This window comes from Vanellus vanellus, assembly GCF_965231255.1.
Source record: "Vanellus vanellus genome assembly, chromosome: 3".
Classification (NCBI taxonomy): Eukaryota; Metazoa; Chordata; class Aves; order Charadriiformes; family Charadriidae; genus Vanellus; species Vanellus vanellus.
The window spans coordinates 58,323,872-58,395,960 of record NC_138907.1 but is presented as its reverse complement, the minus strand read 5'-3'; the positions used below and the strand labels follow the sequence as shown (position 1 = coordinate 58,395,960).

General features: G+C 40.0%; 1 protein-coding gene across 1 annotated transcript; it reads right to left on the bottom strand.

Moving 5' to 3' along the window:
* Positions 1-62,745: 62,745 nt before the first annotated feature.
* On the bottom strand, positions 62,746-69,257 carry VIP (vasoactive intestinal peptide; the record flags this gene model as incomplete). Its single annotated transcript, XM_082480487.1, has 6 exons — positions 62,746-62,932; positions 64,416-64,524; positions 65,189-65,308; positions 66,837-66,941; positions 67,330-67,470; positions 69,145-69,257. 6 exons carry the CDS (start codon positions 69,255-69,257, stop codon positions 62,924-62,926), a joined length of 597 nt encoding a protein of 198 aa, XP_082336613.1. The 3' UTR covers positions 62,746-62,923.
* Between the last annotated feature and the right edge of the window lie 2,832 nt (positions 69,258-72,089).

The following is a 72,089-nucleotide window of genomic DNA, read 5'->3' as shown; positions in this document are numbered from 1 at the left end:
CATGTCTGTTTATTTTAATCTGTCAATAGAAGATTCAATTTCTATCACTCTATCTTTTCTGATAACCAAATAAGTTTAAACCTGAAGAACATGTGTGGGTTTTTTTCAGAAAACTTGCAGGAAACTTGTAGGAATTTACGAATGCTGTTTGTTTTCTCTAAGCAAAAAGGTCAAATATTTATCTGGCATAAATTCATATACCTTCACTGACTTAAGACAAACTGAATTATATTGCTGAGAGAATTTGCTCTCATAGAAATTAGAAGGAACTCCCATGAAATCTCTCAAGTTACGCCACAATATATCTAGGGTTATCAAGACTGGTCTTTAGAGTATTGTTTCTGTTCTTATGGCAATTGATCTCTTTATTACCTACTAGGAGTTTAGGCATAAGAGACTTAGGCAAGAAATACAGCTATGGAAATGTCCTATAGATCAGGACTTTTCTGTGGTAGATGTTTAATCCATCTGTGGATGACTGAACAGCACAAGGTGCCTTGCTACTGCAGCTTAGGCAACTTCAAAAACCTTGGCTTGTATTTGATTACTTATAATTCTTACCATGTCCAGGATGCATGCCTTGTTCACCTGTCTACTTGCTACAATTTTTAATTGTTCTGATTTGTTACTTATGTCATAGAATGGTTTACGTTGGAAGGGACCTTGAAGATCATTGAGTTCCAACCCCCCTGCCGTAGGCAGGGACACCTCCCACTAGACCAGGTTGCCCAAGGCCACGTCCAGCCTGGCCTTGAACACCTCCAGGGATAAAGCTTCCACAACTTCTCTGGACAACCTGTTCCAGTGCCTCACCACCCTCAAAGTGAAAAATTTCTTCCTAATATCTAATCTAAATCTACCTTCTTCCAGTTTGAAGCCATTCCTCTTCATCCTATCACTACATGCCCTTGTAAAAAGTCCCTCCCCAACTTTCCTGTAGGCCCCCTTTAGGTACTGGAAAGCTGCTATAAGGTCTCCCTGGAGCTTTCTTTTGCCCAGGTTGAATAACCCCAACTCTCTCAGCCTGTCCTCGTAAGAGAGGTCCTCCATCCCTCTGATCATCTCTGTGGCCAATATTTCTATGCAATCTAATTAGAAACACAACAACTCAGGAAAACTCATCATTCAACATCTTAGTTCACATTCTAACAGACAAAAAGCAACATCTAAATCTTTATGCATACATGTAACTTTTCTACAAGCTCTCTCAGCATCCAGCATTTCATCTGATCTTTTTATTGATGACTGTATTATTTGTTTACCCAGAAGCATAGTTGCAGTAATCAGAGCAATGATCCACTCCTTGTTAGAGTATAAAAATCACTAAATGGATTTTTTTGTCATATTTCAGTTATTTTATTTTAATTCCTAGTTCCTCCTTAGTAGGATTGTTCAGAAAATGTGCGATTTAAGCACTGAAAAAAATACCAATAAAACTTCTAAAAAGAAAACAAGGTACACAGTTCCATGGGAGCTGGGTGGGCTTTTAATTAAAGAGCTGCTTTCATTTATGTGTAACATCAGTAGGAGAGAGCAGAGTATATAGGTCCTTTTCTCCCTAAGCTCTGCCCTTAGGGGAAGAATTTGAATTACATAAAACTGAGGAGGTGTGATTTCATTTCCTTTTCACATCTGAAGAACAGTGTGGGTCAAGAGTCTTTATTTTATTTGCTTAGTGAGTGATATATAATATGTGCTTTCTGAAGAACATGAACACTCCAGAAAAACAGAGATCCATACAAACTGAATGAACTCTCTTTTTAAAATGAATCTCCATTCAGTGTTTTCCTCCTACTTGGATAAAAATCTGACTAAACCATGCCAAAGGTCGAAAACTCAAGAAATCGTTAGCATTTATTAGTTATTTGCTTTATTATATATTCTGCAGAATGAGGAAGATATTCATTTCATTTCCTGTAAATATGCAGACTTCAGACTGTCTTGCTATTATCCCACCTGAATGCACAGAGCTAAACCAGAGGAAGCTGTTAGAGCAAAAACTACAGGAGACAAAACCGCTGCAAACACCAGGTCCTTCAAAGAACAAAGGTGAGCTGCTATTCATCCTCGAGTGGCACTGGAGACCAGTGGGGACCAGAAGCAGAATAACCGGCGTCCGAGCAAGCTAGTGGCCTGCAGCATCATCATCCCTGAATTTAGGATCAAAGCAAATTTGAAAACCTTACAGATGCTGAGGTAGGCAGAAGTGAGAGCCAGAGGATTTTAAACATGCTGAAAGATACTGGGAGCAAGTGGAAGGCTGCAGCGGTTTGCAGCCAAATTCACCAAGGCAAGGAAGCAGGTAACCGGGTGGACAAGCTTAGAGAAACTGGCCAGGAAAGACTGGGGTGCAGGCTGAGTATGAAGCCCGTTGTTAATTTAATCCTTTTGCTTTATTCACTGCAGACATAGAGTGACATAGTAAACAGCATTTTTGCTTTACAGAAGCAGGTTTTGAGCCTCTGAAATCAAACATTATTGGGTTTATTGGATGTTTCTGTCATTGCCATGTGTTTCGGTTGCGTGACAGTGTTGGAAGGAGAGGTAGGAAGCAGAGCTGGCTGCACGCAGCTCCTCCCCTGCTGCCACTGGGCAGTGTCACCTGGAACAAGGAGGCACAAGTTGCACTTCTCACTTAATGCGTGCTCTTGAGATAAACAAAAGACGTAAACGAATATGTAGCTGAAACTGTGACACTTCCCCATATGATGCTTCAGAGAAGGAGTGGCTGAATTCCAGTCTTGGATTTTCTCAGGTTAGACGTACTCTCCTTCGGCTGCAATTGTGGATGTTTCTCACTCCATCGGGCCTTTGGTGAAAGAAAACGCTATAGTTCAACACCTGGAAAAGCCCAGGTGAACCTTGGTTCTGATAGCGTGCTTTTTTTGACTTGCCAACCTGTTGGTAGTAATGTGTTATTATCATACATATGTTCCAGACTCAATCCTTTCACATCAAAGACAAACTCTCAGTGTTATTAACAGGAGTGTTCAAATGAATTTTGAACCCCTCAATGGCCTTTAATCATTAAATGCTGCTTCTGTTTCTTAATCTTTCACTTGTAAGCCAAAAAGGTATGCTCTCAGTATCCAAACTCAGAAAAACTAGCTAGTTCACAGATTGCACGTAGTATTATAGCATCACAGTACATATGTACTCTGCTACTTTCACCTAGGGAAATGTAGAGTAGAACATTCCACCTGCCATTCCTTTAACTGTTTCTATACAGGGTCCTCTGGAGGAATTTGATGTGTTTGTTTCACTTAACCCAGTCATGATTCAATTTCTCGCAAGTGAACAGCAGGCACAGATCTATATTTCTTTTCTTTATTTCATTACTAGCTGATAATTTTATTGTATTTCAGTTTGAGATTCATCTCATGAACACAGTATATGCTTTGCATTCAGCTGGATCTTTCTTATTTTTAGATCTTGCCTGATTCACAGTAAGCTTTAAAAAACCAATCCAGTCAGCGACCCAGTACCTTTTGTTCTTGGAACCATTTAAAATCAATTTGTGATCCTCTCCCCTCAATCTTTTTCTTCAAAATTGATAACATTTTCTGCATGAAAAGTTGCTGACTTGAGAACAATATGTTAAAACCATACATCCGTTTTTCTTTTTTAATTGGTTTTATTATATCTGTACATTTTCTTATCACCTTCTTTGAAGATGGGATTCTATCATGAAAAGCTCAGTACAAAAGAACAAATAAAGGGCACGCTCATTCCCTCTATGACTGCGCACACTGGACAAGAGATCTCAGCTTGGGTAGTCATATAGAAAAGCTCTCCATCTTCCCTTTCTCAGGCTAAGGTAAAAGTATTGGAGTTTGCTCTCTAAGGTTCTGGGAGGAACAGAGGTGACAAGTGTTTTCTTCTTATGACCTATAACCTCTCAAGAAAGCCTCTTCATCTTCCAACTCATGCGGACTTCTCAGTCTTGTCTACAGCAAACCACTCTAAAAGACGGGGCTGGTGAGTGCCCTTTGCTAGTTCCTAAACCGAAGCATAAAGACTGAGTATCCCATCTGTAACGTGCTAATGACAGCCTAGATCCTGGTTTGGGGGGTATCCTGAGACCCACGTCTGCAGCAGCCAGAGCAGCCAAGTACGCGCTCCGTGATGAAATTTACTTCCACAAAGGCTACTGCCAGACTGCCTCTGAACTTGTCTCATTTTGATGCTCGTTCAAATCCCCAAAGCTCAAATCAAACAAGATACAAGTTTAGGAGATGCCGTGGTGTTTTTCATTTATTGTCCAATTTGCAAAGTATTCAGACAGTGTTCGGGACTGGACTAGAAAGTGAACTAGAAATGGAACCACAAAATTCTCCTACATTCATTCTCATGCATGAAAGTCACATTGCAGATAAGTGCCACAGGAAAGTAATACTGATATGAAATATTTGAAATATCGAAACCCAAAAGATTTTAAACATAATTTTTTTTTTTCAGTCCAGCCCTTCTCTTTGCAACATAGCATATCATTAGAATGTATTAACTTATGGAATTATTTTAATATTTAATATTCTTTGAATGCCTGGCAATGATAAAATTTCTTTTAGGTTAATATATCAATGCAATCACTGGGGAAAGCATAGGTTGGTTTTCAGGGTTCTTAACACTAGCTAAGATTATTATTCAGAACTTGTATTTTCATTTGTATTTATACTAGATGTCAGGTTGATGCAACAAGGAAAAAGTGAATAGAGAAAAAGAAATTTTCTGAAACGCATTATCTTAACCTATAAATTGATTTGATTCATCAGTTGTTCCTTGCAATCCCCAAAATGTTAACCGTGTTAACCACTATTTTTAAACAGCTGGCATGCAGTACCGCATGTACCTCTGGGAGGTCACCTGCTTACGGAGGCCCATGAGACTGTAACACTCGGTGTTGACAGCCCACAGAGCACAGCAGTGAGCTCATGAGGTTTTTCTTGGGTATTCTAGTTTTGAGAGACTGCACTGGCTATTTTGAAAAGTTTACACAAGGTTTTCAGACCCAGACTACAGGCTTTAGAGTTTAGAGCCCTTCCTTACCTTGCAGACAGACTGACAGCGTTTGAATTCTTTGGCACGCAAGTACATTCTGAAGCTTAACATTCTGCAGAATAATGTAAGAAGTCATATAGACAATCAGAGATCTGACGCTTAAATGCTTTCTCCGGCTCTATGTCATTTAACAACAGGGACACAACCTATACCTACGGGAGGATCTGACAGGTGACCTCAAAGAATCACTGTCCTGTGGCTTAACAAACTCTTTCCTTTCAGCTCACTTGTGGCAAGAGACACTAAATATGTTCTATAGACTTTACAATTCTTTTTAGTATTTTTTTTTTCTCAGAAGGACAATCTTTCATTTATGTAAAAGGACCAAAATGGGTACTCTTTGCAGAGATACTGGTTAACCAACTGCCAATCGTGTGAGTTTGGTTGTCCAAATGTTGCCAATTGATTCTTTTATTGTAGAAAATAAAACTTTTCATGGAAAAAAGAGAATACAGGGAACTCCATAATGCAGGCTGTCACTTGTTTTTCAGGCCTTTGTCTTTATCAATTGGTGCCAGTAGCACTGCTCAGTAAGAACATCTGTAAGCATCTGAAGAGGTAAATAATGAAGTCAGTTACATCCAAAAAAGAAATATATTTTTCTTTATCTTTCGCATGGTTGTTGCCGGGGGTCTATTGAGCCCAGGCTCTGTATCTTGGCTAATTATACCTAACATGCTATACCTTTTTGCTGTAAGATTATAATCATTTTTCCTCCTGCACAGAGAAGCAGATGTTTAAAAGAATGTTTGAACAGCAAGCTGAGCGTAACCACATTATTATATAGCATTCAACCACATAAGGTTACATAGTTATTGATATGCTGAAAACTAAGAGTATAGAGTGTGTTTCATATACAATGTGATTGACTTGATCTGTAACAAAGCAAGCAGGAATCACATACTCTGAACTGCAACTGTGGCTATTTTAATATTTTTATAAAATTCTTGTTGCTGCAGCATCGGGGCACCTCAGAGTGTCAAGGGAATTTTAAATGAAAGAAAACTTTCAGTGAAAGAAAGCTTTTGTACAGATTTGTGTTACAGGACTTTTATACTTTATACAGGACTCTTATAATTCTACTTTATCTGACTCCTTAATGTTAGTGCAAGACCTCATTAGAAGGAATTTAAAACTAAAAACCATGGTAAGGGGAAAATATTAGAAATAGAGGAGTTAATAACCAGAGGCAGCTTCAGTAAAACGAAGTGAACATTCAGCACTTTGGAGCCGACTGCTTACTTAATTGGGTCTTTTGTTGCATTTCCTTTACCTTAAAAAATAAAAATATTTAGCTTTGGGTTTCTTCACTTCCCCCCCCCCCCCCCCACACACACACACACACATAGTTGTCAGTGTTTTCCATCAGTTTCTAAATTGGATTAGCCCTTCTGGGCAGCGTAAGTACTCAATAAAAATTGTACAGAAAACATATCTCCTTCAAATACTATTTAAGATATAAGAACACAGTATATTCAGACGGACTATCATATTTCTGGTGCTTTTTATTGCTTTCTGCTTTTATCGATATTTCCCATTGATACAGAAGATACAAAGTTTACACATCTGCAACGTGGCATGGACATGTGAATTCTGACCATGAACTGTCAACATCAACTTTTGATAAGAATCTTGGCTGAGCCTACATTGCATTTTCAAGTATATTGTCCTAGGCTAGTAATTACAGTCTTTTATACAAGACCTATTTTATGGTACTATTTTTATATAATGTACATTTTTATCTTGACTTTGAAAGATCAAATTCTATTTGTCATGTAAATTCTGCCTTTTGAATGCTTCAGTCACTTAAAGGAACATTGCAGCTCCTAAGAAATTGAAGCAGCAGTATTTTTTCTGTGATTGCCATGCATAGACAGTTTTCTTCCAAATCCCTCTGGCTGCAAAAAGGTGGGGGACGGTGGGGAAGAACATGTCATGGCAGATTTACAGTAAAGCCCATTCACAAATGGAACAACTTAGATGACTGCATTTGGTTCTACTTGGAGGCAAAAAAAAAAAAAAAAAAAAGCAGAGATTTGTACTTGTAATATACAGGCTAAATACTCAGTTCAGATGCAGAATTCAATTGAGGTCTTTCTCCCTTTTCTTGTTCTGCTCGGTCTTCCAGCTCGGTAAACGCGAACACAAACAGCTTGCCTGAGGGATCCTATGGTGAGTCACTGGTACGGGTTTCCCTGCCCAGGACGCTTTTGGCTGTTAGGCATGTTGCTTCAGTCCTGTTGGGATCCCCCAGGTCTGTGAGCAGCAGTTGATACAAAAAAAAAAACCCCTCCAACAGCATTTAAGACAGTTGCTTATGAAATCAAGCACAGTGAATGTCCGAAGTCACGCTGCAAAGAAGTTTTTCAAGACAGATGAACTCTTATCAGTTATGCCAGTTTTCACCAACTGCAAATCTAGTCGAGCGTATTTTTTTTTAAACTGGTACAGATGCCGGGAATAATAGACCTTTGCACATGTTCCAGTAGCTTAATCTGTTTTCCTTCTACTCTGCATACAGTATCTGCTTGGAATGAAAAGATGCTACAATTCTAGTAGCCCTGGTCTTCCTAAGTTCAGCAGCTGTTTTGAGATGTATACACGCTGCTTATTTTTAAACATGCAAAGCAACTGGGAGGAGAGCAAAGGAAAACGCAGAATTCAAACTGATTACCAGAGTACTTTATAAATAATATGTAAAACAATGGTATGTAAATGTACCATGGTACCACATAGTTATAACACACTGCAACAACAACATTTTATTTAATTACAGACCATTGAAAATGAGTTTCCAAAGCTAGGCAGAATTTCAGACAAAGCTAAATAGTGTTTTAATGTTTCATAGAAGGGGCAACTGCATTCTTACTTACTTCCTATTCTGAAGGCAAACTTAAGGCTAATAAAAGACATTAGAGTAACAAAACTCTTCCACTTGTGAACAAAACAATGAGTCTGGGTAAAAATCAAATCATTTCCTCTGCACTGCTAGGATTTAGGATCTCTCTCTCAAGTTCAGGAAGACTGTCCAGTTCCAGAAGTAAATTGCTACCTGTCACACAAGCGCGTGGGATTCTGCATGTTTGTGTTTCACGCCGATGGTAATGTCTTTGTACCAATCATCCAGCTGCAACTGTACTGTTGAAAGTGATGAGCTGAAGTGATAAAAACTTTCAAGATATCAGCAATCCAGTTATTACGTTTAAATGATGTAGGCTGACCTACGCACACATCGCAAATTCTATGGCCAGGTATTTCAGAAAAACAAGCGGCATAAAAGAAGCTTTCTCTGATATCTTCTATGTAAAGTCAAAAATTTTGAAAGACACTTTTAGTAACTATGTACGAATTAAAGTACAATAGCTCTTACCTATTCGTATATGACTCAACAAGCATATGCTTCTTATTCCCTACAAGCCTCTGATTTCTCTTCCAGTTTAGGAAAAGTGATTTGAAATATGGGTGATACTACTTGGACAATTGAGTACATCTATTAATTCACTGTTTGAGTTCCTATTTATGTTATTTTTCATTGCAAAACAGTCACAGTGGATTAGGTTCTTCAGAAGATGAAATCCACATGTTGGAAAATTAGGCTGTTACATTTCCTACTTCTTCAGAGTTAATTAGTGGTTAATTCGTATAGCAGAATTAAAACCAATATTGAAGTTGACAAACTGGTTCCTCAGCTACTATGTATCAGTGAATTTGAAATGTAAGCTGCATTTTATGTCTGTAGGAATAGGCATTGTGCCGAGAACTTTTGATATCATTAGTATCACTCAATAATTTATTTTGACGGCTAACCATCTTTTTTTTTTTTTTTTCACTTTATGTTAGGACTTGAAGAAGACTCATGAATACTTGGTGAATACTCCTACAGAAAAGCCCGTCTGCATATGAAAGAGAGGAATCCTTTCCACCAGCTGATTTAAGTATGGCCTTAAACGTGGGAGTCAGATCACTCCTCCACCACAGTCACCTGGATAGAATTTGAAAGAACATTTAAAATATGCTAATGTATTTTTATAGCTTTTTTTTAAAGCATATTTTCTTGCTGTGGTCCACTGTATCTTTGGCAATTATAAGTTCTTTCAGACGGGAGTTGACTGTCCTCAGCTCCTGAGGCACATCGGCTGCCATGCTGCAGTGCAGCGTTGACCTCTGTGTTCTGGAAGACTCCAGCAGAATTTTTCCAGTCATTTGACATTAAAATAATGTTCAGTGACTCTGTCATTTTCAAGCAATTTCCTGAATAATTTCAGATCTATTAATATACAGGAAACTGCTGCTTAACAAAGGTTGGATTCAGTGAATGCAGGAGCACCAGCTAATTATTAACTTCCCTTATTATCTGAAATGAAACCTGCTACGACACAGACTCATTTTCAATACCAGATAGTGAGGAAGATGGAAGCAATGCACATAACTGACATCCTTGTCTGAAAAATTGCAGTGATCTTATATTTTCCTTGTAGTCTAATGTGTTACATGGAAAAAAAAGCTAAGCTAAATATATAACACTACTTTACCAGACCGAGGGGATTTTGCTCTAAAAACTTGTGGAAATATGGAAGGGGAATAAACGCCAAATTGTAGCCCAAGCCTGTACAAAACAGGAAAATAATTATCTATTTGAGTTTAAATAGGAATTTCTTCCTTACACTTGCAGCTTGACATGTTAATTGATCCTGTTGATTACAGTCACAAAAAACCCAGATAACATTTTCTTTCTTTGTCAGGCTTCTTGACCTGAATGGAAACAGAAGAGCTAACTAATCTATAACAGGTGCAGCCTACATCTTGTGACTGCTTCTTTCAATGCTACTCTCATTTTTGATTTCTTGGTGTTACTGAATGAAAATACTAAATAACAAAAATAAGCCAACATATAGCCTGATTCTTTAAAGTGTCGAGCTCCCTTAAAAACTATGCCCGATGCATTTTGAACTCATCCGTTACATTTTAGATAGCTATCAATTCCTGCTGTGAAGCATAACCTGGTTATTTTTTCATGGCGTCTTAGAGTATATGTGCTAAAAGATGTCTGTGCCAAGCTACTTTAAGCTTGGTGAAAAGATCTTGCTTCGCTGAAGTGACCGACTATATATTGCAAGCCAGTAAGAACTGGATCATTAAAGAGTTTATTTTCAGCAGCCAGAACAAGGAATGATGCTGGTGGATTGAAAGATATGACATATTGTACCTTGATGAATATTGAAGATTGTCTCTTCAAGAAAAATTGAAGACCACAGATGTTCCTATGTCAAAAAATAGATAAGCCCAAGGGGAAAAAGGAAAGGGAACCACGAGATAAAAATTGAACTGTTGAAACGTGGTGAGTGAAATGTGGTGATTATTGTAGTCATTATACTGTTGTCAATTAGATTAGCAAGTAGCTGTAGAAATGGTATTGGATGAAGTAGTAGTGGAAAACTTATTTTAACTGCGGCCAATTGGCTTACAGCAAATTAGATAACAAGTGACTTGAGTCTTCCACTCAAAGGTGGTTTTCTTAAACTCTGAACTTCTATATAAATACCTAAAATAAGCTGGATCATTCTCTTCATACAAGCAATACCTCTGGAAGGCAGACAAAGCCCAACTCTCACTGAATTATTCCCAAATACCTCTTCTGGAGAAGTAGAAAACACGCATCTCTCTCCTTCTTTGAAACAGTCAGACTCCGAATGTTCCTTTTGTAGCAATTCCCAGCACTCACAGAGGAACTCATAGAAAGGCATCAGGCTTCTGGTCAGGAGACTAGATTTAGCGTTTGGTGTAAGGAAAGGGAAAACAATAGAGCAAGACAACTTAAGGACAAGCACCTTGAGAAATTCTGGTCTGAGTTCCCAGTTCAACAAACACAAGCCCGGGACCACATAACAAGAACGTGACCATGTGCAAGGACATGGTCTTCAAAGCACGACACGTCTCCTCCTTTAGCCTCTGTGCATGCTGGGTGCAGTTTGCTTTCTGGCAGAAGCTAGAAATCGTGTCTGTAGTTTCCATTTGACATTGCTGTACAAAATCTGGCAGTTCTTCAGTATATGTAATTAATGTAAGACCTGCAAGAAGCAGGAAAATGTCCAAGACACATAGAAAAGCCATTAAAACATAACTTCAACTCCTCATCGCTATTCAAAGATGAGTCAATCTAAATAAAGGTTAGACTTTATTCCATGACTTCAAACAAGATAGTAGTCTTAGGGATATTCTTAATCTAGTCACAACATGACAGATATGAAGGCCCGTTAGGTCAGTTCTTTATTTAAAATTAGTTGATGTAAACTAGCCTGAAATTTAAATACGTGTATCCATACAAGCTTTGCGTGTGCATATCTAAGTTATTTTTCCAAGTAATATAAGTGTTCTGGTTTGAAGAAGCCACAACAATTTATTGTCATTTAGACAGTTATTCTATCTCCCAATGACCCCCTCCCCAGCCAGAAAGGGGAATCAGGAAACATAAGGAAACGTGATGGTTGAAATATAAACAGATTTAATAGAATAATACTGAATAATTAACATTAATAATACTGAAGAATCGATATTGATCCTGATACCAATATGAAATTTAAAAGGATTATACTCAGCCAATTCATAGAATCATAGAAATGTTTAGGTTGGAAGGGATCATAATGATTATCTACTTCCAACCCCCCTGTTGTGGGCAGGGACACCTCCTACTAGACCAAGTTGCTCAAAGCCCTGTCCAGCCTGGCCTTGAACACCTCCAGGGATGGGGCCTCCACAACTTCCCTGGGCAATTTGTTCCAGTGCCTCACCACCCTCAGAGGGAAAAATTTCTTCCTAATATCTATTCTAACGTACCCTCTTTCAGTTTGAAGCTATTACCTCTCATCCTACCACTACATGCCCTTGTAAAAAGTCCCTCTTTCTTGTAGGTGACCTTCAGATACTGGAAAGTTGCTATAAGGTCTCCCTGGAGCCAACTCTATCAGTAGGAAGCTGTGCACTCCCAGCAGTGGACAGCAAATATCGGACACTGCACAGACTACGACTTCAGGAGGAAGAAGGCCTCAGGGGTCCAGCACCAGGGCAAGAAGTTCTCAGGACTGCAGACATCATAGGAGAGAGAGAACTGAGCAAAGTGTTTAATGTATGTTAAATGTGACATTCATGATATGAAATAACCCTGTTGGCCAGCTTGGGTCAAGTGCCCAGGTCTTTCTCCTCCTCATCACCACACCTGGCTAACTCAAAAACACTGAGACCTTGAAACCCAGATGCCATAGCTGGCTATAAAGTAAATATTTTCACAAATTCAGACACTAGAGTCTTCTAAAAATGCAGTTTTCCCAAGCGTTAGAAGAGACCTTACTGAAAAGCAAAATTACTGAAAAAGAAATTAATCCTATGTCACTCAAACCGGGACAATAAGTTAAACAGTATATCTTTTAATACAGGAAAGCCTTACTTTGTAGTTCAAAATAAGGTGTTGAACAGCAAAATTTCTGTTCTGTTTGTCTCACAGAGAGTAGGAAATAAAAGCAGTAATAATAGCCATGAGTCAAAGCTGTGGTAGCAGGTTTCAAACTGGAGCATCTGTATATGTTCACTAAAAATATGGCTCTAATAATTGCAAAATCATTCTGTCCATTATTTATTACAGCAATGATGTACTGACGACAAAGTAAGATTTTATAAAACTCAAACTCTTTAATCCATTTTTGTGGTGTCTTTAGATGGTGGCTATACTTCAGATGCATTGCATTACTGACACATGAGTGGAGAATGCAGAATGCCTTTTCTGTTAGTAGCTTCGCAGAAGGGTTTTCTAATTCTTGCTGTAGCTAAAAGCTTTGCATGAACATGCAGCCATGCTGGAGACAGGGAACCTGAAAGGCTTGCCTATAGTTTGAATAAGAGTAATTCAGTCAGGTGATACAGACTTTTACATTTCACTCATCTCATCTTTGAGGATTCCACATTTTATTTTAAAATGTAGGTCTTAACGACATTCTAATGAAAATGGGGATGGAGAAAAGCAGAAGAGTTTGGGTAGAATATAAACCTGTTTCAGCTCTGAATTCTCCCCCCCCCCCTTTTTTTTTTTTTTTGAGGAACCATAAATTGAAGCTTGTTTTGAGTTCATTAAATGTATTTTCCTACAGTTCATTTCAGTTCCTTATTTCTTGTGGAAGAAATATCAAATTCTACAAGACCTTTCACTATTCACAAAGTAGGTCACTGTAGAATACAGATATTTCTTAGGCTTACCTTAGGAAGCAATTTGGAACAATTTGGCAGATCAGTTATAGTTTATGTCTACCATGTGGAGAGTTTGAGAAGGGATATTCTTTCATAGTAGACTTGGCCATGTCCCTTAGACCAAACATTGCTCATGCACAAGATGCAAGAGCTTTTGCGTTTCCATTAGGGATGTGGATGGAGCTGGAATAAATCCTCTCAATGCAGTTTCTCTTTGGTGAGTGGATGATGTGAATCTTCATATGTAGATTTCAGAAAAAGAGTTTTGTTTGTGAGCACCAAAGCTGGCCTTTGAACTGAACCAGTGCCCATCAAGTGAGGATGACTGGAAGATTTACTAGATTTGCTTCAGACTTGCACCACTGCTCCAAATCAAAATGTTAACATAGATGCAGCTAGTGAGCACTGCTCCTGTGATGGAAAAAATCAGTAGTATCAGTATTTGATTTAAATATATGACAGCATGAATATTCTGTTTTTTATTGACTTTTTATAATCACTTTTTCTGCATCTCATTTAACTTTTTTTTTTTTGGTTACCACTTTAATATTTGAGGAAAACAATAAGAAAATATTCCTTATAGCATAACCTGTCTTAAAGTATCCCCAAGTCGTCAGTAGACAAGAATTAGATGCAGTGAGATCACTACCAATCTTGCTGACTAACTTATCAATTTATCCGTGTTGTCTGAGATTGAGGAGTGTCTTTTTGTTCTATATACTTCCGAACGACACTTAGTACTGACTGTCAGCACCTTGCAGACCAGTCCTACAAAATGCAACAACTAATAATATATCGTTTTGTAGAGGACAGCAATGTTGTGATCAACTGTAAGAAAAAGATGGGAATTCTGATTAGATACAACAAATAGCTACACTTGTGTCCTGATATCTTCATTATCTGTATAAATAAAAAAGGTGGTAGTAATCACGTTTGCAGTGGAAAAGCTGATAAAGGACACAGTCTTTCATCTTTGAAGGTTACAGAATGAAAAACATGCAATCACTTCTGCCAAGTGAAAAAGATCCTTCTTAGTGGAACATCAGTTGCTCTGCAGGAATAAGTTGTCAGGAGAATGTTGCCCTTTATCCTACAAGGAACATTCTTCTATGAAAATTAATTTTTATTGCTGAATTCATAAGACTTAATACTGACCATATACATTTCTTAAAAGAATATTAACATATTAACAAGAAGGCAACAAACCATATATCCTAACATATGATCTAATCCCAACTGAAAGGGTTAGAAAGATTCCCACTTACTTATAAAGGATTCAGTCAAGCCATTAGGGAGGCAGGCTTTTGAAGTTCAAGTGGTTTGTTATTAGAATGAATTTTTCAAACCATTCCTGAATTTAAAAAAAAAAGTAAATTTAAAAAGCAGCATTTAAGTAAACAGCAGAAAACCTGCAGCAAAGACTGGTAATCTGAGTACAGTTTTTTAATCAAATTTTACTGCAGCAGATAACACAATTGATGATACACAGCTCATGGTATAATTGCCTGAAATTACTGATATGATTGAAACAGAGCGGTAGCTATATAATTCTGCTGCTTGTCTGTCCAAACTGTTTCTAAAATACTATACACTTCTAACATAACACAGGACAGACTATTTTCCTTTTGCCAGCCAGGCTGTAGAAACTCTGGAGCTGCCAAAACAGAGCAGTTTATCTATCCAGCCGCTAATGATGGCATGTAATATATACTGTTAGGGAAAGACAGGCTGCCTCCACTGCTTGGTGGTGCTTCTGGTCTGGAATGCAGAGGGTGAAAAGGTTTTTTTACCTATTTCCTGAAATCAGTCATCAGCTTAAAACAGGACCAGAAACTTGCTTGAAGCATCCAGAGCATTAATATCAGGATCTCTTCAATTATTTCTCTTGATACAGAGTTTCTTTATTTTACCAAAGTGCGGTTCTACAAAGTTATTACCCAGCAGGTAGATAATGAAAAATAGATATCTGTGCAAAAACTGATTGCAAACTCAGTGGTGAAATGACTGATTTCTTAAATTATCAAATATAATAATAATGATGATGATGTATACAATAACTAGCCAGTCCCTAAAGAGCGGTGTAAATAGGAGTACAATCAACCATAAAAATATTCATTGCTTAAACTTCTTTAGACAGTGGGAGACTTTCAGCAACATGTGATAGTATTTGCCTGCCTGAACCTAAAATGTTGCAGTTACTGTTCCTCATTCTGCAAGGAGTACAGGAGAGGAAAACCAAATCACAGAAAGAAGAAAAATATTCAGTTGTCCTGGATTTATACAGAGCTAAACCTTGCAAAATGGCAAAAATTGAGCTCTTGCTCCTGGTCACAGTAGGAACTTGTCTAACAACACCCCTTTGTAGGAACTCCGAATATGTTCAGTGTGCAATCAAATAAATAACCAATAACCAATTCTGTTAATGGCCTTGTGTTCACTGGAGATTCAGCTGCTTTCAGGTGTTCTTCATGTTTGGTTTGTAGTGTAAAACTAGTAGGTGAACACCGCATTGCTTCAGACTGTTCTGCAGCTGAAGAAATGACAGAGGCTTGGCATACATACCTAATTAACCTTGACCTATAGCAGTTTTTTCCATCACCTAAGTAATACATGGAAAGCAGGGGGAAGGGGAGGGGGTAGTAAGCTTTTAAGGTATTGAGAACTTGGTTTGATATTTAATAATTAAGGATTCAAATCTAGTAGGCATCACTACAATGTTTCTTCAAAAGACGAGTTAGGAATTAATCTGTATACCACCATTTGCTCAGTACTTTTGTCCTTTCTTTGCCAAATCCCGTTTGTGTGCTCAGCACTGTAAACTGATTATTCCCCAAATCAAGCTAATTGACCAATTAGCTGAAAGTAAAGGTAGATTAGACATTGTAAGTATTGCATAATTAGATTTACTGTGAGTTAATCAACTACTGCAGATACAGCACATCCACAAAGGAATATCAGGAAGAGGAACAAAACAGACCTATCTCAAAGTATAAATTGTTAAACATTATTCTGCTAAAAAGAATTGTTTTCATTCTTTTTTTGATTGTTATAAATATTGCCACATTGTTATCAATAACAACTCAGTATATAAGTCAAAATATTATTGTATTTTCTAAAACATTGAGTGTAGGCTGTCTTTCTGAGCAGCAGACCTTTACTACTTATAACTTGACGCACAATAACTGTACTCTATTGACCCTATTAGATCTACCTAGTAGTTAACAGTCATTGTGAAGCTCAAAGAGGAAAATAAGGATTGCCAACAACAGGAATTTCAAGGTATATCTAAGTAGCTTTGGGTGTTTGTTGCAAATAAACATTGAAAATCATGAATGCTTGCTCAAAGTTTACAAAAAACATTTGAGATCACAAACCTTTCCTTTCACCCCTTCCCTTTTCCGCCCTCATTCTTCATAGCTTTTAGCAATGAATCTATGAAATATCCTGGTTCTCTCCTTACTTCTTTTGAAAACATTACAAACTTACTAGATCAAGAGCAGGTAGAAGCTATGCAAGACAACTCATAGTGCCTAAAATGGCACCAAATCCTTTCTTTAGGCAACTGAAACCGACCTCTCATGTCACTTCAAACCACCTAAGAATATGGGCTGGAATCCAGTTTGAAGTTAAGGTAGGCCTAAACCACTGCAGACATTTGGAGGCAGGAGTCTAGTTGTCCAGATGTCCATGTTCCCTTTCAAGTCAGTGGGCTTGGTTTAGCTGCCAAAATGCCAGGTCCTTGTGCCATGAAAGGGACTCTGACATATAAGTCCTGGCCTCCATCTGCTGGTCCAATGGGCACGTATCTCCCCTAGGTCCTGTAGCATTTATTTTCCAGCCCTGTGTGGCTGTATAGGGTGCCACAAGGCATTTCAAATGGTACTAGGCGTGTGTATGCATGGGCAGCTGAGCTGAGCTCCAGCTGGCCTTTTGACGTGTAAGTGTGGTTAGGTCAATTAATTGGTTTGAATTGAATCCCACTGTTAGGTTCCTCCTGAAGCCAGCAGGGAAAAAGAGGCCCTTCCAGAGAAGGGTTTATGTTGAAAAATTTGCTTCAGAGCACCTGAATAACTTCCTACTTTGAGGAGGACACAGTTCTGACGCAGCCTGCAGGTCATGCGCTGGAGCTGACAGCCCATGTGTGTGTCTCAGGTGGCACCAGGGCACATGCAGGGCTCCAGGCCCTTCTGCGTGGGCAGCTGAGTTGTGCAGTACCCCATGTCTAAAGATGAGCAGGCAGTAGGAGACACACACGTAAGCAGGGGTTGAGTTTGGGAGAAGGTCCAAAGCTGATGGGGATCTATAAGAAGCATGCTCAGGCCCCACAGACTCGGTGCTTCCCCAGCTGGTCAGTGATCTCAACCGTGGATGGTAGGAAGGAAGGGTGTGATCAAGAAAAATCTTTTGATCTTTTGAATCCTCCTCTGTGAGGGTGCCCTGAGCTGTTGTCTAGTCTGCAGTATTCAGCCTCTCCAGGACTCTGGGAAGACGTTTCATTCACTCTAAATTTTGGATGGTCAGGATAGATGCAGTACTAGCTTCGGTGGTAGTGTTAACTTAAAATGCTGAGTTAGGAGGTCAACATTATCTACACATTGCCACAGATATTCAGTGTTTGGCCAATTTTATAAAGGTACTTAGTGGCCAAAAAGGATTTGAGTGGATTTTGTTTAATTTTAGTCCTCCAAAACTGCTTTAAAATTTCACCTATATGCCATTCAAGATTAAGTCTTCAAGTTCTGCTGACTCAGTTTTTTACTGGTAAGGGGGCATAACTATACTTTTTTCGTTACAGGGTGTTTTTTGTGGATAAATGCATTAAAGATTGTGAAGTTTGCAATAATGCATGTTTTATAATTTTTTATTATTGTTATTATTGTCATCATTATTATTATTATACATAATTACATATATCATAGTTATTGACTGAATGCAAATTCATTTCATTTAGAAACTCAGATTATCGAAGTACCCTTCCAATCTTCTTATAGTTCAAACAGAAAAAATAATTAAATTATTAAATTTAATATTTTATTAAAAAATAAATTTAAAAATTAATTTAAATTATTAAATAAAATAAATAAATAAATAAATTAGCATTCAGTATCCAGATATTCTGGTATTATTACACTGCAGCAAAACCTTTCTTTGCTTTTTTTAGTGGCATCTACCACTTCAAGAATTAATATATTTCCTAGTAATTTCAGAAGTTCCCATTAACTGTCATGGTGCTATTTTAAAATATACTGTATGGTTGTATAAATTACTATGTTCGCAGAGCTGAGTATCATACCTATATTCTGTTAGTGTAAAGCACTTGTATTAGGTATGTTGTGGGAGTCAGAAGTAAATTCTAAAAGTAATGTTATGTCAGTGTAAAGGCCCCTTTCCCCGAAGGCAAACTCCTGCCTATATTTAGTATTATCTGGACATATCTGCAAATGTCATATACAGACCTTCTGTTTTCACTTGACCACTCCAAGCTGCATACAAGATAAATATTTAGCTAAACGCTTTTCCGCTTTTATGAATCCCAACCATTTCCTGCCCAAAGCCCACCTTGTAGTCTCTGCAAATATTTCCCTGTCTGGCTGTGCAAAGAGCTTTGCCTGACTGCAGTTTAATAACTTTTTACTCACCTCTTTCAAAACATAAAGGTCATTAGCGTGCTCTTTCTTCTTTTCCTTCCCAAGATAAAAATTATTCTGAGGACAAATTTAAAACAAAAACCAAAAGAATAACATGACTTAGGGTTCTAATATTTAGCTAAGGCTATTAAACTCTTTTTGTCCCACCTATCCCAGAATTTTAGATATAGAGCAGATTCTACTCAGCAGCTGGTGAACTCTGCTGTCATTCTCTAAAACCTAGAGGAGTTTTAGGACCACAGGAAAATTCAGTCTGGAAAGGATCTCAGGAGGTCTGTTGTTCAATATCCTGCTCAGAGTAAGGTCAGCTATTAGGTCAAACTAAGTTGTTCAGGGCTTTATCCAGTGGGATCTTGAAATCCTCCAAGGATGGAGTCAGTAATACATTTTGGGCAACCTGATGCATCCTGTCCTTATGGGGAAAACGTTTTTTTTTTTTCACATACAGTTTGAACTTTTAATTTCAGGTTCTGCCCATCATCTCATCGTCTCATCATGCCCTGCTTGGAACAGCCCAACTCCATCTTCTTACTGATCTTCCCAGAGGTGATGGGGTGCTGCTGTTAGGTCCTCTTGAAGCCATCTCTGCCTAAGGCTCAACGAGACCTGGTTCCTCAGCTGCTCCTCACAGGGTAAGTGATCCAGTCCCTGACCATCTTGGTGACCCTCCACCAAACCCATTCCAGTTTATTCAAATATTTCCCATATTCAGGAGCCCAAAATAGAGCATGATATTGTGGATGCAGTCTAAGGAGTGCTGAGTAAAGGGAGATGATCATTTCGCTCCACCTCCTGGCTATTCTTCTGGTCATACAGACCAGGACGTTGTTGGCCCTCTTTGCTGCCAGGGACATTGCTGCCTTATGCTTGGTTCCCTGTCTGCTAATACCCCAGGGCCTTTTCAGCAAAGCTGCCCCCTTACTCAAGCACTAGCCTGCATTGCTGCAGAGGACTTATCCTTTCCAGGTGCAGGACCCAGTTGAATATGGTAATGTTTTTATCTGCCCGTTCCTACAGTTTGTCTCGGTTCCCACAGAAGGCAGCTCTGCCCTTGAGTGTATCCACTGGTCCCTGCAGTTTGGTGTTGTCTGCAGTCTTGATAACGTACACTCCATTGCCTCCTTCAACTCAAGGATAAAGTTGTTAAGCAGGACAGGTCCCACAGTAAAACTCTGCAGTAGTCCACTTATTACTGGCTCAGCCAGTAGCTTCTCAGACCAATCATCCAACCAGTTTTTTACCTATCTAATTGCCCGTTCATCCAGACTGGAATATCTTATCTTGGATACAAGAGTATTGTAGGGGACAATGTCAAAAGTTAAGGTCAAAATAAATGACATTCCCTGTGTTCCCCTGGTCCACAAATCCAATGATTCTATCATGGAAGACAGCCAGGTTGGTCAGGCATGATTTACTTTTTGTAAAACCATGCCGATTGTACCCAATCACTCAATTCTGTCTTGTGTACCCAGAAATGGCTTCCAAGAGGACTCACTCCATGATCCCCAAAGACTGTCCAACCTTTAGTTCCCTGGATTGTCCTTTTGGCTTTTTTTTTTAACATGGGTCAGCAACATTTTCCTTTTTTCCACTCATCAAGGATTCCCCTCTTCCCGTTGTCTCCATGACCTTTCAAAGATGACAGATACTGCAGAGATATTGGCCAGATCACTCATAACTCTTGGATAAAGCGCATTTGCTCCCATGGACTTGTATGGGTCAAATTCTTATAAGTAAAACCTGACTCACTCCACGCCCACTACTGGTAGTTTTCCTCCTTCACTAAGCACAGAAGCTTAGTCAGTGAAGACTGAGTCGATTACAGCACTGAGTACCTCAGCCTCTTTTGTGCCTGCTGTCACCAAATCAACCAACCCGCAGGCCCACATTTTCCTTGTTCAGCCTTTTACCACTAACACAGTGATAGAAGCTCTTCTTTTTGACTTTGATGTCCCTTAAGACTCTGATCTCCGGTTCAGCTTTGGCTTTTCTGACACTTTTTCCTACATGGCCAGCCAATGTTCCTAAATTCATCCTCTGTAGCCTGCTCTGCTTTCACCTCCTTTTTGCCACTGAAGTTTGTGTCGTGAGGTCCCTGCTGAGCTTAAGCTGCTTGTCTTCCTGATGGACAATTCCTACACTAGGAGGATGCTGCCCTTAAGACCTTCCAGATTTTCTGAGATCCTTCGGCCTTCAGAGCTGCATCTCATGTGCTCCCACCTACCAGTTTTCTGAATAAGTTGAAATCTGCCCTCCTGAACTCCAGGGTCTGTAGTCTGCTACTCTCCTTCCTCACTTTCTTCATGGTATTGAACTTCATTGTTTCATGACCACTACAGACAGGGCTTTCATAAATTACAGCATCTCCAGCTGAAGAATTTATTCCAGTCACCACCCAGAAATTTTGCTGAGTGTCCTCATCCTGTGATGTTTCTCTTTTAGCAGATGTCAAGGAGTTAAAATTCCGTATGAGAACCGGGATCTGTGATGCAGAGACTTTCTTGAGTTGGTTAAAAAAAAGGCTTTACCCACTTCCTTAACCTGATCAGGTGGTCTGCAGCACTAGAGCAGTGATATTTTCCCCAGGTGAGGACCTTCTGCTCTGGACCATAGCTGACCAGTTCAACAAGGGATCAGCCCTCTGAAGTTCCAAACTCCCCAAATTCCTTTTGAAACAAAGTGATAGTGAAGAACTTCTAACAGCCCCCCAGATTTCAGTAGGTAATTAAAGGTTCTCAGCAGCTTACAGGCTCAACCCAGATAAAAGAATAAAGCATAGCATCCATAAAGGAGAAGTTTCTTACAAAGGAATCTTTTTTTTTTTTTTTTTTTGTGGTACACTCACCAATTAAAGAGCTCTCCCCTGGGCTACCAGAAGCACTGAAAATCTTGTGAGCCTATATCCTTTCAGCAAATGAAGAAATACATAGGGGGCTTTCAACTTGCTCCAGAATGCCCAATCAATTTCATAGTGACTCATGAGGTTTTGTTGAATTTAGTGCAAGAACAAACAGTTGTTTCAAGGAAATAAACAGCACGATCGAAAGTACAAGCTTTAAATCGTTTCCTGGAGGGGGTCTGCGTACAGATGGTTCAAAAAAAAAAAAAAAAAAAAAAAAGTGTGTTCTCAGCATAGTTCTTTCTTTTTTGAATCTTTGAAATCATCACATAACAGTTAAGAGAATGGCAATGTCAGGGGCCTGGAGTCTGCTGCGTGTCCTTGAGTTGTGCAGGTTCCAGGAATCTACACATCTCTTCATCTAGTCCTCAGCTAGAGCTATCCAATGCCTTCTTTTGATCCACTGGAACTAACACTAGCAAAGGATAGTTATACTGGCAAAGATATGACCCTTTCAGAGCAGGCATCTCAACAGTAAGGCAGCTGAACAGAATAGTCCTCGAATAGTCACCTTCACTTTTTCATGTAAAGACGACCTGGCTTTGTGGCCTTTAACAAATTTTGCTAGAAAATAAAGCATTTGTAATATATGCTACTCCTAGAATAAATACGTAAAATCCCATTGAAAATTCCCTTCCTTAGAATAAAAAAAAGAATCTTCCTTTATGCCTTCCAGAATCCAATAAAATATTCATTGATGTTGAGAGGGTGGAAGGGAAAATCTCATCACTTGTGTTTGCTCTTTTTCCTTAACTCTTACCTCTCGTACTCTTTTCTCAAAGATAAAGGTGATTTATACTGATTCTTTTGTTTAATTTGAGCTTTAAAAAATGAATTTACTTGCCTTTTATAAGAAATATATTAGCTGAATTCCTACTGTTTCCAGTCTATGGAGAACAGTTATAATGTCTTTATACCCACTGGTTGCAGATGAAAGACCCCAGGATAGCTTTGGAAAAAAGTGGTGGAGAACAGTTGAATGGGTAATTAGGCCTATGGCTGAGCTATGACTGTGGCAAGATGTGGCCCTAGACAACCTTTTGACAACATGATGTAATAGAATTGTATGCATCCCTAACTGGTTTTAAAACTAAACTAGTTTTATCCATAGTGGACTTGGAAGAAAAGGTTATCTCTGCCTGAAAATTTAGCACCTTCTCATCCGCAGAGCAGCACAGCGGCCCTTCATCTCTAATCTGACATCTAATCTGTTCATTCGTTCCTCATAAATTAATTTTTTGGCCTTGGATTTACTCACATCTCCCTTGAAATATGGTGCTTGAACCTAGACACTTCACTTTGACTGAGCAGGCAACTAACACTAGTGCTGTGATAGTTGCAGCTCTTCATGATCTCTGTTACAACAAAGATCTCAGACTCTCAACTGGGTCTGTGTGGGTAGATCCTTTCTATCTCAGTGTAGCCCAACTGACCTAATTCATCAAATAAAGGCACTTGTAACGAAGATTAAGTGCAGTATACCCGAAATGACAAGTAGGGTTGAAACCTTAAACTTCAGGAGGGCTAACTTTGATCGCTTCAAGGAATTGCCTGGACAAATCCCATTGGAGAGGGCTCTAGAGGGTAAGGGGGCTCAAGAGAGCTGGCTGCTATTTAAGCATCACTTCCACCAAGCTCAGGATCAGTGCATCCCGAAGAGCAAGAAATCAGGCAAGGGAAGAAGGAGACCTGCATGGCTGAGTAGGGACCTCCTGAAAAAGCTCAGGTAGAAGAAGGAAATTTACAATAAGTGGAAGAAGGAGCTGACCGCTTGGGAAGAGTATAAGAATGCTGTCAGGGTATGCAGGGAGGAAACAAGGAAAGCCAAGGCAGTCTTGGAATTGAACCTGGCAAGGGACGTTAAGGACAACAGGAAAGGTTTCTTTAAGTATATAGGAGACAAAAGGAAAACTAGGGAAAATGTGGACCTGCTGTTGAACGAGACAGGTGCCGTGGTGACAGATGATGCAGAGAAGGCAGAGTTATCTTCACTGCTCGGGCCAGTCCTCGGGAGACCCAGAGTTTGAGGGTAACACAGAAAATCTGGAGGAAGCAAGACTTTCCCGTGGTTGATGAGGAACAAGTTAGAGATCAGTTAGATAAACTGGATATCCACAAGTCCATGGGGCCCGATGAGATGCACCCTTGAGTGCTGAGGGAGCTGGGGGAAGTCATTGCTGGGCCGCTCTCCATCATCTTTGAAAGGTCCTGGAGAACAGGTAAGGTGCCTGAGGACTGGAGGAAAGCTAATTTCACTCCAGTCTTCAAAAAGGGCAAGAAGGATGACCCAGGAGACTACAGGCCAGTCAGCCTCACCTCCATCCCTGGAAAGATGATGGAACAGCTTGTTCTGGGTGTCATCTCAAAGCACCTGGAAGAAAAGAAGGTTATCAGAAGTAGTCAACACGGATTCACCAAGGGGAAGTCATGTCTGACTAATCTGACAGCCTTCTATGATGTTGTGACTGGATGGGTGGATGAGGGGAGGGCAGTGGATGTTGTCTACCTTGACTTCGGCAAGGCTTTTGACACTGTCTCCCACATCATCCTCATAGGCAAGCTTAGGAAGTGTGGGTTAGATGAATGGACAGTGGGGTGAACTAAGAACTGGCTGACAGATAGAGCTCAGAGGGTTGTGGTTAGTGGTGCAGAGTCTAGTTGGAGGTTAGTAATGAGTGGTGCCCCTCAGGGGTCAGCACTGGGTCCAGTCCTGTTCAATATATTCATCAATGACCTGGATGAAGGGATAGAGTGTACCATCAGCAAGTTGGGAGGGAGCTGGCGGGAGTGCTCACCAAGCCACTTTCCATCATTTATCAGCAGTCCTGGCTAACCTGGGAGGTCCCAGCTGACTGGAAATTAGCATTTGTGATGCCCATCTACAAGAAGGACGGAAAGGAGGATCCGAGGAACTGCAGGCCTGTCAGTCTGACCTTGGTGCTATGGAAGGTTATGGAGCAGATCATCTTGAGTGCCATCACGTGGCACATACGGGACAACCAGCCAATCAGGCCCAGCCAGCATAGGTTTCTGAAAGACAGGTCATGCTTGACTAACCTGATCTCCGTCTACGACTAGGTGACTCGATTAGTGGATGAGGGAAAGGTTGTGGATGTTGTCTACCTGGACTTTTGTAAAGCCTTTGACACCATTTCCCACAGCGTTCTACTGGAGAAACTGGCTGCTGAAGGCTTGGAGAGGCATACTCTTTGCTGGGTAAAAACTGGCCGGATGGCCAGGCCCAAAGAGCGATGGTGAATGGAATTAAATCCAGTTGGTGGCAAGTCAAAAGTGGTGTTCCCTAAGGCTCAGTATGGGGGCCAGTTCTGCTCAATATCATTATCAGTGATCTGGACAAGTGGATCAAGTGCAACCTCAGTAAGTCTGCAGATATCGCCAAGCTGGGTTGGAGTGTTGATCTGCTTGAGGGTAGAGAGGCTCTACAGAGAGATCTGGACAGGCTGGATCGATGGCCTGAAGCCAATGGCATGAGGTTCAACAAGGCTGAGTTCTAGCTCCCACACTTGGGTCACAACAACGCCATGAAACACTACAGGCTTGGAAAGCTGGAAAGCTGCCTGGCAGAGAAGGACCTGGAGATGTTGGTTGACACCCAGCTGAATGTGAGCCATCAGTGTATCCAGGTGGCCAAGAAGGCCGATAGTATCCTGTCTTGTGTCAGAAATAGCGTGGCCAGCAGGACTAGGGAAGTGATTGTCACCCTGTACTCGACACCAGTGAGGCCGCACCTCAAATACTGTGTTCAGTTTTGGGTCCCTCATTACAAGAAAGACATTGAGGTGCTGGAGCATGTTCAGAGAAAAGCAACAAAGCTGGTGAGGGGTCTAGATGACAAGTCTTATTAGGATTGGCTGAGGGAACTGGGGTTGTTCAGCCTGGAGCAAAGGAAGCTGCAGGGAGATCTTATCAGTCTCTACATCTACCTGAAAGGAGGTTGTAGTGAGGAAGGTGTCAGTCTCGTCTCCCAAGTAACAAGCAATAAGACGAGAGGAAACGGCCTCAAGTTGCACCAGGGCAGTTTATATTGGATATTAGAAAAAATTCTTCACTGAAAAGGTTGCCAAGCATTGGAACAGTCTGCCCAGGGAAGTGGTTGAGTCACCATCCCCAGAGGTATTTAGAAGACACATAGATGTGGCACTTAGAGATGTGGTTTAGTGGTGGACTTGGCAGTGTTAGGTTTACTGTTGGACTTGATCTTAAAGGTCTTTTCCAACCTAATGATTCTATAATTCTATTATTCTTCTGGATCAGATTTGTATGGGGTTTAGGGAGATAGGACACAGTTTTTCTGGAAAGCATTCTTTTCCCTAACTGGACTAACCCTGAATTTATGTACCTGTTTTAAAATAACATTCTTCTTTCTTACACTACTGCTTTAATTTTAATTCCATGTTATCTATATGTGTCAGAAGGATTAAATGGACTGAACTAGTGATTTCCCTTTGATAATTATGCCCAGATATAATTCCCAAGCTAAAAAATTCCTGAACTTTTACAGCTAGTCAATCTGTTCACAAAGTAAATATGCTCTATTTATGTTCCCATGGAATACTTACAACTCTGGTTTTACTCTTTGTCATTTACCACACAGCCATATAAAAATTTGAATTTTCTCCCAGGAAAGCTTGTGGAATTTTCACATTGTTTCCCAGGATAAATTTATCAAACAATTTATGAGAAGACGTGAAAGACAATTATCTGGTTTGTATTTCTAAAAGAAATAACTTTAAAGAGAGTTTTGAAAAGGAAGGATATTCTTAACTTAATCAAGACAATCTCATTGCTAGTAAGGAGGAAATTCCGTAAAAAGAGTGCTTGCAATGTGCACAGAAGGTGTGAAAAGAAATTGAAGTATTTCAAACTAAAAGTTAGAAAGAAATAAGATTTTAAATTTAGTTAAAATGATAATAATAATAATAATGTATTATTACTATTAAAATTTCATAGGATTAAGTAGGGACCTTTCAAACCCAGTATGGAAAGAAAATAACAGACATTTTATTGACTTCCATTCTGGACACTGACAGCAAACCCACAGTCCTTTCTGTGAGTGAAAATTCATTCTTGCATGCGAATTCTGTTTTCATTTGGCTGTCGAGCCTACTCTGAATAAAGCTGATTTCCTGCTTACCTGGTATACCTTAAATATATGTTGGAAAGCTACATTTCAGGAGAACTATTCTATGATAATACCTGGCTTAATATCTGATGCTTTTCCCATTTTATAGGATCTTTGTAACTTTTCAATGTTGTTTGAAGAAGAAATTTTTTCTAATGTTATTTTATATTAAATAGATTAATATTGAGCACATAGTGCTACAATTTATTCCTCTAATACCAGGCATTGCAGATTCCATGAAAACACTCAAAAGCTCCTACAGAATTGAGCCTCCAACAGCACTGGCACAGATATAACCCAGTTATAACCCCATGGTATAGCCCGTTACATTCTGAGGTTGTATTAACTATACTTGTAATTTTCTATAAATGTTCATATTTCACTGACATTTTTTTGTGGTCTCTCTTACACTTCACCTGGCTCACGCTGGTGACCTCTCCCCTCATGTTAATGGAATAGCACAGTGGTCTCAAGCTTTATTTATTTATAGATTTGTCAAATTTATTTCACTTGCTAAGGACATCAGAAAATATTTGTAACCTTATATTAAGCATGATATACTGTCTTAATATTCCAAGCAAAGCTTGTGTTTGCAGCTTTTGTGTTTCTATATATCTTTAAAGCTACCTCTTTCATCTGTGAGCTCTCTGTAGATGTTTACATTCCCATTAATGTGTCATCAGAGCATTAGTTGTATGAGAATATCTCTCTTGTGATCCACTGAAATACTTAAAGGAGTGTTGTTTTAGGCCCTAGATGGCTGGCAAGTATTTCTGTTTATTACTGGTTTAATTTATTGTATAAATAAACTGATCTTTCATATTCTTCTTCATTAGGAAGAAATTATCAATAAGATTCTTGTCTTTTAATAAAGATATTTTGGTTAAGCAATTTCACAAGTCAACAGCCCATCCTTTTTCAATGTGAATCCTTCACGCTGAATTCTACTTCCATTCCTCAGTCTGCATAAACAAGAAGTGAACAACGGGGCAATATTGCTCAAATGTTGGTCAAAATCAGAAATTTTACTAACCTTGGTACCGGCCCTACTAAAGGGGCAGTAATAATCCTCTTAAAACAAGGATAGAAACTACTGAATGTGTAACTCATCTCAAATTGTTAGAAATTCATCGTGTGAAACCAGCAGCTCCTAAAACTAGTCTATAACATCTCATGGTTCAAGTACACACAGCTGGATATGATGATTGAGGGAAAGACATGTTATAAGAATGGAAAATTCAAGAAATGCAAACAGCATGAATAACAAAGAGGTTTAAATTCTATCTTCCCATAAAGATACCCTTGAGAAGGAATATCTCTGGAGGACACTGAGGGAAGAAAAAACTCTACAAGTCTCAGATATGTTTACACATTGAAGTAGGAACAAATTTAATTAATCTTATAGTTTCAAATGCACTCTTCATTTTGATTTGAAAATGCCGTAATTTCCCAGACAGAGCCTTTTTAACAGTAAAGGGTTTAACAGTAAAGGATGTTATCTCATTGACAAAAATCTTTTAAACAAAACTGTTTAATTTTTCATTGCAGAAGTGGACCTTCATGCCAACTAAAGCATTCGCATCCTCATGTGACATTGCCTGCATGATCAGGGAAGCAATGACCCAAAGTATCATTTCCACACCAGACTGACATCTGCCCTTCCCATAGCAGTTGTAGGAGTCTCTTTCTGAGCTGCACAGTATAAAATTCACGCATAGCATGTTTTGTTCTGAAAGCAAGAATACTTGTACAGCTCAGAGCAGGCTCTTCACACCACTATGATGTAACAACTATATGGAGCGTGCTTAAATTAAGAAATTTCTTAAATTTGTTTCTGCATCAAACTGTTAGCATCCTGTCAAATGCCCACAGAAAAACTGCTCCCCGCAGGTCAGTCAGCTGAGGAGTATTTTCAGCAGTAGAACATTGGTATTGAAGAGTGAAGAACTAAATAACAAAAAATTGACTCAAAAGAAGAGAACAGTTTCCAATTAACGTTCCAGCCACCCTTCACCCACTGTGCTCTTACTGACAACACCTGAATAAGTACTTACCTACTCTTGTTCAGCTGTTGGTAATTGCAAGACATCTGAAGTCAAATCATGGACAGCTAACTAAATGTTTAGAGAAATAAAAAGACTGTTTCCTCTTACAAAGGCTCTGGCTGAGAAATTATGGCATTTTCAAATCTAAATGAACACTTTCACAAATTTCTGGAGTGCTGTAGGACCGTAAGATGAACTGCAATGACTTAATGGAAATTGAGTTAAACACAGGCACACAGGCTGAAGGCTCTCATTAGCACAGCTGGGAACACACAGTGAAATAAAATGTAGAAGCTAGCATTTTGTAACAGCATTTTTCCTATGAGAAACCCCTGTGATATAACCTAAATTGCAGTAGTCTACACATCCCAAAGTGGAAGGGTTGCCAAAGAAATTCCCCCTTCCTTTTACTTCAGATCTATATTCGTAACACACAAATCTGCCCTTAAGCCCAAATTTTGCTACGTATCATTACAATATTGCCTTCTCAGGTGACTTAATCACAAGTCTGATGAGTAACATAAAAGGTAAAGAAAAAGAAAAAATAATTTATAATAATAGTAATTAGTAGTAGCAGCAGCCATTTTTAGGATTTGAAGCCTCACATATCAAACTAGTCTTTGTTAAGCTGAGCTTTGTAAGCAATGATGACTATAAACAACATAAAAGTTACAGCTTTTTAATCATATTAAATGAAAAGTGGAAAGTGCGGTGTCAATGCATTATTAGAAATAAGTGAGTGTAGTGAATAGTCAAGTTCAGGAAGGACACACTACTGAGCATAATTAATGGCTACATTAAGACATGTGTACTGTGCCACTGGGAGGTGTGAATTCAGCATAAGAAGGCATGTCAGCCATTTTCACTCTAGTTAGTACACGTGTGAAATACAACAGTGCCACGGCACACAGACTTCGGTGGAAGCTAGCAAAAAATAGACAGCTGCAAGTTCTCCAAACCCATCCTGAAAGAGGGGCCACAGTGTTTCCATCACTGTTATCTGTGCGGTTAGTGCAGCAGCGCTATCTTCATGCTACAGTCATGTCTTCAGCTGCAGTGCAGGCATACTCTTACAATCAGCCTTCTTATGCACGTTGTGGTCACATCTTGCAATTATACAGCAGGTATACCCTAATGTTGCCATTCAGCGTTCTCAATAAGACCGTCTAATGAGCCGAGAAGCTTTTTTTTGCTGGGTAGTAACTCCTTTCCTTGGGTGTTGCACTAAACTTGATCCCTCCAAGCATCCATCTCTTTTTCTGCAGCTCCATACATCTACTTAGAGTTACCGATTCTTAACGTTAGGATATGATCTCTTCTCACAAGGGCAGACAGTCTTGTTACGTATTTTATTTGTACCATCTGGCTTTGTAGCTTTATCTAAAGAAGCAACATATGGGCAACTTCAGAACAAGTGAAAACAAAACAGTGTGTGCAACAGGCTGAGGAAAAGATCTGCCGCTTCAGTCTCTTACTTGCCAGATGCCTTCCACAAGAGAAGGTCATTCAGGAGCGTAGCTGCCCAGTCGAAAAGTGGCCCATGCAGCCCCACGTGCCACGCATCGAAGCGTGTCTGTGGAAGGTGGGAAATGTGGGGTGCAGGTACGCTGTGCACCCACTCCTCGGCCAACTGCCAAAACAGCTTCTCTTTCCCGAGAGGGCACTGCGAAACGCAGAGCTGTCTCTGCTGCTGGAGACTGCAAGTGATGAGGGAAAACCAAGCTCTAGTAGCAAAACTCAGCTTCCAGACAAATTCCTCTGAACTGATACAAAAATGTTACCCAGGCTTATGCCTTAAAGCCTGTCTGTTATTGAATTCGCTGTGAAAAGTAAGGGTTTTGGCAAAAAGATAAATATCCAGCACCATCCTGAGCTCTGTTTCTGAAAATCTCCGTAAAGGACATCAGCAGAAATGAAGGTGGAAATTCTCAGCTTGGTTCTCATCTCTCAGAAAGCTTTAAAGGCAAAAGCAGGGTTCCAGATTCATGTATATTTGCATATATATATACATGCACTTATTAAATTTGTATAAAGGTACAAATAATTGCAAAGACAGACGAAGAAACAAGTAAAAATAGAGTCCTTCACCCTTTCTTTGGAAAAAGACTGTGGCTGGCAGGATTTGAAGACACTTTGTAGACTTTCCCGTTCTAGCTAAGATTTTGCAGCGGTTCCCTTGGGGCAGTAGTGGTGAAGCTGGGCAGCACTGACCTCTTTTCTTTCTTTCCTGGGACAGGACAGCGCTTGGAATCCCTTTGCTCCAACTTCAGAGTACCGCATTGGGAGTATTGTTAATTCTTTCTCTTGGTCTCAGGGACAGCAGCAACATCTGAATTTCTTGCACTTCCTCATGAGCCTCTGGCACTTTAACATTTATTCAGAGTTTGGTTGACCTCTGCTGCCTTTATGTATCTTTAAAGTTCATTCCTGTGCAGCTGTCAATACGTCTATTTTGCAGCTTCGAAATAAGAAGCTTTAGGGTGACTAAAATGACGCTTGTAACTGTTCAGTCAAGTGTGCTTGTGATTTTAAAGATCTTGCTGTTTTCGGTTGACTTTTTACTAATATTCCACCTATTTTCATCTACATCTTTGGAAAATATGTTGCATTTTCTAACCACTTTACCTTGTGATTCATGAAGCAAACTATAAGGTAGAAATAGAAGTAGTTTGAAGGGACAAAATTTACCTCAAAAAATATATTTTCTGGACCAATGTTTTGTTTACCCTTCAATTGTTTATACAACCAGCCTTTCCCAGAATGATTGAAGTAGTATCATCATAAAGCAGAAAGTAAACCTTGAGTAGAATAGCTTTAAAATGGCATTGGAACAGAAGTAAGGCCCTCAATGCAAACTTTATAAAATGCGAAAGTAATTGAGTGCTGAAATTGAGGTTGAGTTCCAGGAGAACTCCCAAAGGAATAAGTGAATAGCACGGGTCACTTTAATTCTCCGCTGAACAGACACATGACTGTTATCTAATTTGCAGGTTATATGTGACATTTTCATCTGAATACAGATGCAGGGATACTAGCACCAGCTCTGTTCCTGCTTTGGCCGTTATAAATCCTTACAGTAACATGGTAAGTATAATACAAAGATTTTAGGGTGTCTATTCCAGCTTAGGAGCACAAAAGTCCACTTTCGTGACTACTCCACTCTCGTGAGTCTACTCCACTCTTGTGAGAACCCACCTGGAGTACTGCATCCAGCTCTGAAGTCTCCAACATAAGAAGGACATGGACCTGCTGGAGCATGTCCAGAGGAGGGCCACGAGGATGATGCGAGGGCTGGAGCACCTCTCCTATGAGGAGAGGCTGAAAGAGTTGTGGCTGTTCAGCCTGGAGAAGACAAGGGTCCAGAGAGATCTTATTGTGGCCTTCCAGTACCTAAAGGGGGCCTACAGGAGAGCTGGGGAAGGACTTTTTACCAGGGCATGTAGCAACAGGACGAGGGGGAATGGCTTTAAACTGGAAGAGGGCAGGTTCAGATTAAACATTAGGAAGAATTTTTTCACTTTGAGGGTGCTAAGGCACTGGAACAGGTTGCCCAGAGACGCTGTTGAGGCCCCATCCCTGGAGATGTTCAAGGCTGGACATGGCCTTGGGCAACCCGGTCTAGTGAGAGGTATCCCTGCTTATGGCAGGGGGGTTGGAATTCAATGATCTTCAAGGTCCTTTCCAACCTAAACCATTCTATGATTCTATGAAAATCCCCCCCTCTGCTCTGCTTTACCTTTATCAGTCCCATGCAAGGAATAAGCTGAGGGGAGTGCAAAGTCAATCATCAGCAGCCTCAGGTGTAGTACAGTAAACTCCATTGGTCTAGCTGAAAGCAACACACATTCTGTTCTGCAGTCTACAGCATGAGATATATGTAGGCTGCACAGATAGCATGAAAAGAGATGAAAAAGGGACTATTTGTTGCCAAAAAAAAAGGTATAGTTTGTCATCAGAAAGCCTTGCCTTTCAAAACAGTGTTTTCAATGTAAAGCTCCTGTGTTCTCCATCTCCTTGCATGTCTTTTAGACTGTCAGGGGAGGCACAGGACAAAATGTAGCCTAGCTGGTATTCTCACAATATTTTTTGCCAGTCTGGAGACATAGCTCTGTTCTGGGCAGCTGTGCTTTGCAGCAACAGGAGATGGCTATGGAGTCTCTCATTGGAAATTTTGTGATAATTGAACCTGGAGGTGATGTAGTCACAAGACTCATTCCTGACCACAGAGTCACAATCTTCCCTCTGAAATAATGAAAAGATTCCGCTATACTTAATGACTCGTGCCAGCTGGCTCTCTGCAAGCCCTGGGGACCGAGCAGGCGTCTCAGGAAGTTCACCTCACCAGCACCACACCAGTCAGCTCCTCCTTTCAGCAAGGTGCACTTCAGGGACCTTTCCCATTGTACCCGGCTGTGCAGAGCACCAGCGCTTAGTCTGTCTGCCAACCAGACTCATCTCATTTAAACCACAGTACCTCTAGTGACATTCTCATGCAAATATTTGGTTAGTTATATGGCTTTTCCACCTCATATGGCTGTTCATATTATCTGATGCCTTCTGCTTTTTATCAAGCTATATCCTTTAATAACATAGACAACTTCCTTTGGTCTCTTCTCTTTCTTCCTGGTATTTAATCTGATTTTGTTCCTATAATTTTTTACTTATGTTCATACTTCCCCCCCTCCCCTCGTTGTGATACTTCCATTCTCCTCTTTTCCTGTTTCTATGTCTGCACCCTCACAATTATCTTTTCTCTCTTCTCTTTCCTTCTTCTTTTAATTTCTTTCATTTCTCCTAGAGAGGAACCAACAGATTTTATGAACCTGGGCATTTGATCCTCAGGGCCAGTTCTGTTTAATATCTTTACCAGTGATGTAGATAAGGTGATCAAATACACCCTCAGTAAGTCTGCAGATGTCACCAAGTCAGGCACCTCAAATACTGCATTTAGTTTTGGGTCCCTGACTACCAATAAAGGTGCTGGAGGTTGTCCAAGGAGCAACAGAGCTGGTGAGGGGTCTAGACAACAAGACTTATGGGATGTGGCTGAGGGAACTGGGGTTGTTCAGCCTGGAGAAAAGAAAGCTCAGGGAGACCTTATTGGTCTCTGTATCTACCTGAAATGAGGTTGTAGCGAGGAGGGTGTCAGTCTCTTCTCCCAAGTAACAAGCGATAAGACAAGAGGAAATGGTCTCAAGTTGCCCCAGGGGAGGTTTAGATTGGATATTAGAAAAAATTTCTTCGCTGAAAGTGTAGTCAAGCATTGGAACAAGCTGCCCAGGGAAGTGGTTGAGTCACCATCCCCGGAGATATTTAAAAGATGTGTAGATGTGGCGCTTAGGGACACGGTTTAGTGGTGGACTTGGCAGTGTTAGGTTCACGGTTGGGCTTAGTGATCTTAAAGGTCTTTTCCAATCTAAATGATTCTGTGATTCTTTGATTAACAATTTCTTGTGTCCTCCTTCCTGATCAGATTGATAACACTACATCATGGTGTTGGATTAATCTATTTTTCAGTGACATTTCCACACTGAGAATTTAAATCAAATTAATTCATACACTATGAATATAAATCTCTGAAAGGAATTCTTTTGTATGAAGTTCTGACAAAAAATAATGTTCAAATCCAACTTATTTAGTTAAAGCCAAATGCTGAATTTACAATTAATCCCCTCCCACACATACATCCCACTTCATTAAACACCTTTCCTCTGCTTAAGGTCATCACAATAGTTTTGTCTCTTAACTTTACAATGCCGAGTCTAGAATTATTGCTTTTTAGATTATTTTTTTTCTCCTGCTGAGGAGTTTTTTAGTTTGTGGGCAATATCTTTTTTTTTTCAGGCTGATTGAAGAAGGATATCTTCATGTTGTAGCTGCACAATCTCTCATTCAGAATCCCCGAAACAAAACCAGAAATTTAAAGACTTTATTAAGTTCATTGAAGTGTTTTCTACTTTTGAAGCTCCTTTATCAAAAGCAATAGCTGGAATAATAATTTCCCAAGGAATACTTTTTCCTGTCTCTTGAAAGAAAACAAAACGCTAAGAACAATCAGGTAGATGTCAAAGTTTAATTCTTGTCCTTCAGTTTTCTGATGCCAATGATTTAAAGAGGACATTGCATTTCTGCAGTTTTAGTCGAATCTCTAAAGGACTTAGCAAATAGATGGTGGTCAAAAAAGCTGTATAATACAGCCTAAGCTCATGTGAATGACAAATCTGGGTGTCTGTGTCCTTTTGGAAACCCTCAGGGTCCTCAAATGACAGAAGTGAGATTAGATGTCCTCTTTAAATCATTGAAGCCTGAGATCAAACAAGGCTCCTAATCTTGAAAATTATTTTCCTGCATATCTTGGTGTAGCCGTCAAGGTCAGAACCTGCAGCTATAGTCCTTTTTCCTAACCGCCAAGACAGTAGAGAAGGAAGTTGCAGATGGATGGGAAGTGTAAGTGGGGCAGTGAAGAGAGAAATCAGAGTCCTTCAGACAAGGGAACACAAATCTTCAAATATTCTGTGTATGTTGCATGTGGAAAACAGAGTTTAAATGTCTTCTGAGTACAGAGTAACAAATCAGTTCAGCCTTTTTCCTTCCATCAATCCTCCTTAATACTTCCTCAATACTTCCTCTGCCATACACTGGGTTATACCTGCTTGTTAGACAAGTATTTTGTTATCTTATTCTCTTTTACTATATTGTGTTTTATAATAGAAGACAGCACAATAAGGGGCAGTTACAATTAAATTTTCATCTTTATTACTGTCCCGGTTTCAGCTGGGAAAGAGTTCATTTTCTTTTTAGTGATTGCTGTGAAAAGATTGTCAATAATACGTATTGTTTTAGTTGTTGCTAAGTGATGTTTATGCTTTTCAAGGACTCTTTTCAGCTTCCCATAGAAACTGAGAAGGAGCACAGACAGAACGACGGAATGGCCAATGGAATATTCTGTACCATAGACATCATGCTCAGTATATAAATGAGGGTTGGCCAGGGGGGAGGGAGCTGCGATCACTGCTTGTGATAGTGCCAATTCACTGGGCAGTGGGAGTGACTTGTGTCATTATTATTATTGTTGTTATTACTATTGTGATTTTCCTTTTCTGTTATTGTTCTATTAAACTGTCTTTATCTCACCCCATGAGGGCTTTTTTTCCTTTCCCTTTCCCCTCCTTTTCTCCCTCTTCTTGCTGCCTTTCTGGGGGAAGGGGGAGAACTGTGCGAGCGGCTGTGTGGTCCTAGCTGCCGGCTGGAGTTAAACCGCAACAATTACCAATCATCGCTGGGCACCATGAAGATTGTTTTCTGATAGCCCAAGTCATACAAATCTCTTCTAGAGAGCTCTACCCCTCAATCTGAGCAAAGGCTCTCTGTGCCTGAGCCAGTCCTCAGGAGGGCTCACAGCAGCAGAGGGAAGGAAGAGAGCTCATGTACAGTTAATAACAGGCTGAAACAGCTCCTCAGGACTTAATATTCATTGGCAGATCAATATTTCCAGTCTGGAAATCTCATCTAGAAAACTCTTTTCCCACACTGAGGGCGGGTATGTCTGAGTGGTGGTTTTGAGGCAGGATAAGTGTTAAAATATAATGCCAATAAGCCATTCTTTGGCCGAAGCCTAACCACTACCTTGCACGTTTATGCAATTCACTTTTCTCATTCTTTCCGTAGAGACAAGCACTGAATTAGTGAGATTAAAAAAGCACATTTTCTGCTGCAGGGGACAGGCCTGGCACAGATTTATTACAATTCTTTTGTTGAATGAATAGTGCATGGAGTGTTCTTTAGATTCCTGTGGTTGGATTTCATAATAGTCTTTTAGTACAGTGCTCTCCAAACTTCTTTGAGGAAAAAAATTTTGGGTACACGTTTCCAATATATCTGTATGTTTATTTATAAATTATGTACACGTAGTACTGTGCTATGTATGACACACATTATAAATCATTTACAAAAATAGAAATTTAAAAAAGGATGAGATAAAGATGAAAACATCACCATATTTAATTTTTCAAATTTTCTATCTTAGTTATTAATGGCACAGAATATCTTCTTCCTGCACCCTAATGGATCGTCTTGCACACCCCCTAGGGTGTCCACATCCCCCACACTTTGGAGACCACTGCTTTAATGGATGTGTCATAGTGGCCTGCACCTTCTCAGTAGCAGTGGTAGCAGTAGCAGTAACCAAGTGTAACCTGCCCACAGACCAGACACTTGAGTTTAATGTCACTTTCCCATTAATTTTTCAATCTTTCAAGTCTAATTCATCTTCTGGTTTGAGCCTTCTGGAATATCTGTGGCTGGTTTGAGTTAAAAACATTGTTATTATGGTATTAGGAACGGAGGAAGACTTGACCGTAACTGTCTGCTCACTTCCTTTTGAACAGAGTCACAGAAATTGAATAAAACAGTGTTTGTCATTTATTTAATTGTTTGGAAAGGACTGTTGATTAAAAAGTACTGGAAGAAGGCTGATCTATTTCCAGTATTGCCTTCAGTACATGAATCAACATTATAATCTGAAATACCCTTGCATTTAGACCAGAATGAATGATATATTGTATATCTTTTGAATTCTGAAAGTGTTTCACAATTTTCTTTGTACTTCCCACTTAAAATATTTATGCAAAACCCGTAAATACGGTGTGTTTGTGACGGCTGTCCTTAGGCATTATTAAGGAGCTACTGAACCTCAACATGTGGGAAAACATGGACAGCAGAGAGTTCATTGAAAAGCTCTTTCCCTGTTCGAACCAAGTAACGTGTAAGCCATGTAAACAACATTTGATGAACCTTGACTTTTCACTAAGCAAAGAAAACCACTTTATAGCTTTCTTCAGCAAAGTTGTTTCCAGCAAATTACAGGGTGCCATAGATGATGGAGCAGAAACACTTAAAGATTACGAAATATACTGAACATGGAATACACATTTGTGAGCACACCTGCGTCACCAAAAGGGTAGGGCACAGCACAGTATCTGTGCATACTAACATAAAGATATCAGTAGATGCTAGGTTTCCCTCAGTTTCTTTCTGTAGGTCAGCGTAGTCCTGTGTTGAATGCATTAAATAGTATACTAGCTCATGTTATCTGGGGAACCACACACTTCTTTTAACTGTCTCCCCTTAGCTGTTTTCCTTGGTTTTGGTTTACAAAGAAAAAAGTAATATTCTCCATAGGATGGGCCAATTGAGAAAAGCTAGAATAAGCTGAAGAAGACAGAAAAAGTTACTTATTCACTTGAGAGAGCTAAAAAGATATAAATAAATTACATTTGAAATCATCATAATAGGATATCAGCGAATTACCTTTTGTCATAATTCTACAGCAAATAACTCAGATACATTTAGTCAAATTATAAGAGAATAGCAAATCAACTTTGACATCAGCAAATACCTGAGACTGTGAAGTGTAACTTATTTTAGAAAACACCACAGTGATGATTTCAGATAAATGCTTACTGTTTCCTCATTCCTTCATCAATGTATACTCACCTCACTGAGCCTCATAACAGAGGCTTTCCCTTATGTCCCACTGGGACAATAAAGAAATAAAGAAATAAATCATCAAACGAATAAACTTCAATATAATGACTGACCCAATTTGGTTTTTGAATCTCTGTGCTCTTGAATCCTAAATATATTATGCTTTCTTAGTTCTTAGGAGCTGGAAATCTCTACATCTTTCTACATCTTGCTAGGTTAAAAAAAAAAAATCTGGGATGCAATTTATCTATATCTGGTTCTATGTGAACTTTTATCAGCTCTAATTGCCTTTCTGCTTTGATGTACTCATAAAGTCTTTCAACGCTTCCATTCCCTTCCCTCCCACTTGGGAAAATATCCCAATCCTCAGAATCTGACCTTTGCCTTATTTCATGAAGACGAAAGCAGAGAATTTATTCAGGCTTAGAGCAATACTAACGTCATTAACTAACTTCCCACTTTCTGTGTATCCCTCAGTGGCTTCACAGAATACTTGATTGGCTTTTTGCTTGTGTATTTAAATGACATAAGACCATATTTTTGCTACTGAAGTATCTATTACTTTGATTATTTTATTGCATTTGTAGCTTTACCTTTTGCTGATATTTTTTAAATTAATTTTTTAAAAGCTCTTTTGTTTGTCTGGCCCTCTGCTTTCCAGACCATTATTGGCCATTTCCGATCCTCCTTCCACTCCTCCTTCCAGTCCAGTTCTCCTTCCTCTTCAGCAGCTGTGGCAAAATTGTGTCCCCCTGACGTTAGCGCGAGCTTTGGCTACTGATACTAACAGCACCACGAAGGTGCCCTATATGGCCTTGAGAAGTGGCCTCACCTGAACGTGTTACCTCTGAGAAGCTAAATTTCATTCTACCATCTCTTATGTCCTTTGGATTCCCAGTAATATCTTTGCTAGGTTTCCCAGAGATAGTGCAGCCACAAGTGCTGTAGCGTCTTCTGAATAGATTTTCTGTGCCAACATAAGTAACAATTTTGGGCAACGTGAGCTCTGAGAGTTGAACTGAAACCCTCTAAATCACTTCACATAGGTTGGCAAACAGCAATGGTAGATTCTGTGATGATCTCTCTGCATTGGGAACTGGCCTCAGTTTCACACCACATGCTATAAACTGTCTCCCTGTTCCGGTCAATTTTAGTCTTTTTCTATTTTTGTTTTTATGACCATTCTATCTAGTAGCTCAGCTACTATGGCTGGCTTTTGTATTTTACTTTTTTTAATGAACCTGTCACCATGGTAATGGCGTGCCCTTCCACAAAATACTATGATATGTTTAGTTTAGGCAGGGTAAAGCAAGAAGGCCTTTCACCCTCTCTCAGGTCTGCAAATGTGTAGCTCTTTCTACACCATCCATGGCAATTGGCCCATGGGATAAAGATGTGATTTTTTTTTTTTTTTTTGTCTTAAAATGCTCCAATAATTTTCCCTCCTTTCTGTTTCATTTTTTGGCTTTGTTAATATGGATTGGACAAATGACTTTCTTCAAAAACTCCAGGCAGTTGCTATACTGCAGGATGGTAGGGGAAGGGTCCTGAGACATCAACCATAATTCTGACTGAAGGAGGAGTTGATTACATCACAGAATCACAGAAGGGTAGGGGTTGGAAGGGACCTTTGAAGATCATCTAGTCCAAGCCCCCTGCCAAAGCAGGTTCAGCTACAGCACGTTGGACAGGGATGCATCCAGGTGGGTTTTTAATATCTCCAGAGAAGGAGACTCCACAACCTCTCTGAGCCGCCTGTTCCAGTGCTCTGCCACCCACAAAGTAAAGCTGTTTTTCCTTCAATACTCTCCCTGACTGGTACTTGACTAACCAATGCGTTAAAAGTTTCAGCTTCTGCTGGCACTCAATTATCTTAGTGAATTGTTTCCCTGATATCCAAACTAAGCATCCTTTGCTGCAACTGAGGCACTCTTGTACCCTCATTGGTAGATGTAGAGAACAACTTATTGCAGTAACGTTTTACTTTTCCAAAATCACCATTTATATTTTATAGATTGTATTTCGTAAATGACTAGTAGTCACCCTCACGTGCTTTCTCCATACCAGGTCTCCCTGTTTTTCTGTGTCAATTATATTTTCAACATCTCTGACCATTCTTTTTGCTCTGGATTTTGGTTTATGGCAACTACAACTCTGCTGTATCTTTCCTGAAGTACAGAAAAAATAATCCACATGAATTTTGGTAGATTGAAAAGACTACTTCATGCATTTTTCATATTGTATATTTTTACACATATTATTTACTACCCCTTATACATCTCAATGCCATGTGTTTTTTTAAATTAAACCATTATAATATCCAGAGCTTTTTCTGTATAATTGCTGCTTAATCCGCTGACCCCCATGAAGGTACTGAAGCTGACTATTCCTATTTAATGTGGTGTTTGTACTTGTTCTTCTTAAATTACATGCTTTTAATTTCAAACCTTTCCTCCAATCTGGCAAACTCATTTTTCATTCATTTTTTTTACCTTTCAAAGTGCTTGCAGCCCCTTTGCCTCTAATCTTATTTGCAATTAGTAAGAAGATTTTCTATTCTGTCCTTTCAGCCATTAAGGAAAATACCCTACCCAATGTAGCTCTCCAATTAACAGTGGCATACTGAAAGTGTTACATCAGACACAGTTTTCCCCATGTGCATGGAACTTTCCTGCTCCCAATGTTTTTGACCAAACTTGTATTTCCATAGTTCGGGAGACAATGTCAAACCCTTACCAAAGTCAACAACTAGTGCTTTCCATATAACACCTCCAGCTTGACTGTCATCCAGAACTTTCTATGCCTCAGAGCAGATGAATACATCTGTAAGCAACATTTCTTCTTTTCTCCCTCATATAGATGTTATCTACAAAATAAAGGATCATTCCGTGATTCTGTGATGAGTAAATATTCCAGTATCGAATCACATTGTTCTCTGTTATGTAATTTAACGCATAATACTTATTTTGATCTAAAACATTTAGTTCATCTTTGCATTCAATCATTTTTTTCTGTCCTTGCTTTGGTATTACTGTGAATAATTAGATCTCCTCCTCAATTTTACTACATCTTTCTTTATGCCCATGTTGCTTAAACACAGCCTGATGTTTTTGCTGCTGTGAATAAAAGAATTTTAAAACCTGACATCATCTTCAGTATTCAAGAATATCTTCTGAACAGAGGTCCCAAATCCTGCTATCCTGTACATGGTTTAGTGCTGGTTTTGGCAGCATTAGGTTGATGGTTGGCCTCCATGATCTTAAAGGTTTCTTCCAACCTAGACAATTCTATGATTCTATGTTTTTGACCATATTTACATGTCTAACATGGAAATTCTCAGTATGGTTTGAAAATGGTGAAAGTAGTCTAACCTGTGGCATAAGAAATCTGTGAGCCAATATGCTCTGGAGACGAGGCATAATCATCCAACACAATAGTTTTCAGACTATTTGCTGCTCAAATCTTCAGAGTATCTAGTAAACACAGAAAAAGATTACATTTCCCACAGCATTTTTTTTCTACATTAACTTTTCTTAATGACTCTGTAATGATTGTATGAAATTATTGTCCTGCAGGTGGTTTAAAGGCAATTTCTTTATATCATTTTAATGGTTCAGAACAGATGTGCTTGCTAATCAACTTGCCAGCTAGGTGCTGCTGTGATGTCTGCACACGACAGTGCTTTTGACCATGGCCTACTCTCCATTTCCAATAAAATCTGTGGGAATATTTTTACTTTAGTATGAGCAGGATTGGGACCTCTGGTGTTTAAGTGGCTTGAGAGAAGCACGAATACCTTTTCACTGACAAAAATCAAAAGAAGAATGAATAAGTGTCCATCCTATCACTGGCATTATTAGGAGATTGCCTTAATTTGGCAAGGTAGTACTTTCTAGCTTTTGAATGAGGGATAGCGTTGTTTTTGCAAGGCAGAGATAATGTATGGTTACTCCTTTAATGGTTTTAAATATAATTCCACTAGATAACAAAGTAAAAAAAAATCTGCACAGGAGGTCCCTTTTCCACAGAATTGTTATGCCAAAAAAGCAGTTTCAAGTGAAAATGGCAAAGAGAAATAAAAAAGCCAAGGAAAACTTGAATATCTGTGTTACAAATAGCTTCAGACTTTCTTATGCTTTTAACTGACTGAATTCAGTTTGCCCTTATGCCTTCAGGAGTGCTAGCAAACATTCTTAATTGAGAAAAAAAGTACTTTTGAACCATTGTCTTTTTCAAGAGTTCAGGATTTCAAGGTTTTCAAAATTAAAATTGAAAAAATAAGTCTTTTTGGAAAGCGTAAATGTACTGTCTATATGATTATGAAAAATGTGTGTTAAAAATTAATTTTTAAAGACTAAATTTTTTTTTTTTTTTTAATTTTTAAAGACTAAAAAAGGCCAATGGAATCCTGGGCTGCATAGGGAAGAGTGTGGCCAGTAGGTCGAGGGAGGTCATTCTCCCCCTCTACTCTGCACTGGTGAGGCCACAACTGGAATACTGTGTCCAGTTTTGGGCTCCCCAGTTCAAGAGGGACAGGGAACTGCTGGAGCGAGTCCAGCGAAGGGCAACTAAGATGATTAAGGGCTTGGAGCACCTCCCTTATGAGGAAAGGCTGAGAGAGCTGGGACTCTTTAGCCTGGAGAAGAGAAGGCTGAGGGGAGACCTTATTATGGCGTACAAGTATCTAAAGGGTGGGTTGAAGGAGGATGGAGCCAGGCTCTTTTCATTGGTTCCAAGTGACAGGACGAGGGGTAATGGGCACAAGTTAGAACACAGGAAGTTCCGTTCAAATACACGGAAACAGTTCTTTACGGTGAGGGAGACAGAGCACTGGCACAGGCTGCCCAGGGAGGTTGTGGAGTCCCCTTCCCTGGAGATTTTCAAGACCCGCCTGGATGCAGTCCTGAGTAATGTGCTCTGGGCAATCCTGCTTTAGCAGGGGAGTTGGACTAGATGATCTCTAGAGGTCCCTTCCAACTCTGATAATTCTGTGATTCTGTGATTCTGTGAAAATGCTGTATAGCTCATTGTCTGTAGTTTTCTGGAAAAACATTCTCATGTAAAATGCAACAATTAAATAAACCAAAATAAAGATTTTATTTGGAATACCATTCTGGCATGGTGTAAATCTGGTTTTAGTTTTTAAAAGACATTTCTGGAAGGCTTTTAATTGCTTCTTATTGCAGGCATTTGAACCTAATCTATTAAAAGGGTAGTTTTGAAGAGAAAAAATAAACAAGAATGTGTAGTTTTTCAAGGAAATTGAAATATCCAAAAGAGCGTTGCAGATTTTCATTTGTCCTTGTAATTATCATGTGCACTTCATATTTTAATCCGCTGAGTTCTGATTAGACGACTACAATCCTTTCCGCTAAGGGCTTGTCAATGTCAGGGGTTTTCTGTAACAGTTGCAAGTCCTCTTTAGACATGGAAAGCCGTCCATGTTCCCTTAACGTACACCGAGAATGTCAGCATTAAGTGAAATATCCTTACAGATCAGTTGCTAAATTCGGTATTTTAATAAGTAGATGGTACCTTGCATTTCAAGTCGTGCTGAAGCCATTGACTCCAAGGAATCAGCATTTTGCGGCTTATTTTTATCTTTTGTTCCAGTTAGAGGAGTGGAGCTGGGTCACGGGATGCCTCCTTGGTATGTCAACACAACATACTGCTCTGCAAGACCTGTCCACCTGTAACTTCTGTTAAAGCAGTAAGGGGGCTGGATTTTTCAGTGGATGTTCTTGATATTTGAACATGTTTTAAATATAAAAGGTTGGTTCCCAGCAACTAGAACAATGAATTGACAACTGAGGATATTGGATTTAATTTCCGGCTTTGTGGGATGTTAGGTATGTCACCTGTATTCTCTACTGCTTAGTTTCTCCTCCTCTGTCAGATGATTTTAATGATTCTAGCTCTGATTCCCAGGAGTGTTGCGGATGAGCTTTAATTAATATCTTTAAAGTGTTTTGAGCTCCTTACCTATGCACTGCAATATCTATACGAAATATGATTAGATTTGAGAAACAATGAATATCCAAAAGGTTAACAATAACAAGATTAATAGTGTATATAATTTTATGTCCTCTGTTAGCAGCGTACATGTCAGATAATATGTTTTTATACCCATATCTGCCTAGAGGAAGAGAGCTTTTGACTGAAGATTCTTTCCCACTCTATTTTTATGTATCACGTCTAAACCAATTCTGAAAAAGCGTCTGTTCCTTTCAGAGATCTCAATAGTCGTCAGAGATTTTCTTTTTAATAAGTCACATATTATTCATCACTGAGGTGGTGACCAAAAAAAAAGTCCAACTCCCACACAGGAAAATTTTATGAAAAGTGAATTTCATGCTTCTCACAAAACCTCACGTCAATTAAGGCCTTCTTACTACTTTCTCAGGCGAGGCCGTTCAGTATAGTTTTCACTGCTTCCAGACTTAAAATGTAACTAATTGTGCAGTTTCCCTTGGATTCGCAGTTTGAGACTGACTCACATCCCACATTGGCCAAAAGTCATTGTCATCCAACGGCCACCTAATGGAGTGCTGAAGATGTTTCGATTGCCTCAGTCTTGGTCTTCAGACTTCAGCGGAGTACCTGTCACTCTTGTGTTAAATCCTCCCTCCTAAAAGTCTTTCAGCAGAAGTGGTAGAGTTATGGGCAGTGATGGAAATAAAACTAACCTCGTCACACTTTAAATAAAGGCCTCCTGTGGGAAGCACACTGGTGGATGGGTGCTAAAAGACTTCTGCCTCCACTGTTGCTCTTTGATTGAAAAGGAAGGCTTCCAGCACCTTTGTCTGGAAATGACCGTCCAAAAATTGCCAGCAGTGAGTGCTGGTGCTCCCTGTACACAGCAGGACTCTCAACAGAGCATCTGCAAAACCTGCATGTGCCGACCAAGGCATTTCCTAGCCCAGCCCATCCTGATTCAGGGGGATATCTCAAGGGCTAGAGCACTTTTCTGAACACTATCAGGATTTCACTCACTTATATTCCAGAACATAGCTGCCCATGACATTCCCTTTTTTACAAAACTGAATGAGTCTGTGTTTAAATTCAAAACACACAAAATAAATATAAAGTCTTTGTTGCAGTACCCAGAATCCCTGTCTTTTCCATCCTTATTCATTTTCAGTGCTTCTCTGGCATCATGAGGTTTTTATTAGCCCATTTATAACAAAGCGTTTTCAACAAGAGGACTCAAGAACTTTCCTTTTCCCTGACCATTGCCTGCACACATACATCCCTCTGGTTACCACAATTTACTGGAAAACTGAGCTTGAATCTACTCAGGCAGCAGCTGAGCACCCCTAAGTGTTCACACCCCTAGGTTGTTGGCAAAGGGGCAATTCAACCGCTTCTTGGGCACGTGGAAGAAAACTGGGATGCTGACCTGCAGGTGAGTTCAGAGAAGAGCCCTGGCTCAACACTCCCAGGTGCAAGAAGGCAGCAGCACATCTGCTCTGTGGATATTGAGGAGATGTGAGCAGCAAATCTGTTGCAATTAGAGGGTCTTCTGGACTATTCCAGCAACAGAACTTAATACATCTGAGGAAAGATAAAAATTTGAATTACTTTAAGTTTCCTTTGGTGTTTAGGTTTCTTCAGGGTCAGGCAAGAACAGAAATAGCTTTTTCTCATTTTTCCTTTTTTTTTTTTTAATAACTACTGTCTTAAGCATGCTTTCTGGCCCAGGTATCAACAAGGTTTTGGGATGTAGACCTAAATTTAAAAACTGGGGAATTAATATAGTAAGCTCAGTATTTTCCAGCATTGTTTCACTTTCATCCATTGTTAACTACCTTATGATTAGTCTTTTGAGTACTTATATAAGATTTGCAGTAATATTTACTCATTTTACTTTTACTTCCGATCCTGTATATGTAATTGTACATAATACATAATCACTATACATTATATATGTATATAATTACTCTTGCTGTTGACCATTTTAAACTTAAAATATTTTGCCCTTACTGTATCTAATCCTTTATTTGTTTTTCCCTGTTACAGTGGAGAACACAAGATGCCATTTAGTTTAGCTTGTTTTCAGCAAGACCATCATCTTGAATCAGACTTTCGGTGTCTATTGATAATTTCCTTGTTTGTTTTTAATTAATATTATCAGTCATTCAGCATATGACACTCAAAGTAAATGTTAAACCTCTGGCAGAAAAAAATCCGACTGGCACTTTATGTGCCACAATGAAATGGTACACGATGGTTGGTGACGGTGAGGAAAAGGAGTGCTGTGCTGGGAAAACGGAGCATGATGATCAACTCTCCTGACACTGCAAGCCACTTGAGAGTCACCGGGCTTGTAACACTGACCTCAGAGAGCTGGAAAGAAAGTTGGGGACAACAACATCATCCACGGCTCCAGACAAACTTCTGCATCTGCCACACTTCTCCATCCTCCCCCAATGAGGGATCCGGTTGTCCCATGGCTCCCTCACCACAGCTTCTTCCCCATGATAAACCAGAGCACAGGACCCAGGCTGTCGATGTTCTGGAGCTGCAGATGAGTTATGAGCTATACTTTGGCCTCTCCTGAAACAGCTGTCAGGTTTTTTAATAGAACTTTACTTTTATTTTGAATCTAGCAGTATTATGATCTATCATTGCTATTCGCTTGTGTAACTATAGGTTATAAAATCAGACTAATGATTATTATTACTGTTATGATCTATCATTATCCTAGGTTATACAGTTAGTGGTGAGGAGTATCTGTGATGAAAATGTACAAGAAGGACCCAGGAAATATATATTTATTGTACTGCTAACCCAGACCGCCTTTGTTTCTTGATGTTGTCACTGTACCACGCTTCATTTTTCAAAAGCATATGTAAATATCTGTGTAGAAAATAATGAAAGCACACCCTGCCAGACACAGTCACCAGGATTACAGGTTGTTGAGATCCTGTACTGCTGCAGATAGGACGTTAGTAATGCTACAAACACTCAGCCCTGGTAGGGTCCATAAAAGATGCCTTATCCCCACGGCTGCCCCTGCCTCCGCAGTGAGCACGTCTCCTTGCAACGTGTGATCAGTCTAAGAACCAGTGTACATCAAGCCCACTAATCTTTTGTAGTTAGTGTCACCAGTCACCACAAACAATAGTGTTTGATTGGGATTTCTTCTCTTTTGAAGGAATCAAATTGCAGTTTTGTCTTCCACGAAATAAGGCTCACTGGCTTGTGATTAAGATGCATTATACATCATAATTCGTTTCCTTGTTTATATGCCTATATATATGATGTACGCAGCCAACATTCTGATAAACAGATTTCTTTCAAGAAAAATCTTTCATGCTTTGAGGTGATAGCTTCTTACATTGTTCTCTGGCAACTGGAATTAACAACACGTCTTGCGTAAAGTGTGATAAGATTCGCTTCCGTACCATTAATGACGAGCAGGTAACAGGAAAGGAGGGAAATATTAGAGGGAAATCTTATTTCCATGCAAATAGTTCCTCTAGCTTTTCTGTGCAAGCACAGCTCAAGAAAGAGAAGATACTGGAGGATGTACAGTCACAAAATGGAGGTCTAACGGTGTGAAATAGGATTACAACAGGCTTTTTTTGGTTTTTGCTACAACTGACCGTGGCTCAGAGCAAAATATTTTTGCCTGTCTTACTAGTTAGGTAAGATGGTGCAGTAACACCTCTTCAGGGTTCCACTGTGGTATAGAAACCGTTCTTCATTTTATAAATAAGAAATAGATTGACTTTATGAAACCTTTTATTACAGGAATAAATAGACAGGGGGTTGAACTAGGTGATCTTTAAAGGTCCCGTCCAACCCAAGCCATTCTATAATTCTGTGATTCTATGAACAGAAGGTTATTTTATATACTAAGGTAATAAACAACTTTACATTAAAACACAAAAACTTCACCCATCCAAAACATATACTCAAAAACGTATATCAAATATAAATTCCAGGAGGGATTTATACACCTAACTTTATCTCAGTTCATATGAAACTGAGAGAAGAAATATATTTCAATGCATTAAAATAAATTTCTTTTTCCCAATTGAAGCTGACACAGATTTCCCATATCAAATAAAATATCAGAGTTCAGCTATCAATAGTGTTACTACTGTTTGTTCTTTGACTTTTTAATATAACTTCCACTTACAGTATAAACACCAGCAGCATGCTGAATGTATAAAAACAATTAGTTATGAATAATGTAATCATGGATTTTCACAACTTTTTAAATTTACTTATCCCAAAATACGAGACAGATGCTGGAGAGGTAGAGGGTGTCATGGTTCCTTCTCCAGCTGACTATGCATTAAAAAGCTGAATCCCATTATGTATCTACAACTCCATTTTATATTTGTGATACTAGAAAGACATACATCATGATCATTATTTCAAGTGTATACATTAGTGTTGTGTCCTTTAAAATTGGTCTCTTTTCACTGTAGTTTGTTGCCTTGCCATTGGAAAAAAAAACCATACTGTATAAGACTGATAGGAAAAAGGAGCTGAAATTTTCCATCAGCCCCTTGATACCTATAATTTTTAAAGTAAGACTAATAAAGTCTTATTTCAAACTTTACATAAGATGTATTAGATCCAAAATCCTGAAACTGTGGAAGCTGCGCCAAGGGTCTAACACTTTAATCCTGGTCAGGAAATGCACATAGTACAAATTCAAAATTTGCCTATGGTATGCTTAGCTCACCAGTGCACAACTGCAGTTTCACACAGGTATAATTCCTGTGAAATCGTTGGTGTTAAACTAGCATAAAACTGTAGCACCAAAGGTTTGATTGCAATAATGAATTGAGACAAGGGAAAAAAAAACAAGCTAGAACGAGTGCTAGGAAGCCTCCTGCAGCAAGGCAACAGTTGGAAAGAAAACTAATCAGACACAGTCAGAAACAGTGGGTTTTGATAGACTGTAAACAGTAAAAGTCATGATTTCTCTCTAAGTCATCTGACACCTTCATTACTGCAATTGCTTATTTAATCCCCCTCACATCAAGAAGCAAATGTGGCTTTATTAGACATCTCACACAAGCTTATTTTTTTCTCTGTTTTCTTCACCAGCACTTACCAATTAACGCTGTGCATCAGCAACCTGCATTTGCAGCAGCTGCTGAGCTAACAATGTATTCAGATAGTAGAACAGTATTGAGAACTGTCATACTCCTTCTAGGAACTTGGACAAGTGAAGTTACTATCATAAAATATGTTTTGAACCATGGCTACATGATACCTGAAAAAGAAATGTTTATCTGTAATTTTTCCATAGCTGTCCAGCTTAACGATCGTTAAACTCTGTATTTCCTTCTGTAAGCTCCCGGACCTACTTTACCAAAGTTCAACTAAGTAAATATCTCTGGTTTGGCCCACAGGCGTCTTACGAAATATTTAATTTGAAATCTTGACTTCTTATGCCACATTGGTTAACTCATCTGCAGGATCTTGGTAGCAGAGCTGGTGCAACCGGAACAGACTAAGCAAGTCAGAGAAGCCAGGTTTGTAAGCAGAAATATGTTGTAATAGTTAACACTTCAAATGGAAAAGCATTGAGACTCAAGCTTTTCTTAAAGTATGAACCAGAAACATCTAAGAAACTTTTGAGACCATGTAAGCGCATTTTGTGGGAATACAAAATTCCTGGATGCTGGCCACAGAGATTTGACAATTTCCAAAGACATCATTTCCACGGGGTTTTTATAACAGCTGTAGTTGTGGCTTTATTTAGCCAAATTTCTATAGTACATGTTTATTTCCTTTCCAACGCTGAGCCAGATGTCAAGTGGAAGGCTTGGAGGGATTTTTTTCTAGTGCCTGGTTGATTTAAATGTTTTCTGTCTCTCCCAGTATGCTGGTGCAGGTAAGAACAGGCGTACTACATACAAAATACCGATGAAATGTGAATAAATTACTATAGTTAGCAAGAACGGTTGACGCACCTGATTATCAAAGGAAAATATCATTTTAGTATCATTATATATTTTAACCTTTTAAACAAAGATTTTCACTGAGAATATTATAAAGCTCCTTCAAATTATATGCTATATGTTGTAAGAGAAAATGAATGTATCTTCTTTGCTTTGTTAATTTCTCTTCTTCCTAGGCTGAGTGAAGCAGAAGTAGATATATTCTCTATAGAACTGAAACATGTTCCTTAATCTGTCTTTGCATTATGTAAAAATCATTGACCCTCACTTTGAAACTAATGGGGATGCATCAGATGGAGCTAAAGGCTTAAATAGAGGCTTCAGAAAATCAAATTCAACCTTCTCCTTTTTTCTGAACGTGATCTTACATGTAAGAAATGTAGAGCAGGTTATAAAATGCAAAAGGCGGTTCTATCACATGCTGCTCTATTTTTTTTTTTTTTTCATTTTCCTCATCCCATATAAACTTTAACAAAAACCTTCTTGCACTGGAATTTTAGTAGATGAGTTTATCCGCTAAAAGCTGTTTCTGCAAAGAATTATCGCCGAGCAGATAGTGTTATATGTGCAAACCGAGTTGTAGTAATTTCTTCTGTACCTTGAAAGAGTACAACTCCTGTACTTTATGATCTGAAAGGAGGCAAGCAGCCCTTGCGGTTCGAGTCAGTCTCTATTAAACTCTTGTAACGCGCGCTAATGCAATGTTCCTAGGGGAATGCCAGGGTGATATTTATCCTCAGCCCACCTGCTAAGAAAATCCCTGCCAAGCAGGAGAGGAGGCATCTGTATGTGTGGTTGAGTGGCATTTTTATGCTAGCAGATATTGGAGGACTCTGAAAAGATTCAGATTCAGTAGGAATTGAATTTGAGAGAAACACCTGAGGAAAGGGCATTTGGATTTTTTTTCTTCAGTTTGGGGGCTTAACTTGACATTTAAAGTACTAAAACCATCTGTAAAATCATGCCTTGTCCAGGAGTGCCATTATAACAAGTTGAACTCTTCCAGATTGGATGAAATAACAAGTTAATTGCGATCTTAATAGATTTCCCAGGTGCTTGCTGCATTCAGACCTACCTTTTTAACAGTCCTCATTGCTCATTAATTACATTTCCTCTCTTAATTTCTCTATTTCTTTCCTATTCCTTGAGCAGTATGGAAACCAGTACAATTAATCACCTCTGAATTATACATGTGAATCATCCCAGAAACACGTGATTGGGATCTTTCTCAAGTTCAAGAGGCCATTTTAGATACAGAATAATTTCTCATCTTGTGGTAGGGACTTATTGTGAACTTTAGTACAGCCAGAGGCTGTGTGTAACAACTAGCTCTTAGGCAGGAATTTTCACTCTAAACTAATTAACATGTCCTAAGTCCCAAACTCCTGTAAATGAGAAATAATTTGAGATGACTGACTCACCTGATAATTCTTTCTTTCCTATTAAAAGTATTGAAACTCTCTGAGAGCTCTATCAAATGGACTTCAATTAACCTAACACCCTGACTGATATGATTAAATACTATTTGGATATTATTTTTCTTGTACCATGTCATATTATGACATAAGTTTCAAGTTTAAAGGCGTTACTTGGCACAATGTATTTTTTATATATTGTGTGATTGCAACAGAGTTGTGATATGCAAATGGGAGTACAATTAGAAGCAGAACGTGTGTCTAAAACTAGTATCCATTTTCATTTAATGCAGTTGTTTAGCAAATGATGCATGAATAGCACCCTACAGAAGATTCTCAGCATATCAAAATGGTACATTTGGATCCTGATCCACAGTATTTTTCGCTGTCTTGAATGGGATTCAGTTCAGTTGTTCTCCTTGTATGGCCCTTTCTTTGGCTTACACGTAAAATCAATGGCCTATTCCATTTTCACATCTATCCCCATTTCATAAGTGTCAGGGTTATCTGGGGTTCACAAGAACAATATCATATGCTATCAGGGTATAACTTCAGTTTTTGTAGATCCATAGAGCCAGTCATGTATTCTTTGTTTATGTGCAACTAACTGTGACCTTGAAAGGACTTACAAAGTCTGCAGACAGTCCCGACTTTTGACTGTTTCATTCCTCCCTGTGGAACCCCAAATCAAAAAATCAGAAAAAAAATGTGCATTTCTTCATAAGGAATTTTCTAAAGAGTAATGAAAAGTGAACTTCAATGATACGGTAGCCCACTTCAATGATATAGTGAACCTGAAGATAGCAGGAAACAAAGTTTAGATTAGCTGTGGTTATGCTTTATGCTGCGGGGTTTTCATCTGATTGTCATTTCCACTGGAAAGTCCAAAACTTGCCAAGAATTAGAAAAAGTTATATATGCAAGCGTGTGTGGGAATATATGTGCTTGTATTTTTATGTACCTTGCGTGAGTTAATAAATATGCAGCAAATCACGTTTTCCCAATGGTGTTTGATTTATTATGCAACACCGAAAATGGTAATAAGTGTCCCATTTTCTACCTAAAAATTAAGACTTCCTTAGTTTTGAGTGATATTTTTATATGTACGAAATTTCATTTTCTCTGGAAGTATTTTGTGACCCAAAACACTGATTATTCTCTACATCTCTACTTTTACTGATATTTTTAGAAAAGTAAAATCAACGTAACTGCAATATTAACGACCATATAAGTTTCTCTGTATGTGTAAATCTACACAACTAAACAGCCAAAATGAAACTTAGATAGAGATTGCCAAATAACAGACATCCATAATGAAAAGCTTCACTATTTGCTGATAAGCGACTCTCTTACATGTTGAATTGGAATAGAGCGCTCAGAGCCCTTGGATGCCCAAGACCTAGTCCTTGCTATCACAGGAAAATCATATCAAATTACTAAATTCATAAATGTACCAAATTTATAAAGTACTGGTTTAAAATTCATTTTGGAATTTCAGCTCTGTGGTAGCTAGAAACTTCATCTCATTTCTCACCTAAATTTATTCTTTGCTAATTTACACAAACTTGTATCCCACGAGCATTACCCTTTTTGTTTATACAGCTTTCCTTCTCCTATGTGTTTCTCTCTGATGGAATAAAAAGGAAAGGAAGGAAATTATGGAAGAAAATTATGGAATCAGCTTTAAGCTGTCCTTTTATTTTGAAGTTGTATTTAAAAGAAAAATAAATAGAAAGAAAAAATCAATTCACCAAGCTACTCTTTTTTTTTATATATATATACATGGTGTACTTATAGACAGTCTTATATAAGACAAAATACAAAAGTGGTCGTTTTGATTACTTCATACAGTTATAGGCACAGCTATTTATGTCTATAGGATTAAGGAAATCTTTATAAGGTCTCCATAACTAAAAGAAATGCAACCAGGAACATGAAGTGTCAGGAAACACATTAAATCATATTCTTCATAATAAATATATATTCCTCCACACGATAATTTTTGACATGAGTAATAAGAGCGTCCTCCACCCAAGACGTGGGTACGTCGATTTTATGACTGGAGAAAGGGTCACACTTGTTCAACCTCAGAGACGTACCGCACGCCTTTGACAGGCTGTGAATGCAGTGTTTACTCCTGCAAGTCACAATAATTCAGAGAAGTCATAGATGGGCTCGGTCCTTCATCAAAGGAGAAAGATAACGCTGTATCTGGAAAACAGTTTGCTTGCAACACATTCTCCAAATATTTTCTAGACTGGACATGAGCAGGTCATTAATTAAACAAATTGTTTCCTTACTGAATTGTGTTATTTGAGGCTCTTTTCAAAATCCAGTTTCTTGTTTGCTGGCAGTCAACACTCACAAAAGGAAAATAAGATTAAAAGCATTAATTTGCCTGGGTTACAGTGCAAGCAGCTTTAAGAAATTTAAGTAAATTTTTGTATGTGTGTTTGAATGATTCAGCTTAAAACTTTCTACCACTACCAAGTCCAGATAAAGCATAACCTATTTCTCTGTTTACTTTTATTTGGTTTTATTTTGTTTCCTTGTGCAAAACATTAGCAATATGTTGCAGTTTAAGCTTGTATCTGAGCTGCAGAACACAAAGGGAGAATGACAGCTGTCCTTGGTAACTGAGTATTTGTATAATTTACTTAAAATTATTTTCTGAATGAAAGTCTTTAATCAATACATTTCTGAAAAGGCGGAATAGAAGAAACAGCTCAAAAAGCAAAAATAAAATAATTAAGTATTTTTTCCTATTAGTTATGTCATATCTAGGAAATTACTCTGAGGCGTTTGTAGTGTGTATCTACTGTATCTAAGTATTAAAAACCAGAAGCTTTTTTGCGACATTTGAACTGAAAATCTCAGGAAATTAGACCTGGCCAAGACTCTGTGTCTGAAGATGATAATGTAGAAACTGGAAAAATTATCTAAATGTTTAACAATTCTTAAATTAAGTATCAAATTTGATTTAAATATTACTGTGGTCTTGGATTGCTCTTATTTTTTCAGCCGCAGATTCTCCCACAATGAGTAATACTCCACAAAGTTGTCTCTTTCTTGTAGTGTCACACTTGTACTGTGATTTTATGCAGATAAGATACAATGAGATGCTCTTTCAAATTCCTTTGTTTGTGTCCAGTAATACAAAGAAGCCTAAAATAATAGTGGGTACTCAGGGAAATCCGCTAGAAAGAAGTCCTCAATCAGTGCAGAGCTAGCTAAAAAGAAAGCTCTTTAAGCTGTATGTTTCTTGCGGGCTGAATTTCGAAGACTGTTGTTCAGAGGTCTTCTATTGATGCACCATTCTTACAAACTGTAATCAAACACCCTAGATTACAGCAGCCTAGAACCTGCTTTAAAATTTACCATAGTAGTGTAGAATTCCTTGAAACTGTAATCTTTTCCACTGTGATCTACCATTGCAGCTACAGAGTAAAGCAGGAGAGGTTCTCTTCCATTGATTTCTTCACTTTTTAACAGAAAATAATTTAATAATCTTTATGCATTGTGATTATGTAGCATGCTGGTTTTACACTGAATTTTATCATTCAGCAAACATAAAATTAGTATAAAACACAGTATGTCTTTGAAGCAGAATTTCTGATAGATTTCTCTCAGGGAATTGTTAAGTGGTAATGTAATTAGAAATATAAAATAGAACATTTGTATGGATTAGTCTTTATTACAGAGATAAATTGCCTATTGGCCACACACTTATTTATTAATCAGCTCCTGCAACATATTTATAAAGAACAGCCAAGAAAGACCCCCATTGAAATGTCATTCTGACTTTACCAGGTGAAGTTCTGTTTGTTCCATCACCAAAAAGCAGCCTAATTATCTCATATATTACTCCAGAACCCTTCAGAATATTGTAAACGTGCAGAAGCCATTCAACTGGTCTAAGACCAGGGAAATGAAATTTTGAATTAGCCATTCTTTGGGAAAACACATTTGAATGGAGCCTGAAAGTTACAGAACGTGCAATGCCCAATTAAATTTGATCTTTACAGAATCAAGCCCCGTCTCTATGAAAGTAGGGTACATTAAGCACTTGTATTCTCACCTGTACCGAACAGAGAATGAATCATAAATCAAAGAGCGATGACCCAAGTAGTCCGCTCAGCCGGATTTCTTTATTCCTGCACAGCAGTAGACTAATGATCCAGAAGGTAATCCCTGTTGTAATCCTTTAGCTGTGGATGAAAGGAGACCCTCAGACCCTCTTCGTCACTGGCAATACACTTTAGCATAATATTTTAATATACATGACATAAATACACAAGTGAGTGCTCGCATGGCTCTCTTCCTTCTTCCTTTTGAAACATGAACGCCGGTGACAGGCCAGCGTGTAACCTATACCACTCATTACCCACAGAGCAAGTCAAAGGACACATAGCTCTCGTTATCCAAATCTCCTCGATAACCTTCGAGGGTTTTGCTGTGAATTGACTTCCATTTGACCTTCCTTAGGCTGGTAAAAGCCAGCAAAGGGCCAGGGTTGCTGCCGCCGGCACCTGGCTGCCCAGTATCGCAGATGGTGGAAGGGCCGTGAGAGGGGAGCATTTGTCATCTCCCTCGGCTGCAGGACTAAGGAAGTTGGATTTAAAAACACAGGCTATAGCCATGTGAAAGGATGCTCTCAGAGATCTAGATGAAGCTACTTAATAACCTGGGCATCTGCCTGTTTAACAATCCAGTTTTCCTTTACATGCATGTTAGATTGGATTGAATGGCTCCCCATCCACCCACCCCCAAAAAGGGGTCGTATTTCAAGTGCTCGGCGATTCTGCTATTTCAAGTGCTCGGCGATTCTGCTTCCTCAGATTTAGGAAACTTGGAAATGTGTGAGAAGCAACAACAACAACAAAAAAATGCAGACAGAAAAATAAGCTCTTCCAAGGCCCTCAAAACAGAGGCTCTCAAAATCACTGGTCATTTTTCCAGAATGACTGCAATAAAGAAGACACATTCAGAGTCATTTAGTAATTTCAAAAGTGAAGCTGCATATGGTAAACTGTAATTTAGGAGTGTTAAACTCACTCTGGAACTTGACCCCGCTGGGCATGGGGCTCCAGCCCAGTCTTGGAAATGGAGAATCATTGACAAGATGAGACAAGAGGGACTTTGTTTCTTTAGCCTAACAAAGCAAAGGCGAGGAAGGAAACGCAGTCTATAAATACATCTAGGAATACATCTGAGAAGAGCAATGGTACTCTTACAATGAGGACATTAGGACGGTAACAAATGGTTGGTAAGGTGTCTGTCAACCATTTAGGTTACCAGTTAAAAGAAGGTTCCCAACAAGTACAGCCACTAGATTCAGAAGCTGCTGTGCAACAGCAGAATTAGGTGACAAACAATCCAGCTGTGCTCCGGATGGAGTTTGTTAAGTTGATGAATGGACTTGCATGATGTGAGTGAGGTTCTCTGACAGCAAGAGATGACTCTTTCTTTCCTCTTGAAGCAAGAGGCTTAAATCTACAGGGAACAAAAAGCCATACATAAACTAGGTTTAACACCAGATAGTTTTTTGAAGGCACAGTCTTCACCTGCTCTGTCTCAACATTTACCAGTTTCTTCTTCTTTCTTACTACATGCTTGACTTCTCGATGTCGGAGCTCTGGCACCAGCTTTGTAATGCCGAGCACAATGCACTGCTCTGGCTGGAAGGAATCACCAGGTGGGATTGAAACCATCGGCACCGAATCTAGAATTTTTCAAACTCCTCTTACTTTTTAACCAAGATTCAGCCTTTCTGCATAAATTATATATCCTTAGTGTTGTCATGAAGAGTCTTCCTGGAATACAGCAGTTTGCTTTCTATACTCCCTAATAAGAGGCAAAATTGCTTGCTTAAAACAATGTGCAGATGTTCTGGCTGTGATTATGGGAAGAGCAACTGGCTGAAAGACAAAGATGTGAAGAGCTGAGTTAGAATAGCAACAAATGGTGATAAGGCATCTGTCAAACATACTTGTGACCACTTCCAGTAAAAAGCCGTTCAATAGTGCATAAAACAAGCAACTAGGAGCCATCCAGGCTCCATATAAGTGATTTCTTCTCTATCAAAGAGCTGATTTGCAGCAACTTGACACCTCCTATCATTTGGCCACGTGGCAACACTATCAGGTAATTTTACCAGCAAAACTATAGATTGTTCCGTCTTTGTCCTACCCAGCCAATAGCCTGGCTTTTTCATATGCTACCGGCAAAAAATTGCAGCTCTGTGTACATTTCCTAAGTAGAAAGATCTTCACTGATCCATCTCATCTAACAATAGGAGACAGTGACTGGTTTTGGCTTCTCATCTGCCTTCCCCTGCATGCCAAAAAGAGGATAGGAGCAAATTCTGATTTGACAACTATTAAGTAATAGGATCAACATATTAAAAACATTTATATCGCCTGTTTGGAAATAACTTAGGCTTTTAGATGCTGTGGTCTCATTGAAATGTGAAATAGGGCATCTAAACATCCAGGCCAGTTCCAGAAAAGATCCAGAAAATGGATTGCATGCACCAAACCCATGTACACTCTTTTAAACATATTCTCACATGTAGAACTCTATCTAATATTAAATACGTCACTCAGCTGGTAAGGACAAGATCTTTTTTTTCTTTTTTTTCCCTCATTATAGAAACATCCCCCATTCTTTCCCCAAAACATGCTCTACTGAAGATATTGTCACCACAGTAGTGGTGATATTTAGATTATTTTTTTCACTGTATCAGTATGATTTATGTCACTTTCATCTTAGTCTTTGAATAATCAGCCATATTTTTATTTACAAATGTTGATCAATTAAGCTATTGAAAATATTTATGATCATAAGGGAAAACTGTTTTTCCCCCTCCCTGCTAAGTGGCCTGCATGTATCTGTGTATAAAACTGAAGTAAAACTTTTCCTGTTTTACTTCATAACCAGAAGATGCATCAAATTATTCTTCAGACTTTTTATAAGACCTACCTCCACGCCTAAACCAGCTTGTCAACCTGGCAAGCGATTTGTCTGCCACTGTTCCAAAGCAAAATGGAGAAAATCTGAAAATATTGCAGTTGCCTGAGCCAGCACAAGCCCCAGGAGGCCACATGTTCTGTTTGATGTATCCTAGGAAAGGTCAGCATTCTGCGCCACTCACAAACCAAATGGGAAATCTCCAGTGGGAAGTCAGGGGCTGTTTTTCAGCAGGACAGGTTGCTCCTGCAAATCTGGCTGTGCCGGTTCTCTGCAATGCTCATCTCCATAACCAAGGTTGGCAGTTACTTGATTGTTGCATCATCAATTTAAGGTCTGTTGCAATTGCTCCTCTCAAAAATATGGGTATACATTCATACACTAGCTTTGCAAGCCAAAGGTGAGGGTATTAAGAGTGGGGAAGCTTGTGGTAAGTGGAGCAGGGAGAGAGAAAATAAGGAAAAATAGAAGAGGTAGTGGAAAGCATAGGTAGTATCACAAGAGGCGATGGACAGCTTTTTCCATCTACCTTTCCCTAATGTCTTGCAAGCAAATAACTCGTTCCTGCACACATACATATTAGGAAAAAAATCTTCAACGGAAGGGTTGTCAAGCATTGGAACAGGCTGCCCAGGCAAGTCGTTGAGTCACCATCCCTGGAGGTATTCGAGAGCCAAGTAGATGCTGCGCTTCGGGACATGAGTTAGTGATAGACTGGGCAGTGTTAGGTTTTTGGTTGGACTCGATGATCTTAAAGGTCTTTTCCAAAGTAAAAGATCCTATGATTCTATGAACTCTTCCCACAAGGTCTTTCTCTGGGGAGAATTCAATATTCCTATACATAAAGTTATACCTATGCTTTGGATCCAAGTTACCCATTTTCATATTTTTAAACAAAAATTTTGGCCCAGATTTTCAGGTGGAACAAAAACTCATAGCCCGTCAAACCCATTTAAAATATCAGAGGAGCTGTTAGGGTTTTATTCATTTTTAATGTGTTATTACCGGCTGTGATTTTAAAATGTTTTGTCAACTTTTGCAATTCTTACGGTTTTACAAACAATCCTGAGGGTTGCTCTTGAGTGGGTGGTGATTGTACAGATGCACACATGCATGCAAATCCTCTCTGTGGATTCAGGACTAGAAAATATCCCCTTCCAGCGCTGGTACAGACGCACTTCAAGGTGAATCTGTCCCTTTCTTTAAGAGCTCCATGGTTCAAAAAGCAAATCCTAGTCGATAAAACAAAACCCAATGAGTTCTATATGCTATAATTGCAGTTATTCCTATCCTGCGTTAGAAGTGAAATTATGGAGAAACATGGTGAGATGTTTCTTTAGCTCATACCTAAACAACCTTGTGGTTTTATGCCTTCCTCTGGAGTGGTTGCATTCTCTCTGCTAGCAACACTCTTCTAAATCTTCCAGGTATTTGTTTTCCTCCTAGAAGTCCTCTTGACACTCTCTTTGGAGCTGCCCCTTTCATTCTCCTAATTAACGCTACACTTTGATTCCACTGTTATGACATTGCACAGATGAGTTGTAAGATTGGTAACGTGTCAAGACCCATTGACAGACTGATAATTTGCCTCATTGAGTGAAATGTTGCATTTTTCTCTTCAATTTTATCATTTAACCTTACCATAAGCACTTGATGGTTGAGATGAAGTGAATGATGTTACATCTTTCACAACTAACTAGTCTGAATGTATGAATTGGGCCTTATATATCCTATAGAATGTCAAAAGTTGCTATGACAAGTTAACAGCCATCCTTTGACACAAATATCAAGTCCGGTTTCTTATTCTGGAGGTAAGTATCTCTCCTTTCAGTGCTACGTCTCGCTAAAATGTACATAAAATTTATCACGCCTTTTAGGCTGTCTCTATTTGCTAACCCTCTGAGGAAGATACTACAGTATTATTTTAGTTATTACAATGAGAATATTAATTTTGTATTTTATAATATATATGTGTGATTTCCTAATAAGAGTCCCTTTTTTTCTGTAACCCACTCCATCTCCGTTGTAACAAAGACAATACACATTCTAAGATTCCGCAGTTTCTACGGAGAACAAAATATTGGGGAGATTACACGGTAGACATGGAAAACAAGCTGTTCCATCATCAGGTATCTTAACTGTGGAGTGAAAAGTTTCATCACTAATTTTTGTTACTTTAAATTGAGTGAATAAACATTATGTATATTTAAACAAAAAGTTCCGTGTATGAAGACCATATGCAGCTTTGCTTCTGGTTATTTTTTTTCACTTACTTTTTTAAAGATTACTTATCACAGGAACCCTAACAAAGTTGAAACTACACTGAAGAAAATTTCCAATTAAGTATGACAGCATCAATCTGTTAGTATCCTTCAAGTATTTCCAAAGCCACTTTTGCACTCAGATTTTCATAATAAGATAGGAATTGAGAGTGGACCACCATTAGAAGACCACTTTTCAAGAGAAGACTTCAAAATTGCATCGAATTTTTCTGAACTGTTCATTGGCTTAGGCTAAAATAAATTCTGTCAAAGCTTGATAGAAATAGCAATAATAGCATCCGATCTGTGCAAGCTGGTTTTCTTTGGGCATGCAGTTGCCAATATTCAAAAAAATTGCAAATCAGAAAGCTACATATTTATGAGAACTAGTCTTCCTAAATCTCAAATTTTATCATGTTTGAAGCTTCCTTCTAAATGGGAACAGTAAACTTGGAAGTGAAACTTGTAAATCAGTTTTATCACTGCCTATGTGTGCATATGTATGATATATAAATACGCTTGAAATTCCAACGTGAACTTGTAAGTAGGTCTGATAAGTTTTTCTACTTCAAATTTCATCTCCTAGGAGGTGGGAGGGGAGTCATGGGTGTCTCATGGCTGGTATCATGCCTGAATATGCATGTCACATGTTGTGCACGCAGTACCGCACACTTTGCTTACTGCAATGGAACTATCAGTTCTTACAACAGTAAATGATTCTTTAGAAAATGATCCAATTGATTAAATCTGCGATTTTAATAAAATACAACCAAATTCTGATTCAGCTGCAAATTTCCAGTTCCATACTACAATGATAGAAAGCTAAAGAAATGGGGAGTGGAGGCTCACTTGCTTGCCTTTCTAATATAACATAGTATACCTCAGTTAAAAAATAGTATCTTCCTCTATTACTGTAGTAGAGACAGCACTTAGTGGTCCAGGTACCTGTAGCATGTTTTAAACCAGTAATAGTTTGCTGTGATAATAAAATGATTTATTGTGTGCATATTCTGTAAATTACATTCATTCTGAAAAAATTGTAAAGTGTCTTCAGGTCTATTTTATGTATAAGAAATAGGTTCGTCATCAAAGCTACAGATAATTAAATGTAGAATAATCGGTGACTTTAGGCACCAAACAAACCAAGGGACAGCATTCTTCTGAGCATACTCGGTGAGCTCCAAAGCATCCGAAACATGACTGAAAATAAAGGATACATTTCTGGTCTTAATATGATTTGTATATCATGAAATATTAAAATGTGAACAAGAAGGTAAGATGCTGTAGGGGCCAAATAATATTTAATGCTTTTTCATTTTCTCTAATTGCTTGCTAAGCTGCTAGAAAAGCATTCCCTTTTGCTTGGCAGTAACCTTCAGAGATCTTTGTAATGTGGTTTTACAACCTTCGCACGTTCTTTTCCTCACACTTTTACACTTTGTTATGAAGCTATCTGGAAATGTATCCTTATTCTCATAGAGGCTTATCTGAAATTGTACCACACCTAAAATAAGCCAATTAATTAGTAATGATGGGCTCTTTTCAGCTGCACGCTCATTTTCAAATGAGTTTATTGAAGTAAAGGATTTACAGCATATGGACTCACAGACTTCTCATGAGTTAAACTGGCATCCATATGTACAGCTTTCAGTAGAGAACTCTAGAGTAATATTTACAATGTAAATATCAACTTTTATTACATAAGAAACAAATATATCACAACTTTCACTTCACAACATATTTGTTCAGGTTTGATGACTAAAGTCATCTCTTTGAAATACTATGTGGAACTCAAAAATAACTTGTTCTTGTCATAGACTTTACCAGGTGTCCTTCAGAGGCCCTGAAAAGCAAAGGAGAAATATGTTTTTAAAGCCGTTTCCGTAAACAATTGCATCACAAGGTGTATAAAAGCAGACAGCGGGCAACACGTAACACTTGCTATAAAACAACTGCCGCGCTTGGGGCTGACAAGCATGAGATGGAGCGATTGGCAGGAGCTTGGCAGGCGTTAGAGCCAGCAGACACGGCCGCAGGATGAGGAAGAAAGGTTGAAGGATTAGGTAAAAATGTTACTGCACATGGGCATACGGTGCAGAACAGCTCACTTTTTGAAAACAACCGTGTCCGTGAAACGGATACACAAATTCAGGTTTGTTGATGCACACTACATCAGCAACTGGACACTGCTACAAAATGACCAGTAACAGTCAATACTGAATAAGCGAATCACCCATAGGGAGATCTGGATCATCGGTACAGTCCGTAAAAAAGGAAAGGACTGAAAATATTTCCAGGTAGACACCCACGACCCACTGCACCACTACTTTCTCCCACTTCATCAATGCCAGAAGTCTTAGAAGGTGCAAAATCCAGGAGCAGATATTTTTGCAATAATCTTGTCTAGAAAGAACATTTCCTTCCTGAATCCACCACTTACAAAGTATTTTGTTCCTTGAGGCCCAAGCAGTTTATGACCTTTCTAATCTTGGGGAACTTTAGAGGAACTGCTACATTTGTGGAAAGGAAAAGAGCATCTTCTTTCAGTCTCGAAAGGAAAAAACAGTTTGGAGAAATGCCTTTTCTTTTTACTCCTCCACCCAAAAAAAAAAAAAGCCTTTTTTCTTACTCGCAGTTGGTTGAGACACAGCTGAATGCCAAAAACCATCCCATCATCAATTTCATAACACACTTGTGAGAAGACCAAACCCAATTCGCTTCTATGTTACCCTTTCAATTTTATGTGCCTGCAAGTGCTGTGATATAGAAGGGTTTACGGTTCAGTAAAGCCAAGAAACATATTTGTGAATTACTTTAGAAAAACAGTAATGCACATCTTACGGGAGTGGAGTGCCTTCTTAACGCTCAAGGTTCATGTTGCTGATCCTCTTAGTTCTAAGGGCAGCTCCCTTCTAATGAAATAGATCTTAAACAAAATGTGCAGCTTTTTTTCTTAATTAAAAGAAATATCCTTGAGTTTGTTCTCGGAAGAAATAATAATCTTTGTAATTAAAAATGAGTCGATTCTAGTTTTATGCTGCAGCGCACACAAGTTGAAATACCCAAGTGAGTTAGGTGCATTATTAACAGTGCCATTTAATTAGGAATTTTCAATAACAGCAATCATGGGATAACTTAATTATTGTTATTAAAATGATTAGCATACTCAGACACAATCCCTATAGAACCGTGCAGCGTTTCACAGAACGTGGCTCTTTCCTAGATGGTGCTGCTTTTCTGGTAGGCCACACTTCGTGTACGATCAATCTCATTTTATGGGTCAAGTCAAGTAACAGATAGCGAGAGGAAAGAAAATCTGGGCATACCAGTGGGATGTGGCTCAGCAGCTCGTCTACGGAATCATAGTTTTCTGAAAAGGAAGGTTCAAGAAGTTCTGCTTCATCTCGAAGTTTGGCAGGGTTTAGCTCTTCCTGGCTGTTGTGGATCAGAAACAAGTTTTATTGCCCTCAGAAGAAAAAGCAAACAAGCAAGCAACGCCTTCTTCTAACTGTAGCTATTGCACGTTTCGTTACACTGATACCAAAGTGTTATAAATCATGTGAAATAGTGTGTTTAACCGGTGAAAAGACATGATAATTTAAAAGCACATGTCTAAATGAGTGAATATACAAACAGAATATAAGTTTTACAAAAACATATGCTGGCACTTCTCACCTATACTGATTAGGTTTTTCTGGGACTTCTAAATTTTCATTTTGTGTGCTTACTTAAAAGCAAATTTGCAACAAGTAGTACATTTTCTTTACAAAATTTTTGTTCATGTTCAATAGCTCTGAGGATTTTTCTTTAAGAGGCCTTTTTAATAAATAAAAACATTTTAAGAATCTGTCAGAAGCTTTTTAAAATTGCCAGATGCTGTCTCCTCTTTATTCTTTTATTCTAATTTGATTGTAGCGTCTGTTCCAGTCTGGAAGAAAACACTCCGTATTTGAAAACCATGTCATAAACTACGTTATAAAGTCATTAATGTTCATTGCCTTTTGTTTGTCCTCTATGTGCACATATGTGGGTATAAATCTTTTCTGTCTTAATACCATAAAAAGTATGGAAATAATATATATTTGCTTTCCTGTAGTACCTTCTTTTTCCAGTTAAAACTGAGTTTAAGTATTTCTTCACAGCCATTTGCTTTCGAAAGCGGCTGTAGTTGTCGGTGAAGACAGCGTCAGAGTGGCGTTTGACAGGACTGTCCTGGGAACTGGCAATACAACAATTACAAAGAAAAAATTTATAGATTATATCCGTTTAAAGGAAGATACCATTAAATGGGCGAAACAAAGTTTACAATGTTGATTAGCTTAATAAAATCAAATTTTCATTTCAGAGTTCATTTTCAACTATGACTTTGGATCTTCTGCTGAAAAGGAGCCACTGCTGCTATTGCTTACTACCTATTTTAGGAACGAGGACCAAATTCAAATTCTGAGGATCAAATTCAAATTCTAAGGATCAGTGTCCAGACTTTTTGGGCACTTCCACTGATTTCTTTCTCCTGCTCGACTTCGCCATGGCCCATGCAATCAGGATCCACACTCAGTGATTTCTAGAGTCCCTGTCCCAGGAGTTCTGCAGGATCAAATGGCCGAGCGTGGATTTCACGACTCCCTCCTGTCTGTTCTCATAGCCCAGGCTACTCTTTTGATAAACTGACTTTATTCTAATTTCGACCACTTGCATAAATACATTTTAATACACTGCCACGGTGCAGACTGGTTTAAGTCACAGTAAGCTCTTAAAGGACCTGGTCATTGTTCATATTGCACTCAGCGAGGACGGAGCCTACCTCTGAGGAAAGCAGGAGTGTAGCAGCACATACATAGCTACAAACGCCTGTTTCAATGAGGTGTCGGGAGACAAAATGCACCTTGTGAAATCCAAACTTGAAGGCCTATTTTTCGTTCATGATCTTGGGAAGCCTCAGTGTGTTCTGCTTTAAATGATCTATGTTAGTTTATAGCGTACGAGAAACTGGCGCTGTCCATTCTGGAACAAAGGCAGCATTGACATGGACCTAACTTTCACTCAGCTTTTCAGCATATGAAGTAGGCACTCAAAGGAACTTTCATATTGGGTCAGACCAAAGTATTCTACTATTCCGTTCCCTAGAATGCCAGGCAGCCGCTGCTTAGGGATAAGCAAACACGGGAAGTATAGAGTGATCCTTCCCACCATCCTGCGTCCTGGTCTGGAAGCTGCATCCAGATCCCATGTCTAGAGATTTGCCTCATTCTTTTTCAAACCCTTCTATAAGACCAATCTCCCAAACATCTGGCAATACGTTCTACAGTAGGAAAAAAAATCATTCCTTTTTTGTTTTCACTGTAAACGTCTCGTTTCTTAATTCCATTGAGCGTCCCCCTGATGTTATGTAAGTCTGTATGCACTTTTGTCATTCATCCACTAAGCTAGCAAAAACACTATATCAGATAAAAAATTAGCAAATCGGTGTGACAGTCATTACAACATTGCCAGTGTTTATTATCAGTGCTATGTGCAGTGTCTGTTGCTCTACCCTCACAGCTGTATCAGGAATAAATGGTAATATATTCATTTAGTAAGGAATACCACTAAGTTGTTACATAGGATTTTCAGGTCCCCCATTATTATATCAGTTTTTCTTTCATTATCTCTAAATCACAAAAATGAGAACTTAGGTACAGAAGGGTAAAAAATTGCCATTGAAGCCAGCTAGGAAAAAACTCTACCTAATGTAAGTGTCACCTCACCTAACTCGTTTTCTAATAAGCGAATGCAGATATCTCTTCACAGCAAGTTTAGCCAAAAGATGGCTGTAGACACTGGTGAAAATTCCATCAGCATGCCTTGCATTTCTGAAATGGACAATAAATAAACTCTACAATACAACCTGGGTTCATATCATTTTGATAACTTTCATTTTGTAAACGTACTGCTTTCCTTAAGTTATCTATTGTACATATTAAATCAAGCTAATTTCATAAAACAACTTCCAGATTTTCACAATATACTTTTTAGCCCTTCCTGGGAAATGAATGAATTCATCATGCCAGAATGGCAACACAATCAACATTTCTGCAGACATTCCTACTGCTACCAGTAGTCAACCAGAGGCCACAGTTGGGGTTTTTTTCTGTAATGGATTCTTCCTTTCCTAATTCTCAGTTTGCAAATGTGACCGATCTTTTAGCATAATTCAAATAGTGCATCATCATTTGTATTTATGATAATAAAGAAACTCACCTATCAATAATTCTGGAGAGATCAAAATAGAATTTCTCATTTTCAGGTAGTGTGTTCTGCAAAATGTCTGATTCAGACTTTAATGACCCGTGAGCATGGTCAGGTTCACTGGCTCCATCAAATGGCATTCTGTTTCCCAATCTGTTGGAGAAGGAAACCATGGGAAGTACAGTTAGCTGAGGGTGTGCAACACTTCACTGCAATTTACATTCTGGTTTGTGTCACATCTACCTGCTTTAATCTTTAAGGCATTTTAAAGTAGTCTGGATAAAACAAAAATCACTTTCCGATATAATCCATGCTCAGTGATAGAATAATTGACATAACAGATCTTTCTCTCTAATGCATATTTTCTAGATAATGTTGTCATTGCACACAATTTATTCCAGTGAATGGTGCATAACGTATGGCAATTACAGCTCAAGTGACAACCACAAAGCTTTTCATAACAACTGTATTTTATATAAACGAGGAATGGAATTACCAGCCTCCACCCATGCAAAGTGAAAACAGTTCCTGTGAAGTACTTACCTTCCAATTAAGACCTAAAATGTGTATTGAAATGCAGTACGAAACAGTTCTTAGGCCTTCTCTAAAGAAAGTAAATACACTCTGGAGAACTTCAAACTAAATATAAAGTGCAGTCACGTATGTCTATGTGTTTTTATTCTCTCATCTTTAAATTAATTTGCTATTTGCAAGTTAAAAAAGGTTCACATTTAATTTTTTTAAATGTATCACGGCAATTGCTCGTTATAAACCGATTTACAGTTACTTCGCATTTTCATAAACAGCTGTTTCTTATGATGTGTCATATTTTATCAAGGGCATTCTGACTGCACAGCTGTAGTTTGGCATCAGACATCTCTTCTAGCTGCTATTATGTTCTGTGGCAGCCAACAGGTAAACCCCTGTGTGTGACGATGTGCAAAAACCACATACTAAAACTAGGTTTGGCTATTGTCCTTGCAATGTTACAGTCACTATAGCTATTAGTACTATTGATACATCTGAGGTATGTAAGACTTTTGTCTGGCAAAAAAAAAGTAAAGCTGTTGCATAAAATAAGCCAACTCAAGTCACACCTTTTGAAAATCGGTCACTACGCTGTTTTCCTAGACCATTTTCCTTTGGTCTTTTTACACTTTACGTTCCTCCCACCTAAATGTAAAATGTACCTTTCGGCCGTCTGATTTACTTTAGTTAGACAACTAATAACAACTTTAACAATTCAAAGCATGCAGCAGGACAAAACCCACGCATCCGTCCGTACGGACTGCTTCCCCGCATTCATGATTTAGGAATTTTTAATACGTTCGGTTTCGCCCGTGTATGTCTGCTTTTCAAAAGGCGCATCCGCCCAGCCGAACTTCGCAGCTAAAGGAGCCTTCCCACAAGAAAAGCCGAGAGACTGTTTTACTGGACAATACATCCTGTGTCCCGGAGCACGTTTGACCACGCGTCCTCCACGCCACCCACGTACACGGTGGCCACGGCCAGCCGGCTCGTGGGGTGCCGTGGCTGCCGCTGCCTCTGCGGGTGCGTGCGTGTGTCGGAGGGGGCTTTTAAAGGACAGGTTCGGCGGGCACCGGCTGGGCTCGGCCCCGCACGCTTTGCCCGAAGTCTCAAGCGCGGAGATGCCCTCCCGCCAGTTCCCCAGCAAACCTCCCCCCACACACACCATCCCCGACAGGGAGCGCTTGTCAAAGCCCCCCACCCCGGGTCTCCCCGGCGGGGGGGAAGCCCGGGCGGGGCGGGGCGCGGCGCGGAGCGGGGCGGGGCGCGGAGAGGCGCGGAGCGGAGCGCGGCCCTTACCGGGGGACGGCGGGGAAGGCGGCCCCCCGGGGGGGCAGCGCCCGCGCCCGCCAGCAGAGCGCGCTGAGGAGGGCGAGGGCGAGGAGGCGCGGGGAGGCGCCGCGGTGCTCCATGGCCGCCACCTGCGGAGGCAAGAGGGCAGCCGTCACCCACCGACCCGCCCGCATCCACCGGCTCTCCCGGCAACCCGCCCGGCCCCGGCACCCGAGAGAAGCCGCCGGCGGAGGGCAGGGAGAGCTGACACCCCCCCAACCTTCCCGAAGGCGACCCTCGGCCCTGTGCGGGGGGCAGCAGCGCTCAGGGTTTAGCCACCTTAAAAAAAAAAAAAAAACCCAAACAAAACAAAACAAAAAAAAAAAACACAAAACAAAACAAAACAAAAAAACAACCCACCAAAAAAGACCCCACTATATTTTTTTCGGCGGTAAAAAAGAAGGGTCCCTCCCTGGACGGTCAGCCCCGCTCTCCGCCACCCGACGGCCGGGGGGCCTTCCCTACGGGTCCGGGAAGGGAGAAGGGGAAGAGGGGTGGGGAGAGCCGGGGCGCCCTCCTCATCTGCGGGGAAGTTGCCGCTGCGGCGGAGGGAAAGTTACTCACGGAGCCGCGAGTCCGTCGGCGGGGCTGGCTGGGCGGGCGCGGAGCGGAGCGGAGCGGATGGGAGCGCTGCGCTGCTGGGGGCCTGCGCCCTGCCCCGCTGCGCGGCTGCCGGGGCGGCGGCGACGGAGTATGAGGAGGAGGAAAAGGAGTTGGGAGAAGAGGAGAGCTCCGTCCCGCCGCACGCTCTGAGCTGCCCGCCGCGCCGCCGCGTTTTATAGCGTTTACACGTTTCTGCTTCCGAAAAAGCAATCACGTTACTGGGGAGACGTCACCCTTCCCAAGGGGACGGTCGCTTTGTTCAGGACAGTCAGAGACTTATATTTAATTCATGAGCAGCCATGCACCCTACCTCTCTTCCCCTCTCCCCCCGCCCCCCGCCACCCCACCACCCCCCCGCCGTTATTTGATTTACATTAATGAGTTAGTTTTGCGAGGAGCAGGGCCCCTTCGGCAGCGTGATTCCGCCCGACGAAGCCGGAGAGCGGGCTGCTGGCGGGGCCCGAGGGGGGCACAACCCCACCGCGACCCCCCCGCCCCCACCCAGGGGAGGGGAGATTACTGTCCCCCCCGGGGCCCTTCCCTCCCGGCCCCCAGTGCTTCCTCGCCGAGCCCCCTCCCCGGCCCCGGGGCTGCTCCTTTCCCTAGCCCTTCGCCGGTGTTTTCAGGCTGAGCCGGTCCGTCTCTGCCCCCGGCACACACCCGTCCCTGCCGGGGGGCGCCGCCCGGGGCGCGCCGTCGGAGGGGCCGCCGCTCGCACAAGCCGCAGCGCCCGAGCACGCAGGGGCTGCGCTGCGGGGAATTGGTCTTAAAAAGAAAATCTTTCTGCGGGCTTTAGCTTCATTTTAGCAGGCGGCGGGGTGTTTACCAGTCTTTGCTTTTTCGTTTCGACTGCGTGTGTTCGCGGGGAACGGATCAGCCCCTCCATCCGAGCACCGTCGGTGCTTGTAACCGCTGGTCCGGTGATCCCAGCGCCGGCCCCCGCTGCGCTGGCGCGCAAGGGAGCGCGGCTGGAGCGCCTGTAAAACCCCCGTGCGCGGGAAGGGGCAGGGGACAGCTCTTCCCGCTAACGTGTCTCAAGCCCAGACCTCTGGGCTGGAGTCACTGCCACAGCAAGGGAGAATCAGATAGTTTCGAGCCTTCGATTTGAGCCTTCGAGTTGTCCCTGCCTCAGAGAGCTCTGTGGGCAGCAGGGACAGAAACATGGGGAAAGTGGGGGTGGGACGCGCGGGCGGGCCGGCAGGGCAGGGCTGTTTCTGCAAGCACCTCTTCAGTGTCGCACGGTGTCTTTTCAGTGCCTGCCCTGAAATACCTGCCGAAGAATCGCGGCAAGAATTTCAACTGAAAAGGTCATTATCCTTTTTTTTCTTTTTTTTTTTTAATTTTTTTTCTCCCCTTAAGCTTTTTTGCCTCTAATCCTCCTACTCAGTAAGTAACGATTGTACCAAATCCATACACACCATTTCACCATCTCTTCTTACTTCTAATAAGTTTCTCCTCTGTTCCATGTTTCACTCAAGGTTAGGCAGGCTCGATGCCGAAGATTCTGCGATGCTTAATCACATTTTCTAATTCAGTTACATAAAAATTAAGTGAATTAGATTAAAAATGCCTGGAAATTTGTTTCTCGGATGACAGCTGTGACTAAAACCAGAGTTCCTGCAGTAGACTAATTTCAGGAAATTTTCCCCTTGTTACTACATAACTAGAGGTCGAAAAAGCAATTCTGCTCTGGAATGGCGAGATGAGCATCGATAGCACCTCGTTGCCCTCACCCCTCAGAAATATCCCAGCTAGGGCGGATGGGCGTTGTGCTGCCTGCACGGCCTGGGAAAGTTCAATGGACTTCACTCAAGTGCTTGAAAGAAAAGAGAGGAGGAGAAACCCATCTCCCAGCTGGCGTTAAGACGCGTCGCTGGGGCGCTGCGAAGGCTGCGGATGCGCAGCCCTCTGGCCTGGAGGGGCGAGCGAGGGGAGAGGGAGAAGGCGGCTCTCGGGCCGGGGGGCGCCGGGCATCCTGCGGCCAGAGCCCCGCCGGGCTCGGGGAGGGGGGTCCGGAGCGCCGCGGCTGCCCGCGCCTCCGCTCCTCGGTCCCGCTGCCGCTCCCGCTCCCGCCGAGGGCGCCGCTGCGGGAAAAGCCCACACGCAGCCGGCAGCAGGGACCGGAGAAGAAAGGAAAAGTTTCCTTTCAGCAGCCTGGAGAGGGAGGGACTCGCAGGAGTCCTGCGGGCTGCGGGCTCTGGGAGGGAGGAGGGGAGCCGCCGACTGAATCCGAGGGATGTGTGAAAAACAAGCCTGTTGTCAGATGCTACGTATGTGCTACATGGGTGGCTGCATGCTGTGAGGAAATG